Source organism: Salvelinus alpinus, chromosome 18, assembly GCF_045679555.1.
Source record: "Salvelinus alpinus chromosome 18, SLU_Salpinus.1, whole genome shotgun sequence".
NCBI classification, from domain to species: Eukaryota; Metazoa; Chordata; class Actinopteri; order Salmoniformes; family Salmonidae; genus Salvelinus; species Salvelinus alpinus.
The window spans coordinates 20,682,137-20,754,225 of NC_092103.1; the positions used below are offsets into that span (position 1 = coordinate 20,682,137).

General features: G+C 42.4%; 1 protein-coding gene across 1 annotated transcript; it reads left to right on the forward strand.

Moving 5' to 3' along the window:
* The first annotated feature begins 1,638 nt into the window (after positions 1–1,638).
* Positions 1,639–59,349, forward strand: LOC139543993 (endoglin-like). Its single transcript, XM_071350627.1, has 14 exons — positions 1,639–1,768; positions 3,691–3,920; positions 31,627–31,775; positions 41,083–41,202; positions 47,059–47,227; positions 47,368–47,551; positions 47,682–47,787; positions 48,027–48,228; positions 51,057–51,205; positions 51,670–51,900; positions 52,398–52,464; positions 55,845–55,952; positions 56,085–56,132; positions 56,407–59,349. The coding sequence occupies exons 2-14, from the start codon at positions 3,857–3,859 to the stop codon at positions 56,529–56,531; spliced, it is 1,722 nt and encodes a 573-aa protein (XP_071206728.1). The 5' UTR covers positions 1,639–1,768; positions 3,691–3,856; the 3' UTR covers positions 56,532–59,349.
* Positions 59,350–72,089: the final 12,740 nt, after the last annotated feature.

Consider the following 72,089-nt stretch of genomic DNA (forward strand, 5'->3'; position numbering starts at 1 on the left):
TCCTGTTATTCTCCCCCCCACAAGCTCATAGAGGAGACGCACCTTGAACGCCGAGGTGTACGTGCAGTCTGTCTGTATCGTCCGGGACGCTGCTATGCTAGGCATGTGGGTGTTTATCTACCTAGCTGTCTTTGATGAATGGCCAATGTACTGTAGTCCTCCTCCTGTGTCTACTTACATGTAGAGGGGTGTCTACAACGAGCTGAGAGTTTGTGCATGTTTTATTGAACAGGATCTGAGTTATGTGATACTTACAAGTGGCCTATGTTTGTTCTTCCATGGAGTCCTGGAGGAAAGAATGTTATCTAAGGTATCTCCCCTCTAAGTCTGGTGTCAACAAGCTGAAATTGTATACATTTTCCTAATACAGGACATGAGTCTGGAGTCATGAGTCAAGTGTTTTTGTAGGCTTCATAGCATACACCAAATCCTATAGTCAAGTTCTTTCACAGGACTGGTACTATAGCACATGTCTGGTTTACAGAACACATTGACCAATAATTATATATTCCAAACAAACACAAACTGCCTCTATTCTTGTGGATCTTCATAAAGAATATCCAAAATCTATTTGAAAAGGTTTCTTCCAACACTTTTACAAACATGTTAACCTGCTTGTAGGCCAACAGTAGGCAATGTAATACCACATACATTTAAAACCTTATTCCTGTTCTGTTCTTAGCAACAACAACATTCAAATATCTGCCCTTGCTCCATATACGGCACAGGGTTATAAACATTGTGGCACCGCCAATGACTTAGCCTACTCTTGACCAGAATACGGCGAAAAAGATATATATTCAAAGCTCAAACACATGACAATGATCTGTTATTTTAAATGCAAAGCCTGCCGTGTGTCTCCATGAAGGCTGCAGCCATTGTTACAGTATGAAATTATGAATGTGTCATTTATCCTTCACTGCAGTCACCTGTTATGCCCTCTCTGTTGTTTCTCTGTTCCCAACTATACAACTTATTAATTTGTCTATCAAATAAGAGATTTAACAAGAGGACAATTGCCGGATATCATCATCACAACATCATAATATTCTATATTAGTAATATGTTTATTCATTAGAATGTCTTATTTTAACTCTGAAATTACATCCCTGGTCACAAGATCTAAATGTGTTATTAACAAAGCAGTCTCGAGGATTGCGAGAGAGTACACAAGTTACAACACCACAATAGAGGAATAAATAATGATTGTTGTAGCAATATTGTCCTCAAGAGGGCGGTGTGATACCCAGCTGGTTGTGATAACTGAAGTGAGAATCTTCCAAAACCCAGGGATCATCATCATTCCATCTGAGATTATAAGGACACAAGCCCTTTATTTATGATAAATGTCTACGTAACATTGTGGGTTTCTACAATGATATTATGATGTAATATTGCTGAATGGATTATGGAAAGAACAAACTCATTCATACCTGTCTTTTTTAGACTTTCTTTTCATTCATTGGGTTGATACCTGTTGACCATACATGATTGCTGTCGATTCACCTGAGTTGCAAAATCTCAAAGAAATCTTTGAGATTTTTTGAGGTTGTCTTTCACAATGTACTGTGCTGACCAGAAGTCCGGGCATTGACGTGAGTGAAGCACATTAGCAGCAGGACGCGAGGCTCTGATCAATGGGAGTGGTCCTAAAGTACGTCTGTGCCCGCACGCCTGGCCAGACCAGAACGTTTCTGAAAGTTTACATGACTGACCGCTTCTCACGCGCTCGTGGATTAGCCTATACCCGGCCATTCTCCGTTGATATGTGAGTTGTATCAATGATTTGTTGTCAGCTTTATTTTTTGTCACTGATACAATGTATTCCCTTGTTGTGTTGTTTATTTTAAGTCAATGGTAGTTGACAATTACGTAAAATAACTTGTTAACAAGTATTACAAAGTTGTCAACTGTGAGCTATTGTCAGGAAAAACGTATATTAGCCTGTAGCTGTATATGCAACCAAATATTAACGATGAGTTTCACTTATTCATCCTATTTATATCAGTCAAATTAAAAAGTAACGGTTTTTATTTTGTTTCACTTTAATAGCCTGTCTTCAGCTTGCCTGAAATATTCAACTACTTTCTAATGTCCATTGTCTATAATTATAGTGATTTGTTTATTTAAAAAAATGTATGTACCACTATGGGTCTGATGTTCAACACAATGTCAGCGTTATTAGGCATCAATAATTCGGGTCTGTCTGGTTAAGGAAGTATCCAAAGTTACAATTGTTTTGCTTTGGTTGCATATAAACAGTTTAAAGTATTTTCCCCTCGCAGTATATGAATAGCAAGAGAGCAGTCTCTCCCGTTTATCAGATCTCAGCATTGTAATATTATTTAAAGAAAGCGACGCCGTACCATTTCCTGACAGACTGGGCCAGCAGTTACTGACAACTGGATTACCCATAGAGCTCTGCGCCCTAATGTGAATAAAACTGGGCTTTGCAAGAACAGATAGTCCCATTGGAAGTATAAACTTAATACGTTTGTAACCTATCATTACAATGTTTTTACATGATTAACAATCAAGAAGTTCCATGCTTGATATTGTAGAAGCTTATTCTAGCATGCATTGTTAACACAATAGATTCCCTGTGTTTTACTTCAAATGGCAACACATAATAGTGGAGAAACAATACTTTTTGTTGTGTGAAACGGTAAAAGTAAAAGTTATGTCAACTCATTTTGTGCTACATCCTTATAAATAGAGCAGTCTCTCCCCTCAGGATTCTCTGTATCCACATGCTGATTTATTATATAGTTATTCCATACCCTTAAAATGATAAACCACCCACTGCTTGTTGCACGTGCTGTAGTTGGTCATATTTGTCAAGAATTGAATGATTATCATATTTTGAATCTTGATTAGGTATCATAGCAACAGTTGTAATCAAGCACTTTACTAGAAAATGGGGGGTAGCTGAGTAGAGAGCAGCACAGTAGAGAGCATTACATTTATTAGAAATGGCCTTGTTAATCATCACTTTTAAAGATGTTAATCAGCGTGCTGCATCTCATCCTTCCCGTTTAGGAACAGGCCCTCAGGAGAGAAAATTAAATCCTATAATAAGCTCACATAGCATAGCACTGTCCTAGATAAAAAACAGAAAAATAGATAAAAGATAAAGTGATGCAGTTAATCTTGGCAACACCATCTCACCATTTCATTTTCAATGGCAAAGGTTCCTTGAGGGGATTTGTAAAGCTTGCCAGCATTGACTGTAGAGAATGAGTATCACATTGATTAATTAGTATTTTTTAATTATGGCAAAGAAAAAGTATGTGCATTGAAATTATATTAATTCTACTGTGATGTGGTAATATACATGTTCAACATCAGTTATATTCGACTGTGATGTGATGATATAAATGTTCAACATCTGTTATATCAGAGGTATACACTATTTCTTATTGGTTGTAACGTGTCACTATTATTTGAATCACCTCATCTATGGTAGAATCTCAATTGCATACTCCTCGCATCCTCTCTCCTCTTTCTCAAAACCCATTGGAGAAGAAGGTCAGAGGGGAGGGACCTCTGGCTTTTTCATCCAATGCGTTTTGAGAAGGAGGCGGGAGGAGAGTGGAGAAAGGACGCGAGGAGTATGCAATTGAGATTCTCCCTATGAATTTGCTTGGCAGTCGGCTATCTCCTACTGACGCCCTGCCTCTTTTCTCTTAGCTAACCTTTGACCTATCAAGGCTGGATTTGTGTGGTCACCCCTCTGGAGCGGAACCACTGTCACCACAGTCACAGCCGTGCTGCCATTGGACACCGCTCTCACTGCTCAAGCACCTAGACACCGGCCAGTGCTTCTTTGAGACTCCCGCAGATATCTGACTTTGAGATGGAGAGCAGCAACATGTCGCTTTTACCTCTACTTCTACTGTGCCTTGCCATTGCCACTTCAGGTAAGACCAATGTTTGGTTGAACCTCCAACTTCCATCTCTTTTAAATGGTTGTGTTAGTGAAAAGGTGCTTGGTTGACAGCTAGTGTGCTAGACTTGACTTGGAGACTGATATTGAATTGAAGCCTAGAGGGTCTTTCCTTCAGAGTAAGCAATGGAAAAAAAAAAAAGCCATTAATCTTCAATTTGACCTGTCAAGACTTTGTTATTCTAAACTCTTTTTGAAAAACCAACCCAGAGCTTTATTTTCTCTCTGTAAACCATTAGGATTTCCAGTTGATTGGATGAGTCTGTATAATAGGATATCGTTTAGGTACAGAGATTTTGTTTAATTTTGGGCCTGACTGAGAATAATTCCTAAAGCCTCATTTATTTTAAACTTGTAAAGGATAAGGACGAAATGATACATGTGTGCATCCGTTTATTATTGTGCTGGTATATGCTATAGGCAGGGTATACTTTTTTTGCATTGCATGTATATTTTTAGGTATGATAAATGTCTGTAGTTGCTAATTGGCAGCTAGCTGGAGTGTCATGTAGGGAATGGAAAAGTATCTGCAATGTTCAGTAATGCTCTGACAGGTCTTGTGTTATGCTTAGGCTGCTAACAGTTGTGGTGGATCCTTTGGGTGATGCTTATTGTCAGTTGGTTATGTAGTCAGATGAAGCAGATGTGGTGCAGGCCATTCCAGAAGACCCTCAGGTTCATACATTTATATCCTCCCTGTGCTCAAGTGGTACTTTGTACTTAGTATGCACATTTGATGTATTTGGCTCTCGAAGAAAAAAGAAAGCAGCCAAAAACATAACCAAGACATTAAAAAAATAAACTTTATTCATGCCAAAACATTTATTGGAGTATTTTATGAGCCCCTCAAGACTTAAACATGGGAATACTATGTAGTAATGCTGCTGAACACAGCATTTTGTTGACTCCAATGACTTGTGAGAGGCTGAGGTTGTGACTGTACTCTCTGTTGACAGTGTAGCCCTCTGCAGTGGATCCTGGTTGGGGATCTGTGTCCTGTCTGGGTCTCACTGGTTTAAATCCCTATGGGCCTCCATTTGCGCTCCAGTCCAGACGGTAGTTGGGCTCCAGACTTCTGTTCTGTAGTTCCATGGGGGCTGTCAGCTTTACAGTCTCTCTCTGGGGGTGTCCCAACGGGGGGCTGTGTCGACTGTAGGCGTCATTGCAGGCCAGTCATTTCCAACGGGGGGCTGTGTTGACTTCTGCCTTCTTCTTTGCAGTAGCTCCATAGGAGACTCTTAATTATTCTTCGCCTAAAGCGGCAATGTATTGATTATTGTCCCCTTCTGCTGTAGTTCTCCATAGGAGCCTGCCACAGTTCCTCCTTCCTTCTTCCAGGGGGGCTGTAGTGACTATATCGGCTCCCAGCTGCAATTAGTTCGCTGTGGGAGCCTGACGTGACGTTTGTCGACTTTAGGCTTCTCACTGCACTTCCTCCTAGCCGGGTCCCTCTCCACAGACTGAAGGAAAAGTACAAAAGCGATTAGTCAACCGCCTGAAAGGGAGGGGAGCCTGAAGGGGACCTTGGGGGAAGCAGACATATGGAGGGAGATGGAAGGGAGGGAGGGCGAGTAGCAGAACAGCAGGCAGGGGAGCCACTGGGACCACATCCTCAGGAAGCCATGCTGGAGGCTGAAGGGTGGGGAGGGGTGCAGATGATGGTGGTGGTGGTGGTGGTGGGAGGGGGTTATGTAACTCTCCAAGAGCATATCAGTGGCACAGTGGGGGGCGAATCGGGAAAGGGGTGTAGTGAAAGAGAGGGGGATGAAAGGAGAGGGAAGGAGAGAGAGAGATAGAGGATGCATTGAGGTATGAGGCAGAGAGATGGAGAGACTGAGATAAGAGATGATGCAAAGGAGAGGGAGATACAGAAAGAGGGAGGGGACTAAAGAGAGTGAGAGAGATAGAGAAATACAATATGGCAAGATGCAGAGAGAGAGAAAAAACAGGGAGAGATGGATAGAGATGACAGACAGCTCCTTAGTAGGGCCTTATAGAGGGAAATTACGAACTGAAAGAAAGCCCCGGCTGCCTTGGTTAAAAATGGCGCTGGGAGTCTAAATAGCTCACTTCCCCACACTGCAGCAGAGCCAGCCCTGTAGACTGTAGCCAGACTGGGTGGCAGGACCAGGGAGACGTAGTGACGCGACTCCAGACCGATTTCTATCTCACTGTTGCAATTAGCAATTCAATTCTGACTGCCTTTCTTTTCTTCTCTTTGACTCTAGCAGCGCTGAGTGGGACTAGTTACAGTATTTTGCTCTTCTCTACTCTACTCTCTCGCTCTCTCTCTCTCTCTCTCTCCCCGTCATCCCTGGAAGGAAGAGAAAGCGTTTGATGGGTTATGATAATGTTTGCAGCTGGATAACTTTTCCTGTTTGTAGATTTTGAAGTAATCTCTGGAGTAAATCATGGCAGCAGTGTCATGTAAAACTATTAGAGAGCCAAAGGATTCTTTCCAGCTTGCAAGTTATGTTGTTCTTGAAGTAAGTTGTTAACAAGGCACTCCCCTCATGCGACAAGACATACAACATTTCAAAGCACTGTAAAACACATCTAACTCACTCTAATATAGGCTATGCATAACCCAATGTTGATGTAGGCACACTTTCATCTAGGAAACCATTTAACTTAAACCTATTTAATATTTAATATCTAGGAAACATATTTTGCGGCTAATATTTACAGTAGTTTGTTTCTCATCTGCAAGGAGATGCTTCAAATCACGTCAAATGTATTCATCACATACACCGTTTACAGCAGGTACAAAAAGGTGCAGCAAATGCTTATGTGCTAGCTCCCTCAACAATGCAGTACAATAATCAATAATCAATAAAAACAATGAAAAGAGTCGAGTAAATAATAACAAGTAGTAGAAGTAATAGAAGAGGTAATGGACTGTATTTACACTGTATTTACAAATATAAAATGGGTACTGGAATCAATAGTATATCATAGAACAGTAGCCCTGTGTGTGTGTGTGTGCATGTGTATGTGTATGTGTATGTGTATGTGTGTGTGTGTGTGTGTGTGTGTGTGTGTGTGTGTGTGTGTGTGTGTGTGTGTGTGTAAGGGTTGGATGTGTGGTTAGTCAGTGCAAATCATTTATATGGTGCATATCACTAACATATTGCTGTAAATTTACAGCAAAACATTTACAGTTAGCTACTGTAATTCTATATTACAGTATGGTACTGTAAAGAGCAATGCATTATGAGGGCTCAATGGCATTCCGCTACACTGCTGTGAAATTACAGCGATTACTGTAATTTTACAATAAAATGTTACATAAAAGTACTGTGTTATCAGTTTGGCTGTGTATTTACAGCAGCATATTGTGAATTATGGTGCATTGTGGAAAAATGTTGTGCTCAGGGAAGGAGTCTCTGGCTCATTAACATATTTTGAGGCGTGCCTTCTAAGAGGCTCTATTACTTTTTTTCTGTTTTGCATTGTAATCACAGACAGTTTGGAAGCCTTTGTTTAGGCCTCTAGAAGAGCAAGTGATATAAAACACCAAATATTAGTAAAAATGCTGTAATATACAAATACCTAACAGCAAACCTGCTTGCATCAATCCCATGTAATTACTGTAGCATTTACATTCTTACAGTCTAGTAGGCTAATTTTACAGTATTGTACTGTATCGTTACTCTGATATTACAGTAACGTACAGGAAACTGGTGGCAAGTTACTGTGAATAGTACAGTAACAAACTCAGCATTATAGTAGCATTAAAAGGTATCTTGTTACAATGACAAAATATCTTGAAAACCAATGTAGCGTTAACTACAACAACATTCTCCTTAACGGTTACAGAAATGGTTTAATTGCTATGACTGTGATATGTGTTTTTTTTAAATCAACCTTAGTTTAATGCAATGACTGTACGTTGCTCTGGACAAGAGCGTCTGCTAAATGACCAAAATGTTCATGTAAAATGAACTTGCAAAGCACACTGCTGGGTATTATTCTAATTAGATCTGTGTGCAGTGTTCATTTTAAATGTACATTTTGGTCATTTAGCAGACTCTCTTGTCCAGAGCGACTTAAAATGAGTGCATTAAAGTAAGGTAGACAAACAAGAACGTACCACAGTCATAGCAAGTCAAAAGTTTATGTTACCGTTACCCAGAATATTGGTGTAGTTAAGCAGGCTACTTGCAAGTTTATTTTTGTATTAGAAAATAAAAAATACATGTATTCTAATTAAACTGTTACAAAATACATAAATTGCACTCCAGGCTAGTAAAATATAAATTACAAAATAGGTATTGAAGCTATTGAAATATCTATATCAAGTACATGTAACAGAAATACTGCCCATCGTTGGCACTAGCTGGCACTGTGAATCTGCAACACTTTTCTAACCATTGTGCTTCCAGTAATGCACTGTAAATTTTAGAAATACAGAATGTTGCTGTAGTCAGGTGTTACAGCAATATGCTGCCAATTTGTGTTTCAGTAAATGCAAGTAAATCTACAGTAATTTACTGGCTTCTGTGCTGACAGTATTCTACTGTACATTTACAGTAACCTACTGGCTACTGTGCTCCTGGGTCCCCCAGGTCAGGCTGGTCGAGTGGCTGTGGTGTGAGCCTTGAATGGCTCATTAGTAGCGGACGCTGATATAAACTCTTCATCAAAATGGCGATCTCCTTGTGCCGATGCCAGCAGCGGGCGTCTGCACACTATGGACAGATAAGGCATGGCATTGTGCAGCTCTTATCTCTGGCCAGTCTACCCTTGCTCAGCCAAATGTCTGCTCAATCAGAAGTGTTGAAGGGGGACTTGTACCTGTCCCTTAAAAAAAAAAACTCAGGCAAAGTGCTTGTTTGACTGTAAGTTTTTTGTATTTTCCCCAAATCCCAGAGAGAATAGTACTGGGTTGGTTGTTTGGTACCTATTCTGCATTTCCCACTATGCAAATTCATAAAGTATTTAGTATGCTCTGTTGGTGTGCTGCTTTGATCAAAGCAGTATGCATAAAGAGTTGTCAGCTAAACATTTAAAAGACAGGAAATTATTATTGAACAGTCAATGCTTTGAAGCTGTGATGGGTGTCATAGGTTTTAATTGAAGCTTGTTGCAATGCGTCTCATGGACTGGGTGTATAAAGTGGAACCTTTCTGATGATTCAGGCATCATACTGCTTTCTCTGGATTCATGACAAACTTGGTGTGTTCGGGGGCTTGTGAGTGTGTGGGTGCCTGTTGTTGTGTTTGTGTAGGGGCCACTTTTAGAGTTATAGAGTGTACCTCTGAATATGATCGTATGCTTTTGATTAGTTCTCCAGTCGGGCGGCCCCCGAAGTGACTCTTATCAACTCCATGCAAAAGGTTTTATTGTCTCCTTCTCTGTGTTGCTCTCCAAATCCCCCATTCTGTCACACCTCTGTGAAGCAGTAGGTGCTGTTGACTTTACATTCTGTAGGTTGCATATCTGATTGGAGGTTAATTCAACGGTAATGTGATTGGACAATAACTTAGATGTTATTAAATAGACTTAGATGAATTGTCTCTTGCTCTTTCTTCCTGACCTGCCGTGGTGAGATACACTCTCTGTGTTGCATGGTGCACTGAAACTTCTTTGTTACTTGAACATGAAAAATGGTTCGGTACTAGAATTGTTGTTATTTTAGGTACTTCTGTTAAATGTGTCTCACGTCATAAAGTCTGTTTATCAGCGCAGCCGATGTCCCCTTATAGCGTGAGCACACCGTTCATGCCTCTTGCCTGCTCCACTTACTCATTGCTAGAGCACTGGGAGTCTGGGCTGCAAACATGTTAGCTCCCCACCAGAGGAGGCTGGTGGGAGGAGCTATAGGAGGACGGGCTCATTGTAATGGCTTGAATGGAATAAATGGAACTGCATCAAACACATTAAACATATGGAAACCACTTATTTGACTCCGTTCCATAGATTCCATTCCAGTCATTACAATGAGCCATCCTTCTATAGCTCATCCCACCAGCCTCCACTGCTCCCCACTCATGCTGCACAGAAGTTTACACACTTGAATAATGCAACATGGCATGTAGAAATGTTAAAACGTAGTTACTGTTCACAAAACAATGTCAATACAGGCTAGAGCAAGAAGATACCGGTAGCTTCCAATTTTGTAGTCTAACTTTCCTTGCTAGCTTACATCAATTCACTACAAATCAAATCAAATATTATTTGTCACATGCGCCGAATACAACAGGTGTAGTGGCAGTGAATTGAAGTTGAACATCGCCAAATGCATCAGTTTAATTAGGCCTAGATGTGCAATAAAAAGTATTGTGCCTATAGTTTAGGGATCAGGGATCTCCAACCATGTTACTGGAGAGCTACCTTCCTGTAGGTTTTCACTCCAACCCTAGTTGTAACTAACCTGATCTCACTGAATCAATTTAAATGTTATGGGGACACCTATACACCACTATCAGTGTAGCTTATTATCATCTAGACATGATGTTGAAATATCTTCATACCTAGAATAAAAACCTCCAGGCTTCCGTCATAAGAGTTCATTTAATGTGAAAAAATTAAGATTTACTGGGTGCAATTTGGAAAAACGAATCCTGTGTGAATCGTGCTCTAGAATAACGCACATGCTTGGATAATAATCAAATTAAGCTTTATTTATACTTCACATTTCAGTCATGGAATGCAAAGCAATGTCCTTCACAGGGAAAATAATTTAATAATGAAACTAAAAGCTGAAATATTTACTACACAACAAACACAAGATAAAAAACTAAAGAATGACAAAATGGAATGACGGAATGACTAAACGGAATGACTTAAAAGGAAAAGCAAAGCTAAAAATATGTGTTCTAAGATCTCTTTTAAATATGTCCACGGTTTCAGTCGCCCTCAGGTTCTCTGACAGGCTATTCCAGAGGCTGAGGGTATAATATCTAAAGGCTGCCTCTCCATGCCTCTTGGTCCTCGGCTTTGGGATAGTTAAAAGGCCAGTGTCAGAGGACCTAAGGGACCTACTGGGTACATCATTTAAAAGCATTTCTGACATGTATTGGGGTGCACAATCGTGGATTGCTTTAAAAATCAATAGAATAATCTTAAAAGAATTACATAACCAACGTCTCTAGTGATACCCATCAGAATAGGGCTATAACATGGCAAAGAGTAAAGTGCGCTGCATCATCCCATCACAGAAATATCACTGAAATATTCTAGTTCCTACACATCACCTTCCACATTCAAACCAAATAGGCCTTTTATAGGCTAAGTTGATGAGCAAATGGGCAGCATCATGCTCATGTCAGTCTTCTAGAATGCAAATGTTGTCTTCCTAGTAGGACTTTGCAATAATTACATGTTGTGTACGTGTGTGCGTATCCGTTTCAGTGTGTTTTGGGAGTCGAGCAACAATCCTGGAGTCGTGCACCACAAGTGGGCATGTGCCTCGTCATGAATGATGTCATTACTATGTTTAAAGAGACAGCACACAATTTTATGAAAGAAGAGATTGCTACTTCTATGCAAATGTTATTGATCACTATAATAAAATAAGTCCCAAATGAGTCCCAGATTGTTTGTCATCTGTAGCCACATGAAATCATCGAAAATAAGCTCAATAACTCAATGTATGCGCACACTCATATTGAATATGAATTCACCTGTATTGTGGATAGGCCTAGGCTACATCTTGATTTACCCAGTTTATCAACAGAGATTTACCATTCAAATCTAGAGATTGCTAAAAATAATGTCAAATTAATTGTATGATTGTATAATTGATTCATGTATGCATACATGGCTGTCTCTGAAGAATGTTGACATCAAATTTATAATGTAATGATATTGAACTCAAAAGATGCCCAATGTCTGAACAGAGCAATAGCTGAGCTTATATGTCTGGCTCAAGTGCCATGCTGTGATTTTGGCTAATACACCTTTTTTCCCCCTGTGGTATCATTTTGGTATCATTTTGGTATTGAGTATCTTGATACTGAACCTGGTATCAGTATCGAAGTCAAAATGATTGTGACAAAACTACTCTCTTTCTCTCTCCCCCATGGTTTCTTTGTCTCTCTCTCTCGCTCTCTGATCATGCTTAGATACTTAATGTTTTGTTAATGTTAGTATTGTCTTGTAACTTAACCTTTATGCCTTGTATGTGAATAATTCATTAATAATGTTTTTTCCCCTAGTTTTGATGTCTTCACTAATTTTCAAAAATGTAGAAAATAGTAAAAATAAAGAAAACTTTTGACCCGTAGTGTATTAGAATAATAGTGAAGACATCAAAACTATGAAATAACATATATGGAATCATGTAGTAACCCCCAAAAATGTTAAACAAAACTAAATATATTTTATATTTGAGATTCTTCAAAGTCGCCACCCTTTGCCTTGATGACAGTTTTGCACTCTCTCAACCAGCTTTTTTATGTTATTTTATTTATTTCACCTTTATTTAACCAGGTAGGCCAGTTGAGAACAAGTTCTCATTTACAACTGCGAACTTGCCAAGATAAAGCAAAGCAGTTCGATAAACACAACAACAAAGAGTTACACATAAACAAATGTACAGTCAATAACACAATATAAAAACCTATGTACAGTGTGTGCAAATGTAGAAGAGTAGGGAGGTAGGCAATAAATAGGCTACAGAGGTGAAATAATTACAATTTAGCATTAACACTGGAGTGATAGATGTGCTGTAAGGACCGACGCCGGACAGGAGAAGCAGGTACGGGGAGTCAAACATTTAATAGGGAACAGACATAGAACACGACAGGAACAGCGTCAGCACACGGGTAAACAAGGACATATGACAAACATCAATCCCGAAGCAGGGAACAGAGCTAGGGAACAGACAGATATAGGGAAGGCAATAACACAAGTAATAGAGTTCAACTGTAATAGAGTCTAATAGAGTCTAATAATAGAGTCTAATGAGCGCAGATACGCATTACGGGGAAAGGCAGGTGTGCGTACTGATGGTGGCTTGATTGCGTAATTCTGGAGAGCCTGGCGCCCTCGTGCGCAAGGGGGAGGAAGAGCGGGAACAGGCGTGACAGTACCCTCCCTTCTAGGAGCGCCACGTGGTGTCCCACCTGGGCGAGCAGGCCGATGCATGGGCGCTGGGCAAGCAGGCTGGGAGAGGGGGAGGAAAAGCGGAAGCAGGCGTGACATGTGCAGATGATGATGTGCAAGTAGAGATACTGGGGTGCAAAAGAGCAAGAAGATAAATAACAATATGGGGATGAGGTAGTTGAGTGTGCGATTTACAGATTGGCTGTATACAGGTACAGTGATCGGTAAGCTGCTCTGACAGCTGATGCTTAAAGTTAGAGAGGGAGATAAAAGTCTCCAGTTTCAGTGATTTTTGCAATTCGTTCCAGTCATTGGCAGCAGAGAACTGGAAGGAAAGGCGGTCAAAGAGGAGTTTGCTTTGGGAGTGAACAGTGAAATATACCTGCTGGAGCGCGTGCTACGGGTGGGTGCTGCTATGGTGACCAGTGAGCTGCGATAAGGCGGGGCTTTACCTAGCAAAGACTTATAGATGACATGGAGCCAGTGGGTTTGGCGACAAATATGTAGCGAGGGCCAGCCAATGAGAGCATACAAGTTGCAGTGCTGGGTAGTATATGGGGTTTTGGTGACAAAACGGATGGCACTGTGATAGACTATATCCAGTTTGCTGAGTAGAGTGTTGGAGGCTAGTTTGTAAATGACATCGCTGACGTCAAGGATCGGTAGGATAAGTCAGTTTTACAAGGGTATATTTGGCAGCATGAGTGAAGGAAGCTTTGTTGTGAAATAGGATGCCGATTCTAGATATCTTTTTTTATTGGAGATGCATAATGTGAGTCTGGAAGGAGAGTTTACAGTCTAACCAGACACCTTGGTATTTGTAGTTGTCCACATATTCTAAGTCAGAACCGTTCAGAGTAGTGATGCTAGTCTGGTGGGCGGGTGCGGGCAGCAATTGGTTGAAGAGCATGCATTTAGTTTTACAAGCATTTAAAAGCAGTTGGAGGCCACGGAAGAAGTGTTGTATGGCATTGACATTCGTTTGGAGGTTTGTTAACACAGTGTCCAAAGAAGGGCCAGAAGTATACGGAATGGTGTCATCTGCGTAGAGGTGGATCAGAGAATCACTAGCAGTAAGAGCGACATCATTGATGTATACAGAGAAAAGAGTCGGCCCGAGAATTGAACCCTGTGGCACCCCCATAAAGACTTCCAGAGGTCCGGACAACAGGCCCTCCGATTTGACACACTGAACTCTATCTTAGAAGTAGTTGGTGAACCAGGCGAGGCAGTCATTTGAGAAACCAAGGCTATTGAGTCTGCCGATAAGAATGCGGTGATTGACAGAGTCGAAAGCCTTCTTGGTCACGCGCTTTCCTCATTATATCGTCTTGCGTTCCATTACTTATAGAGACTGAAAAGGTCAATGAAGACGGCTTCACAGTACTGTCTTTTATCGATGGCGGTTGTGATATCGTTTAGGACCTTGAGCGTGGCTGAGGTGCACCTGTGACCAGCTCGGAAAACAGATTGCATAGCGGAGAAGGTACGGTGGGATTCGAAAAGGTCGGTGATCTGTTTATTAACTTGGCTTTCGAAGATTTTAGAAAGGCAGGGCAGGATGGATATAGGTCTAGAGTGTCACCCCCTTTGAAGAGGGGGATGACCGCTGCAGCTTTCCAATCTTTAGGGATCTCAGACGATACGAAAGAGAGGTTGAACAGGCTAGTAATAGGGGTTGCAACAATTTTGGCGGATCATTTTAGAAAGAGAGGGTCCAGATTGTCTTGCCCAGCTGATTTGTAGGGATCCAGATTTTGCAGCTCTTTCAGAACATCAGCTGTCTGGATTTGGGGAGCTTGGGCAAGTTGTTGCAGAGCTGTTGGACGGGGCAGGAGTAGCCAGGTGGAAAGCATGGCCAGCCGTAGAAAAATGCTTATTGAAATGATCGATTATCGTAGATTTATTGGTGATGACAGTGTTTCCTAGACTTAGTGCAGTGGGACGCTGGGAGGAGGTGCTCTTATTCTCCATGGACTTTACAGTGTCACAAAACTTTTTGTAATTAGTGCTACAGGATGCAAATTTCAGTTTGAAAAAGCCATCCTGAGCTTTCCTAACTGACTGTGTATATTGGTTCCTGACTTCTCTGAAAAGTTGCATATCGCGGGGGATATTCTATGCTAATGCAGAATGCCACAGGATGTTTTTGTGTGCTTGTCAAGGGCAGTCAGGTCTGGAGTGAACCAAGGGCTATATCTGTTCTTAGTTCTACATTTTTTGAATGGGGCATGCTTATTTAAGATGGAGAGGAAAGCACTTTTAAAGTGCAACCAGGCATCCTCTACTGACGGGATGAGGTCAATATCCTTCCAGGATACCCGGGCCAGGTCGATTAGAAAGGCCTGCTCGCTGAAGTGTTTTTAGGAGCGTTTGACAGTGATGAGGGGTGGTTGTTTGACTGCGGACCCATTACGGACGCAGGCAATGAGGCAGTGATTGCTGAGATCCTGGTTGAAGACGGCAGAGGTGTATTTAGAGGGCAAGTTGGTCAGGATGATATCTAAGAGGGTGCCCATGGTTATGGATTTAGGGTTGTACCTGGTAGGTTCCTTGATAATTTGTGTGAGATTGAGGGCATCAGGGTTGGTGGAGTGTGCTAAAGCAGCGAATAAGAAGAGGCTTCTGATGTTAACATGCATGAAACCAAGGCTTTTACGGTTACAGAAGTCAACAAATGAGAGCGCCTTAGGGAATGGGAGTGGTGCTGGGGGCTGCAGGGCCTGGGTTAACCTCTACATCACCAGAGGAACAGAGGAGGAGTAGGATAAGGGTACGGCTAAAGGCTATAAGAACAGGTCGTCTAGTGCGTTCAGAACAGAGAGTAAAAGGCGCACATTTCTGGGCGTGGAAGAATAGATTCAAGGCATAATGTACAGACAACGGGTATGGTAGGATGTACTGTGGAAGTAAACCTAGGCATTGAGTGACGATGAGAGATGTTTTGTCTCTAGAGGCACCAATTAAGCCAGGTGAGGTCACCGCATGTGTGGGGGGTGGGACAAATGATCTATCTAAGGCATATTTGGCACGGCTGGGGGCTCTATATTGAAATAAGACAATAATCACTAACCAAAACAGCAATAGACAAGGCATATTGACATTAGGGAGAGGCATGTGTAGCCAAGTGATCATAGGTTCCAATGAGTAGCAATAGGTGAGTCAGGGAGCCGATTCAGTAGTCGCTACTGCGCTAGGCGAGCTGGAGACATGGCGATTCAGACAGCAAGCGGGCCGGGCTAGCAGACGGGCCTACGGCGACGTTGCAACGGAAAAGCCTGTTGAAACCACCTCGGACGATTACGTCGGCAGACCAGTCGTGATGAATTGCCGGGGCTCTGTGTCGGCAGTAAAGGGTCCAGGCCAATTGGCAAAAGAGGTATTGTAGCTCAAGAATTAGCTGGTGGACCTCTTCGGCAAGCCTGGGAGATGGGCCTAGCTCGAGGCTAGCTCAAGGCTAACTGGTGCTTGCTTCCGGACAGAGACGTTAGCCAGGAGTAGCCACTCGTATTGCAGCTAGCTGGCTGCGATGATCTGTTGTAAAGGTTCAGAGCTTGCAGTAGGAATCCGGAGATGTGGCAGAGAAAAAGCAGTCCGATATGCTCTGGGTTGATTTCGTGCTGTGCAGACTGGCAGGTATTGACCGAGCTGAGGCTGGCTGTTGTCCGAGTTAACGGTGAAGACCGATAGCAGTGGCTAACTGACTACTAGCTAGTTAGCTGGCTAGCTTCTGATGGAGGTTCTGGTTCTAAAGTATAAAAATAGCAGATCCGTACCACATTGGGTGAGGCGGGTTGCAGGAGAGTATATTCAGTGCGTGAGATTAAAGTGAGATTAAAATATATATACGAAATATATATGGAAAAAACGAGGAAACGATATGTAAAATGATATTTACACGGGACAGGACACGGGACAGGACGGAACAACAACAGGGACCGAGAGACTGAAAAACAGCTTTTATCTCAAGGCCATCAGACTGTTAAACAGCCACCACTAACATTTAGTGGCCGCTGCCAACATACTGACTCAACTCCAGCCACTTTAATAATGGGAATTGATGGAAATTATGTAAAAATGTATCACTAGCCACTTTAAACAATGCCACTTAATATAATGTTTACATACCCTACATTACTCATCTCATATGTATATACTGTACTGTATATCATCCACTGCATCTTGCCATCTTTATGTAATACATGTATCACTAGCCACTTTAAACTATGCCACTTTATGTTTACATACCCTACATTACTCATCTCATATGTATAGACTGTACACTATAACATCTACTGCATCTTGCCTATGCTGTTCTGTACCATCACTCATTCATATATCTTTATGTACATATTCTTTATCCCTTTACACTTGTGTGTATAAGGTAGTAGTTGTGGAATTGTTAGGTTAGATTACTTGTTGGTTATTACTGCATTGTCGGAACTAGAAGCACAAGCATTTCGCTACACTCGCATTAACATCTGCTAACCATGTGTATGTGACAAATAAAATTTGATTTGATTTGAACAAGACAAAACACACATCCAACTGCTACACCATCTTTGAATCAGAATGCATTTCAATTAACAGGTGTGCCTTGTTCATTTGTTGAATTTCTTTCCTTCTTAATGTGTTTGAGCCAGTCAGTTAATAGTACAAATTAAGAAAAACCCTGGAATGAGTAGGTGTGACCAAACTTTAGACTGGCACTGTACATACATGATAAATATTACCCCACCACACTCCCATTATGAATTAATTGAAAAACAGAAAGTAATCCAGGGATAGGCCTATTTAGGGGACTTTTAGCGGTTCTGGACTGGTTCCGACCAACATTTTTGTGTACAGAACGCTTTGTGAATGGCGCAACATCAATTACACAGGTATAGAGACAAAGTGGAGGAGCAATTCAGCAGGTCTGACGAAGGCATATGTGGCAGGGGCTCCTAACGATCACAGATTACAAAAAGAAAGCCAACCACCCCAGAGCATAATGACCATGAGCTGCCGAGAAGAGCCCCCGATGACAATGTGGGCTACACACTCACAGTCTCCACTGAGGACATATGTAAGTCATTCAAATGTGTTAACCCTCGCAAGGCTGCCGGCCCAGATGGCATTTCTAGCCATCCCTCAGAGCACGTGCAGACCAGCTGGCTGTTGTGTTCTTTGACATTTTCATCTCTCCCTAGCTCAGGCCTCTATACCCTCCTGCTTCAAGATGTCCACTATCATCGCCGTGCCCAAGAAAGGGAAAGTAACTGAACTGAATGACTACCGACCAGTAGCACTCACTTCCTTCCGTCATCATGAAGTGTTTGGAGATGCTAGTCAAAGACTATATTACCTCCTCCCTCTCCGACACACTCAACCCTCTCCTTTCCCCAACCGCCCTGACAGATCCACAGACGATGCAATCGCCATTGCACTGCACACTGCCCTTACCCTCCAGGAACAAAAGGAATGCATATATGAGGATGCTGTTCATTGACTATTGCGCGGCCTTCAGTACCATAGTGCCCTCCCTATAATCTCATTACAAAGCTCACAGCCCTGGGTCAGAACTCCTCCCTATGCAACTGGGTCCTGGACTTCCTAACGGGCCGCCCCCAGGTGGTGAAGGTAGGCAACATTACCTCCTCGACACTGATCCTCAACACGGCGGCCTCACAAGAGTGCGTCCTCAGTCCCTCCTGTATTCTCTGTATACCCACGACTGCATGGCCTCACACAGTTCCAACTCCATCATCAATTTTGTTGACGACACAACAGTAGTAGGCCTGATCACCAGTAACGACGAGACGGCCTACAGGGAGGAGCTAGGCACTCTGACGGCATGGTTCCGGGTAAACAACCTCTCCCTCAGCGTTAACAAAACAAAGGAGCTGATTGTGGACTTCAGGAGGAACCAGGCTGGATACGCCCCCAACCTCGTCAATGGGGTCGCTGTGGAGATGGTAAATAACTTCAAACTCCTTGGCGTACACATCTCAGAGAAGCTGAAATGGTCTAACCACACAGACACCATAGTGGAGAAGGTACGACAGCAACTCTTCAACCTCAGGATGCTGAAAAATTTGCCCTGTCTCCGAGGGCTCTCACAGTGTTCTACAGGAGCACCATTGACAGCATACTGTCGGGCTGCATCCCAGCTTGCTATGGCAACTCCACCGCCACGGGCCGCAAGGCTCTTCAGAGCCTTTCGGTGTACACTGCCTGCCCTACAGGACACCTGCAACACCAGATGTCGCAGAAAGGCCAAGAAGATCATCAGTGACCCCAGCCACCCAAGCCTGTTCTCCCTGCTTCAATCACTCAGACGCGGGCAGTACAGGAGCATCATGGTAAAAACTGAGAGACAGGCTGCTGAATATCCACCACTAGTCAGCTACCGGCTCCCCTTCCCCCCTGGTACTCCCCCCATGGACATTCCCCCCACACATCCTCAACTCTCACTTACCTTACCTGCTACTTCCCCTTTGGACATTCTTTCTCCTGCTGCCCCCCCCCTTCTACTCCCTCTATTGGTATTCCCTTTAATCTAAATCTGAATTACTGTGCACCCTGGAAAAACTCTGGTTGTCCTGCTTCACATGCCGCTCTCCGCTATGATGCAGGGTGAGTTTCTTATGCTTAGACGTTGCTGACACCTGACAGATCTTACAATGCCTGGATACGTGTTTTAAGTATCAGCTAACCATATCATATGTAATAGCAATTTGTCAGTCAATGACACAGTCTATGACATGTAACACATCCATTGGTTGTCGCCTCGCCTTAGCTGTGAAACACACCTGCAGGATTGTGAAATCTGACACCTCCTTTGCATTTTCTGGCCTATCCAGACAAAGGATTGATTTCTCAACATGAAAAAGACACATTTAAACACAGAGGGACGACGTTGTAAGATGTAATGAGTCAGCAGGTTTTTAATGGTGTCTCTGTGTCGCTCAGAGGATGCTGGGCAGAACATTTAGCTAATAAAAAAATTGGTGCCAATTTTGTACTGTCACTAAGTATGATCATATTTATTTTACAGTTATAAGAAAGGTGAAATCTTATCATAAGTATTTATAATTAGATTGTTGCTATATTTAGAGAGCATTTCAATCATTTCAAGCCTTATTCCCCCACTTTTGTTGAATAGGAAAAAAATCATCTATGATTTTTCATATTTCTGTCAGTATAGTCATTAGTTATTAACAATACTAGGTATTGTTAATGGCCCTCTCATGATAAATAATTACTTTTGGGTATGTCTATTTAGGCGGAAATCTACATCGGCATTACATTTAACAGGTTAATAGTCTGTACTTCCCTTTCTAAAGGAATATAGTCTAGATGGTTGACAACTCTCCGCACTCAGACAATGTCATTACTCTTAGAGGAAGATAAATAATTGTATTATTGACTGTATGTTTGTTTATCCCATGTGTAACTCTGTGTTGTTGTTTGTGTCGCACTGCTTTGCTTTATCTTGGCCATGTCGCAGTTGTAAATGAGAACTTGTTCTCACCTAGCCTACCTGGTTAAATAAAGGTGAAATGAAAATATAAAAAAAAAAAATAATAATAAAGCTCAACACTGCAAATCTGCAAAATCTCTTCATCTTTGGTTCATCTTTGGTTCCGACTCCACTTCTTCAACTTCTCAAACGTGTCAAAAGTATCAAAATCTTAATTGTTATGCTATCCCCGATGTGACCAACCAGAAGTGGGCTCGTTAATATTTTCTGGGAAATCAGTGGAGAAAAACGGGTTAATGTCTGTTGGTCTATGAGAAACATATGCTGCGCAAAGCGATATCAATCTTGAATGATTGGAAGCACCCAGTATGCAATGCGTCGCTGCTGCTTCCATCTGCTCGGCGGAACAGTGTAAGCACAGCAACCGCTAAATTAGTCTTTCCCTCCAAAAGCCACGTTTGCTAATTAACGCCTGGAAGATTAATAGGCTATCGCTATACTGCAAATTCAAAATGTCTCGTCGTTTTGCAATGTAATTAATTTCTTCACACTGGGACAAACCTGAGGACTGAGAGCTAATAAAGTGTTTATGGAACACCTTGTCAATTTGACAGAAGAGGCAACTGAACCAACAAAACAAAAACATCTCCCTCTCTGATGCTGCCTCGAATATTACAGATAGATGTTTCTGTATGTGTGTGAAAGGGAGAAACAGAGAGAGATATGGAGAAAGTGGGAGAGCATATATCAACAAGGAACGGCAATGTATTTAACATTCACCATATCGAAAGTTTCTTGCATCACCGTTCTAGGAAAGAACTGCTAGTGTAGTGAATGACAACAGCACACACAGTTTGTCTACATCAAAGCGTCATATTGCTTTAGGAACAGCAGCACACAGACAGGCCATGAAGACTAATTGGGAGACAACTCTCAAGCCTCTAAGAGATAGGCGTGTGTTGTGTGTGTGAGTGAGCCATAGGCTCTCCATGCGTCATTGGATTTGTTGTTGCGTCTACTGTACTTCCGACAAAAGGAGACATCTGACAAACGGCTCCCAGAGGTATAAACAGAGGTACTCTATATGAAGAAAAGCTGTCTCCAGACCAGCTTTCACATCCCCAATGTCAGTGCCACATAACATCCCCAAATAACCGCGCACACGAAAACACCACACACAAAATACCCCTCCACCTTACTACCACATACAGTTGAAGTCGGAAGTTTACATACACCTTAGCCAAATACATTTAAACTCAGTTTTTCACAATTCCTGACATTTAATCCTAGTAAAGATTCTCTGTCCTAGTAAAAATTCCCTGTCGGAAAAATAGTAGAAAGAATGATTTATTTCAGCTTTTATTTCTTTCATCACATTTCCAGTGGGTCAGAAGTTTACATACACTCAATTAGTATTTGGTAGCAATGCCTTTAAATTGTTTAACTTGGGTCAAACGTTTTGGGTAGCCTTCCACAAGCTTCCCACAGTAAGTTGGGTGAATTTTGCCCATTCCTCCTGACAGAGCTGGTGTAACTGAGTCAGGTTTGTTGACCTCCTTGCTCGCACACGCTTTTTCAGTTCTGCCCACAAATATTTTATTGGATTGAGGTCCGGGCTTTGTGATGGCCACTCCAATACCTTGACTTTGTTGTCCTTAAGCAATTTTGGCACTACTTTGGAAGTATGCTTGGGGTCATTGTCCATTTGGAAGACCCATTTTCGACCAAGCTTTAACTTCCTGACTGATGTCTTGAGATGTTGCTTCAATATATCCTCATAATTTTCCTTCCTCAATAAGAAATCTATTTTGTGAAGTGCACCAGTCCCTTCTGCAGCAAAGCACCCCCACAACATGATGCTGCCACTCCAGTGCTTCATGGTTGGGATGGTGTTCTTCGGCTTGCAAGCCTCCCCCTTTTTCCTCCAAACATAACAATGGTCATTATGGCCAAACAGTTCTATTTTTGTTTCATCAGACCAGAGGATATTTCTCCAAAAAAGTACGATCTTTGTCCTCATGTGCAGTTGCAAACTGTAGTCTGGCTTTTTTTATGGCGGTTTTGGAGCAGTGGCTTCTTCCTTGCTGAGCGGCCTTTCAGGTTATGTCGATATAGGACTTGTTTTACTGTGGATATAGATACTTTTGTACCTGTTTCCTCCAGCATCTTCACAAGGTCCTTTGCTGTTGTTCTGGGATTGATTTGCACTTTTCGCACCAAAGTACATTCATCTCTAGGAGACAGAATGCGTCTCATTCCTGAGCGGTATGACGACTGCGTGGTCCCATGGTGTTTGTACTTGCGTGCTATTGTTTGTACAGATGAACGTGGTACCTTCAGGCGTTTGGAAATTGCTCCCAAGGATGAACCAGACTTGTGGAGGTCTACAATTCTCTTTCTGAGGTCTTGACTGATTTGTTTTGATTTTTCTATGATGTCAAGCAAAGAGGCACTGAGTTTGAAGGTAGGCCTTGAAATACATCCACAGGTACACCTCCAATTGACTCTAATGATGTCAATTAGCCTATCAGAAGCTTCTAAAGCCATTACATATTTTTCTGGAATTTTCCAAGCTGTTTAAAGGCACAGTCAATTTAGTGTATGTAAACTTCTGATCCACTGAAATTGTGATACAGTGAATTATAAGTGAAATAATCTGTCTGTAAACAATTGTTGGAAAAATTCCTTGTGTCATGCACAAAGTAGATGTCCTAACCGACTTGCCAAAACTGTAGTTTGTTAACAAGACATTTGTGGAGTGGTTGAAAAACTAGTTTTAATGACTCCAACCTAAGTGTATTTAAACTTCCGACTTCAATTGTACATACACAGTATCAGTGAAAGTGACAGTGATAATCAGGGACTTATTGATAGACTGTGGAGATTTGTATGGCCTGAGGATATAAGGAGAGAGTTAAGGCACTGTGCAGTGCAGTATAGGGGTGAGAGGCCTGGGGACAATGTGGGCCCCTGCAGAGCGTGGATAAGAACTTGTTTACTTTCCTGTGGATGGTCAGGCCTCAGTCTGCAGCCGCGGAAACAGCGGGACAATAGGTGTGTAGAGCTGGAGATGCGGAAGCAGGCCATTTTTATTTTGTTAATTTAGCATATGCTCACACCATAGTGTCATCAGACTTTTGATACCAATGTATGGTGAAAGGGGGGCACAAAATGGTGAACCACTATAAAAGTATTTTGTATGTAGAAAATACAAATTACAGCTCTCCAAAGTATGTTGTTACAAAATACATTTCATTGTCGTTCAGCCTAGTGTAATGCAAATAACAAAATACTCAAAAGTACTTTAAATACATATTTCAAGTACATGTAACATAAATACTGCCCATGCCTGAAATACATTTTATACAGCAAAATTACTGATTATTATTTTGTACTTTTTAACGTAGTAGTGGAATACTACTGCTAGACTAAAATAGATACGTTTTCATCAATGTGTAAGATTTATTGTTCGGGTCCTGTAGTAAGGGGGCTACAAGTCTGTGTCATTTGGCAGACTACTGTATTCATGAATAACAAAAATAACAAAAAATACTCTTCCCCAGACTATATATATATATATATATTTTTTTTTTACCCCCTTTCCTCCCCAATTTTCGTGGTATCCAATTGCTAGTAATTACTATCTTGTCTCATCGCTACAACTCCCGTACGGGCTCGGGAGAGACGAAGGTCGAAAGCCATGCGTCCTCCGAAACACAACCCAACCAAGCCGCACTGCTTCTTAACACAGCGCGCCTCCAACCCGGAAGCCAGCCGCACCAATGTGTCGGAGGAAACACCGTGCACCCGGCTCCCTTGGTTAGCGCGCACTGCGCCCGGCCCATCACAAGAGTCGCTGGAGCGCGATGAGACAAGGATAACCCTACCGGCCAAGCCCTCCCTAACCCGGACGACGCTAGGCCAATTGTGCGTCGCCCCACGGACCTCCCGGTCGCGGCCGGCTGCGACAGAGCCTGGGCGCGAACCCAGAGTCTCTGGTGGCGCAGCTAGCCCTGCGATGCAGTGCCCTAGACCACTCCGCCACCCGGGAGGCCCCAGACTATATTTTTTAATAGAATTCTTAGGTCTTGATGTCCAATAACGAATATCCTATCACAAATAAAGGTGAATGTAGGATAGTACAAGTCAAAAGTGCCTCGTCTACATTTTGCTCTTCCTCTCTGTCAAAGTGAATAGTGGTTTGATCCTTTGACTCTGTGAAGAGACTCAATAAATTGTCACTGATTCTTGTTGCTGGCAGGGTCACAATGCCTCTCTTGAATATATTACCCTTAATGTCAGAGTTGTGTGGGTTTTTATTTCCAGCCAAGGTCCTCTTTCTGCTGAGTCGGGAGATCCATTCCACAGAATACTGACGTTGGACCTTTCACCTTTCAAACAAGAACTGATAGTCTGATCCAAGTCAGATGAGGCTGATGATAAAGTAATCGGTTTAATATTTCTGCTTTTTGACAGTTTTTTAGAGGAAAGAACCACACTGGCTTTATGCGCTACGTCATGTCATTGTTTTCAATACACCTACCTAGGATCTTAATTTGAGCCAGTTTGCTACAGCAACAACAAGAAATATTAATAATTAAGTAACTTTACGAACAAATGCACAATGTTCAATCACCCTATTACGGGCAAGGCCATTAAGATTAATGGCATCATTATGTGTTCCACCAAAAATGTGGTATATCTGATCAAGTGTATTTGTGGTCTATGCTATGTAGTAAAAACAAAACGAGCTCTGAAAACAAGGATAGCAGAACACATGAGTAATATCAGTACTCTTGACCAGAGAAGCCCTGTGGCTTCACATTTCATGGAGGCTCGTCACAATATCAGCTCTCCGAGATACATTGGTATCGGACATGTTAAGAGTCCTTGGAGATACTGATAATGTATTACTGAGAAGAGAATTGTATTGGATTCACCGTTTGTCTGTCATGTCTCCAAAAGGTCTTAACCAAGAGTTTGATATCAGACCATTTCTTACATGAATATGTCACATTGATTTGTCCTGCCATCCAGGTCTCCACTTGGTCATTTTGTACATACAGTATACACTATATTCGATTTTATGTAATTATTACATGTGCCCATCTCATTGATATACAATTATTAGAGGTACACAAGTTGTTTTTGAAATAGGCCACTGTAATTATATCTATGGCCACTGCCAATGGTCATATGGGTGGGTATTTCAACAGTTTCCAATGTAATCTATTTTTGGTGTTGCTTAGGTTTGAACTAGAACCGATTTGTATGCATGTAATCCTTTATGACCATATGTACACTACCGTTCAAAAGTTTGGGGTCACTTCGAAATGTCCTTGTTTTTGAACGAAAAGTGATTTTTTTTGTCCATTAAAATAACATCAAATTGATCAGAAATACAGTGCAGACATTGTTAATGTTGTAAATGACTATTGTAGCTGGAAAACGCAGATTTCTGATGAAATATCTACATAGGCATACAGAGGCCCATTATCAGCAACCATCACTCCTGTGTTCCAATGGCACGTTGTGTTAGCTAATCCAAGTTTATCATTTTAAAAGACTAATTGATCATTAGAAAACCCTTTTGAAATTATGTTAGCACAGCTGAAAACTGTTGTCCTGATTTAAAGAAGCAATAAAGCTGGCCTTCTTTAGACTAGTTGAGTATCTGGAACATCAGCATTTGTGGGTTCTATTACAGGCTCAAAATGTCCAGAAACAAAGAACTTTCTTCTGAAAGAAAAAGCGAGAAATTGCTAAGAAACTGAAGATCTCGAACAACGCTGTGTACTACTCCCTTCACTGAATAGCGCAAACCGTCTCTAACCAGAATAGAAAGAGGAGTGGAAGGCCCCGGTGCACAACTGAGCAAGAGGACAAGTACATTAGAGTGTCTAGTTTGAGAAACAGATGCCTCACAAGTCCTCAACTGGCAGCTTCATTAACTAGTACCCGCAAAACACCAGTCTCAACGTCAACAGTGAAGAGGCAACTCCGGGATGCTGGACATCTAGGCAGAGTTGCAAAGAAAAAGTAATATCTCAGACTGGCCAATAAAAAGAAAAGATTAAAATGGGCAAAAGAACACAGACACTGGACAGAGGAAGATTGGAAAAAAGTGTTATGGACAGACAAATCTAAGTTGAGGTGTTCGGATCACAAAGAACATTCGTGAGATGCAGAAAATATCATGACACAAGGCGAGACCCAGATGCAGACACAGGAGGCAGATGGTTGGAGTCTTAAAATTTGTATTAATCCAAAGGTGTAGGCAAGAGAATAGTCGTGGACAGGCAAAAAGGTCAAAACCAGATCACAGTCCAGGAGGTACAGGCTCGTGGTCAAGTGGCAGACAGGCTCGTGGTCAAGGCAGGCAGAATGGACAGGCAGGTGGGTACAAAGTCCAGAAACAGGCAAGGGTCAAAATCGTGAGGACTAGAAAAAAGAGAATGCATAAAGCAGGAGAACGGGAAAACCGCTGGTTGACTTGGAAACATACAAGACGAACTGGCACAGCGAGACAGGAAACACAGGGATAAATACACTGGGGAAAATCAGCGACACCTAGAGGGGGTGGACATAATCACAAGGACAGGTGAAACAGATCAGGGCTTGACAGAAAAAGTTTAAAAGATGCTAGAGGAGTGCTTGATGCCATCTGTCAAGCATGGTGGAGGCAATGTGATGGTCTGGGAGTGCTTTGGTGGTGGTAAAGTGGGAGATTTGTACAGGGTAAAAGGGATCTTGAAGAAGGAAGGCTATCACTCCGTTTTGCAATGCCATGCCATACCCTGTGGACGGTGCTTAATTGGAGCCAATTTCCTCCTACAACAGGACAATGACCCAAAGCACAGCTCCAAACTATGCAAGAACTATTTATGGAAGAAGCAGTCAGCTGGTATTCTGTCTATAATGGAGTGGCCAGCACAGTCACCGGATCTCAAGCCTAATGAGCTGTTGTGAGAACAGCTCGACCGTATGGTACGTAAGAAGTGCCCATCAAGCCAATTCAATTTATGGGAGGTGCTTCAGGAAGCATGGGGTGAAGTCTCTTCAGATTACCTCAACAAATTGACAACTAGAATGCCAAAGGTCTGCAAGGCTGTAATTGCTGCAAATGGAGGATTCTTTGACGAAAGCAAAGTTTGAAGGACACAATTATTTCAATTAAAAATCATTATTTATAACCTTGTCAACGTCTTGACTATGTCTCCTATTCATTTTGCAACTCATTTCATGTATTTCTAAGTGACCCCAAACTTTTGAATGGTAGTGTATAGCCTCTGTGATTAATTATGATTGACTATGCACTTAAGTGAATCTAATTGCTTCCACACCCACCATGCGTCATGTGCCTAGTGGACATATGAAGTGAAATGTGTATATTTTGGGATTTAAGCACTCAGACTGTTTGACCTGATGAAGATCTGTTTCGGATTGAAGCGTTGTCATTAAAGTTGTGAATTGGGAGCATAAACAGAATGCGGGCCTTTCTGTTCTTTTACGATTATAATTTATGTAAATTTTTGTAGGAGTTGATCAAAGTCTGACATTTCTAAGTACGAAGTTCAGAAGCCTTTTTAAACCTCAAATATACTACAAGTTAAACATTTATCCTGCAATAGGATGATCAAATTAAGATCTGTACAGTATGCCTTGAAGAGTTGGGCAAGTTGCAAAAAACGATTACAAGATTGGAAATAATAATTAAAATATTTTTTGCTGTTTAGTTGTGTAATACGTCAGGGACATCTGTAGATATTAAACATTTCCCACAATGTTAGGTATAAACATTAATATTAATAATATTAATATTATGTACAAAAAAAACAAGAATGCACAGATAGTGGACTTGGAATGTACCAGGCTGTGTCAGAGGGCTAACTTTGTGTACTTTACAGTATTGAGAAATCCCCCCTCCCCATACCTCGAGCCTTACTGTAGTCCGCCCCTCAGACAGGAGTCACATGCCTATTTTGGCATTTCCTTTGGCTCAGCATCAGGTCTGGGAGTTGACCAGAACAATGAGACTAGAAGGGGCAGTCAAGAGACAGATACAAACAGGCAGAAAAGATAAGGGAGGAGGAGAGGTATAAATGGCAGATTCAGCAAGATGGCCAGACGCGATTCAAGCCAAAGACCTAAATACTCAGATGAACACTGTGACACATCATCATTTCCTAAACATCCTCTATTATCCTATCATCCTCTATCATATCATACATCTCATATACTGAAGGCTACATCCTCTGGCATCTAAAATCATGATGCATTCATTCAACCCTGACTCTGCCTCACATCTAACTCACATCTAAATGGGAATCACCACCATCATTCCTAAACATCTCTTCTTCCAATGGAAAATAAAATGTAAGGCGCTGCTGATAAAAATAGATAAAGACAGAGGAGGAATGGAACAGCACTTCTCTATAGCTCATTTACCAGCAAACCGCTTAGTGAGGCCGTTGGCATTTCCGGGTCAGGCAGAGGGGTCAGTGTGACTATGGTTTATATTTTTAGTGACTGGTAAATAGGATAAGGAGAGGATCTCTGTGTGTGTGTGTGTATATGTGTATGTGTGGTGTGTGTGTGCTTTGCCCGGTGGTGGCAGACACCAGGGGGTGATTTACCTAAAGCAGTCCGGCGCAGTCACAGGCTGTTGACTCTGTCACATGAGACAGCGTTTCTTTATGGCAGGTAATCTGGCTGTTAAGTGGACATTATGAAGGCACAGGGGCAGAATAACAGGAAGCCAGGCCTTGACTAGGGCAGAAGAAGAGGGATGATGAGAAAAGAGAGGGAGGAGCTCGCTTGTGGAGCAGTGGGGAAAGAAAGAAAGCCACAGTTCATAAACGAAAAGATGAGAGGCTGGAAAGAAAGAGCTGTTTGTGTGGTGGGCATTGGCTTGACTTTACTCATGCCCCTTCTCTCTCTCCCTTCTCTCCCTCCATCCCTCCCCCCCGTAGTGATGAAAATGTCCTCTGCCCGGGCTCTCTGTCATCATCAGGCCAGACGTCTAAACCGGGCATTTCCTGTTGCTCTCACGAATATTGTTGTTTCCTATTCAACCCCCCCCTCTCTCCCTCCATCATTCCATGGCGCTGATCAACCATAAACCCCCTCCCCCATAGGCCTTGCACCTTGTAGTTATAGTAAGGAAAGCCTTGGTCTGCAGGAGCGCTGATATAGGATCAGTTTAGCCTTTTAGATCATAATGAATAAGGTTATATGGACAGGGTGACCTGATCCTAGATCAGCACTGGTACTCTGATATTCTTTGTGAATATGAACAGGCCACGAAACTGAAAAGCTATGATTGTCTCTTAGATGTTCATAACAGTTTTGAACTCTCGTAATAATTTATCAGAATAAACCATTATACGTGTCTAAATCCGATCATTTAATTCTGCCACTGTGAAACATATCAGCTGAATGATAACTGATCTTTCTAGAAAATGGTGAGGTTTTCGATTCATCTTTACCACCGACTCATTCCAATTTAAAAAAAAGATCCATCACATAGAACGAGCTGAAAATCCTCGTAAATTTTTCAATGGTTGGAGCATTGTCCTCTGTGCTCTATAATATCAGCCCTTTCCATAATGGGTGTCAGTGGTATCCTGTTTAGATGTGTGGCTACTGATTGGGACTCAGAGACTCAGACTCAGAGACTGTATTTGTCCTGTGATCATATCTGGGTCAGGAGACAGACAGTCTGAGCTGTGGGGCATCAGGGCACAGCCCAGCCCCCAGCACAGCCAATCCAGATCTGAACGTGCCGCAACCATGACGCCTGCCACCCAGTGACCCCGCAAGGTGCAGATAGAGCCCTAATCAGATCTCACTGTGATGGGCGGGACTTGGTCCTAGTGCTGACTGTTGATTGGGTAGGAAGCGACACCTGACCCTGCTCTTCCCGAGGAAGGAGGCGGTTTAATGGTGGGGAATATTTATAAAGCACCAAAAGGACACTCCAACCAGGGGACAAAGTATTAGGAACAGATAAAGCAAACTTTTTTAACTGTTCCCTCTGAGGTCTCCACACAATGCCAGCCTCTCTGACTCTCTCCCTACAATCACACACACACACACACACACACACACACACACACACACACACACACACACACACACACACACACACACACACACACACACACACACACACACACACACACACACACACACACACACACACACACACACACACACACACACACACACATACACATACACACACACAAGGAAATCAGCTGCCCTGTGTCTGTGACAGAGAGCAGAGGTTGGGGAGGAAACTCCCTGTGGTGTGGCATGGTGCAGTCAGGGAGTGAGGAATAGCAGAGGAATGGACTTGATTCAATGTTACCCATATGGCCGTGAGGTCCCAGATAAACTCGACCTATCAGCCGTGCCAGTCAGACCGGCAGCCCCTCCCACACATTTAGCATCCATACTCCTTACTTTATCTCCTGATTACAACACACGGCAGTGCTGCTTCCTAATGACCCGCCATGCAACCCTTGTCCCCTCCTTCCCTTCCATAGACAGTCACTGAGTCACGAGTGATGGAGTGCATGTGGAGGAATCAGAGATGAATAGAACAGGAAAACAACACCCTCCATAGGCTAGGTTAATCTGTAACCAAGAGGGTGATTGAATATGTGTTTCAGATCATGTATTATAGTGCTAGTCTACCGAGCTCTTTGCATGTTGCCTAACATATCTATTAATATATCTCGCTAATGATACTGTATCTTGGGTTTTACTGTATTTATGGTTTATGCATAAAACATTACGAGGAAATGCATAATGCATTATTCATATGGTCATAATAGAGGGTGTTAGCTCTATCAGCTCTCCTTGGTTTTCTCTTTTTATTGTACGTCTCCTCTTGTACACTCTTAGAAAAAAAGGTGCTATCTAGAACCTAAAATGGGTTCTTCTGCTGTCCCCATAGGAGAACCCTTTGAATAACTATTTTTGGTTTCAGGTAGAACCCTTTTCGGTTCCATGCAGAACACTTTCCACATTATTGGCCATCATTGTAATAAAGAATTTGTTCTAGACTCGTTAAATAAAGGTTCAATATAATGTATGGTCCTAGAAAATGTGAACTCTCTACTCTGTTTAACCAGATTTCCCCCTGTCTCTCCCCCAGCATCCCAGCAGACCTGTGAGCCAGTGGCGGTCCCTGAAAACCAGAATGCCTGGATCAGGTTGAGAGAGATGCTTCCAGGCTGCTGGACCAACTACACCACTCAGGACGGCAAAGAAGTTCACATCCTCAGCCTGCACTACACACCTGAGGTAAGATAATCTACTGTATACGGTTCGCCTGTTCTAAACTACTGTGGAAGGCTTCCACTGCATTTCAATCGACCAGTATGTCCAGTGTAAAGATGTCCAAGATTAAGACACAGGTTCCAATATGCAGTACACTGATATGTGAGGTAATATGATTTTACTGTAGTCATATTTGTTCAAATGACTGTCGTTTTTCAAATAATAGCATTCTTTTTTCAAAATGTTCTGCATTGTTAGATTAAATTCAGTTTGTATAGCCCACATCATATCTGGAGTCCATATAGTAGATAGCTACGGTAGCTCCATATAGCTGGAATATTTGTCCCGTTCCCGGGGGGAAATGATGTTTTGGGAGAGTGTCTGTGTGAGATTGATACCAGATGATCGTCAGCACACCAGGCTAGCTTTCTCATGAGATTGATGTCAGATGAGAGTTAGCACACTAGGCTAGCTTTCTCATGAGTTTGATGCCAGATGAGTGTTAGCGTGCTAGGTTAGCTAGCTTTCCCATGTGGCTGAGAGTCAACATTAGGGACACCTCCTCTGGTTAGCCTGATAAGTGCAAACACATGCCAAACATAACTTGGAGCTGGGGTCACCCCTGAGGTGAATGGGGTTCCTTACAGGCTTACACTACATACACAGTAGTGTGAAAACACACTACCGCATCCAACAGCCTGCATGGGGAATGGGGCTGTGTGTGTGGATGTCAAAAAGGTGTACCGTAAATTGCAGTAGGACCAATTGGAAATCAATTGAGGAAATTGACCCTAGATCAGTGCTTAGGAGGACGAATGTAATCCTACACTGCTATTTCCTACGCAGACTTCCTTTTTCATTTTCTGACAGTGTCTGGTCAGCACATATTAGTAATTTCTTTATCAGTGCTCTCTCTCTCCCTCGTCCTTCACTCTCTGCTTCTCTCTCTCTCTCTGACACACGCACGCAAAGGCACACACACACACTGACTTTATCTCTCTCATTCCCTCTTTAATATTAATTAAAGGGGGCTCACCCAGGAGTGGGTCTGTGTGGTACCCATTAGTGTGTGGTTGTGCATCGGATGAGATGCCATCACAGGATGATACAGTATCTGAGGATGGCTGCCTGGATTCCTCACCTTAATGAAGGCTAAAGGAGGCCCTCGGCCTGCCTGCACTAAATGGAAAAATACTGGAAATCTCTTCCTGTCTTCCTCTGCTTCTCCCTCTGGCGTCATAGAAAACAACTATAACATGTTAAATTGTTCTTAACTCATGTTTTTATGTACACAGCTAAACAAAGACAGATTTCTTCCAAGAATGGTCCTAGAGTGGTCCAAGAAAGAGAAATGTGGTGTAGAAGAAATGTTAGCTCTTTACTGCCAGGTTTTATGAAACACGAAAGGTTGAAGAGGAGGAGGAACACAAAGGCTGTAGTTTGTCTGGAACTGGAGCCAGCCGTGTGATCCCGTGGACATTCCACAGAGCAAGCGTATCCTGTTCTCCTGTGGGACCAGGCTAAATGTTTGGATTTGGAGAGTGAGGGTTCATGCTATTTCTCAACACACACAGCCTTATCACTCCCTTTACTGCATCAGTTTGGGGCAGTGCTGAAAATGTACGATTTGGAAGGCTTGGAGGCTTTGCTTATCCTCAGACACAAAGCAGGGGTATGTCCTTGGCTGAAGGCAAAATGTCTGTCTGTCTGTCTGTCTGTCTGTCTGTCTGTCTGTCTGTCTGTCTGTCTGTCTGTCTGTCTGTCTGTCTGTCTGTCATATGGGAAGTGTGGCTGCCTGGCGGTCTGTGTATGGGTTCAATATGGCAGGGGGATGGAGGGACAAGAGGGAGAGAAGGGAGGAGAGAAGGCAGAAGGGGAGGGGCTTGTCCAGACCCCAATGATGTCACATTCTGGCACTGGACTTGGCTCACAGCCGAGACTGGACCGTCGGAGCCAGCTTTGGTTAGGGGAGAGAGACAAAGAATAACGGGAAGCTGTTATGCACCAGCAAAAGCCCTAGAGAAAAAAAAGTTTAAGGAGGAAAACAATTGTATCTTGAAAGCACAGGAACAAAAATAGCAAGGGCGAGCGACCAGGGACGGCAATGTGCATTGTTCCAACTTATAGAGTAAGCTGGAGATAGTGATGGAGAAAGTAAGAAGAAGAATCGAGGACAGTTCTTTTATAAAGACCTTTGAGTTTTGGTTAAACGTGAAAGTATTGTTATTTCCCAACTGATTTGCATGCGTAAATCCTTTCGACTCGTACAGTATATTAGTCACAGACACATCCTTGACTCTGTTGACTCAAACTGAGTGAATAGTGAATAAGTTGTCCATACCAGACTGGTACACTGTCAGATAACAGGAAAAATGAGTCATACATTTACTGTATACTGTGTGATTTGCTAGAACACTCATGGAATAACAATAGGATTCTCAACCCAAAACTATTTCCAACCAGGGTAACAACTCATCTAAGACCCTACTATGTTTCATTGAAAGGGAAGTGTAAAGTCTAGTTGTCAGCAAAGTACAAAGTCTAAACTATGGCCCCTTCACTTGTTGAGGACAATTTATATCATGAATGGCAGAAGAAGAAAACATGCATCTCTCAGCTGACTGGTTATTGAGTAATCCTGCTCCTTCAGGGTATTTCAGGAGGCATTCTCTGAGTTTCGATGATAAACATATACTGACACTACTTAAAAGACTAGGCAAGCGACGTACTTTAATGCTCTGTGCTGATAGACAGTGGCAAGGGACACGGATAATGTAATCAGTTAGACTGTTTGCCTGCAGCTCGTTCTGACTCCTTGTCTGTAATTCACGCACGCGAACACACACACTCCCCCACCATCCTTACACACACACACACACACACACACACACACACACACACACACACACACACACACACACACACACACACACACACACACACACACACACACACACACACACACACACACACACACACACACACACACACACACACACACACACACACACGATCCTTGCAAACATACACAGCACTTAAGTATTCTCTTTGTTCACTAATCCACATGCCCCAGACTGCTCACCTCTGAAAATGTTCTTAAGTCTGCGAGAAAAATTAACTCCGGGACACAACAGGGATGCCTTTTATTTTGGACTTCCTGCCAATGGGCCCTGACAACTTCCATCCTGCGAGACTCATTAGACGAAGGCAGAGAGGAAGAGAAAGAGAGAGGCCCAACTCGGCTGAAAATTTGTCTCCCTCCAGCAGGTGGCGTTTTTTAAAAATTGTTTCGCCCACCAAGCAAGGAGATTTTGTATGGAGTTTAATGAGAGTGTCGAATTTGGTCAACATAAAAATTAATGGCTTATTTGCTACGTGAGGTCTATTTGAGCAAATATACGTTTCGTAATGCTTAGGTTTTAACGAGTGTACTGATATAAGTAGGACATGTGACTGACATCCCGGCAACTTTGAGAAAAAAGTATATCCATAATCTTTGACGAAGGTTTGTCTGTGGATTGGAGCCGATCACAGGTGTGTTCTGTGGAGATGACTGATAGAAAAGAGGAGTGATTCAATTAAGGTGGACAGAGGGGAGATGATATCAAACTGCCTATTGGGCACACTAAATGAGTGTGTGTGTACATGGACACAGCATCTGTTGCTCTCTTACATCCACAACACACTGGCCTGTAGACAGCAGCTATCGTGGTGTGTTGTCTGTCTGTTTGTGTGTGTTGAACATGGCCCTTGCAGAGGCCTTGTGTATTAGCCCTGCAGTAGGCCTCAGACAATACATTGGGGGTCTCCTCCCACCAGCGTCAAACATTAGGGGTCCACATTTTCCACTTTGGCCCCTCGCCTCAGCTCAGCGTGTCTCTCTCAGCATGCACGCTGTCAACAGCAGGCAGCAAACGATCAATTTAATAAGAGCGAGCATAGACGAACAGAAAGACACCGTGTTCCTCAACCCCCTCGCACAGTACTCTCCACACAAAGGCCAGCAGCCAAGAGAATCCAGCTCCAAAACAAGCAACAGTTTAGAGGCTTTAAGTCTGGATAAAAGTGGCTTTTTGTTCATGTTAATAGTTAATTCCCCAAAAGCTCCTCTTCAGAACTGTATTTTGGAGGTATTTAAGTACTGTCGTCCACTCCAGTATTTTAACAACAAAATTGATTAATTTAAGGTAATTCATTGGCAAGTTCAAAACAGAATATAAAAATCCTTTCTTCCTCTTTTTTTTTGCTCTTTGTAAACTTCACTATCTTACAACGCATTCTTGACTTACCAGGTATATATTCTAAGAACATATTTGACTTACCTAAAGCTGAAGCCCAACACTGTTCACCTGTTGTCCACTGTGGTATGAACTGTGAACTAGAATATGCTTCTCTGACCCTCTGTACATTTTTCTACCAGCCTGCTGAATCCTGATGCAGCCTAGTGGAGCTGTGCTTTGTGAGCTAAGCATGTGTCGGGGCCACTGCCACTCAGATAGAGGCTGTCTAATCTCCTCCAGGACCACTGAGGCAGATAGTGTACAGGAGGGCATTGATGCACATCCAGTCCTCTCTCTGTCAGGGCTGGAAGTCAACTGCAGGGGGCTGGCAAGGTGGACTGGTTGACTCTGCTGTCACTGGAGAGGGGAGAAGAGATTAGTGGAGAGGATATGGCTAAGCCTCTCACCTCTGTTCCTACGGGTACTCCAAGCCTCTCACCTCTGTTCCTACGGGTACTCCAAGCCTCTCACCTCTATTCCTACTGGTACTCCAAGCCTCTCACCTCTGTTCCTACTGGTACTCCAAGCCTCTCACCTCTGTTCCTACGGGTACTCCAAGCCTCTCACCTCTGTTCCTACTGGTACTCCAAGCCTCTCACCTTTGTTCCTACTGGTACTCCAAGCCTCTCACCTCTATTCCTACTGGTACTCCAAGCCTCTCACCTCTGTTCCTACTGGTACTCCAAGCCTCTCACCTCTGTTCCTACTGGTACTCCAAGCCTCTCACCTCCACTCCAAGAATGCAGAATGCCGATAAATGCCTTGGTGAGGAAAATGATGTCAGAAATGTAATCATGTAATATTAGGCATACCAGTGTATGCCCAGTGGGTATCTACTTGCTCATTGACAGTAGGACCTGCAGTAGGACCTACTGGACCTGCAGTTTTCTGCTAAGGTGCAACCTTTGGTAGGCTGATGGAAGGCTACTCAGAGCCATTGGACCAACACCATTGGACACGAAACAACAATACAAATGTAGATAAACAATTTTAATTTGCAGGTGCCTTTTCACTTTAAACACCAGTGGTGCAACTAGTGCTTTCTAACGCCAATGAACCAAAACAGTGGCGTGCAGGAGCAAATAAATACTTTGGAGTGATCAAAACCATTCATCTTGAGGCGACGGGGTGCAAAATGCAATTTGTTAATTATTATTATATAGCCTATTCAACCTCTCTTTCGTATCGTCTGAGATCCCTAAAGATTGGATAGCTGCCACGGTCATCCCCCTCTTCAAAGGGGGTGACACTCTAGACCCAAACTGTTACAGACCTATATCTATCCTACCCTGCCTTTCTAAAGTCTTCGAAAACCAAGTTAACAAACAGATCACCAACCATTTCGAATCCCACCGTACCTTCTCCGCTATGCAATCTGGTTTCCGAGCTGGTCATGGGTGCACCTCAGCCACACTCAAGGTCCTAAACGATATCATAACTGCCATTGATAAAAGACAATACTGTGCAGCTGTATTCATCGACCTGGCCAAGGCTTTCGACTCTATCAATCACTGCATTCTTATCGGCAGACGCAACAGCCTTGGTTTCTCAAATGACTGCCTCGCCTGGTTCACCAACTACTTCTCAGATAGTTCAGTGTGTCAAATCGGTGGGCCTGTTGTCTGGACCTCTGGGAGTCTCTATGGGGGTGCCACAGGGTTCAATTATCGGGCCGACTCTTTTCTCTGTATACTTCAATGATGTCGCTCTTGCTGCAGGTGATTCTCTGATCCACCTCTACGCAGGCGACACCATTCTGTATACTTCTGGCCCTTCTTTGGACACTGTGTTAACAAACCTCCAGACGCGCTTCAATGCCATACAACTCTCCTTCCGTGGCCTCCAACTGCTCTTTAATGCAAGCAAAACTAAATGTATGCTCTTCAACCGATCGCTGCCCGCACCCGCCCACCCATCTAGCATCACTACACTGGACGGTTCCGACTTAGAATATCAAATCAAATCAAATGTATTTATATAGCCCTTCTTACATCAGCTGATATCTCAAAGTGCTGTACAGAAACCCAGCCTAAAACCCCAAACAGCAAGCAATGCAGGTGTAGAAGCACGGTGGCTAGGAAAAACTCCCTAGAAAGGCCAAAACCTAGGAAGAAACCTAGAGAGGAACCAGGCTATGAGGGGTGGCCAGTTCTCTTCTGGCTATGCCGGGTGGAGATTATAACAGAACATGGCCAAGATGTTCAAATGTTCATAAATGACCAGCATGGTCAAATAATAATAATCACAGTAGTTGTCGAGGGTGCAACAAGTCAGCACCTTAGGAGTAAATGTCAGTTGGCCTTTCATAGCCAATCATTGAGAGTATCTCTACCACTCCTGCTGTTTCTAGAGAGTTGAAAACAGCAGGTCTGGGACAGATAGCACGTCCGGTGAACAGGTCAGGGTTCCATAGCCGCAGGCAGAACAGTGGACAACTACAAATACCTAGGTGTCTGGTTAGACTGTAAACTCTCCTTCCAGACTCACATTAAGCATCTCCAATCCAAAATGAAATCTAGAACCGACTTCCTATTTCACAACAAAGCATCCTTCACTCAAGCTGCCAAACATACCTTCGTAAAACTGACTATCCTACCGATCCTTGACTTCGGCGATGTCATTTACGAAATAGCCTCCAACACTCTACTCAGCAAACTAGATGCAGTCTATCACAGTGCCATCCGTTTTGTCACCAAAGCCCCATATACTACCCACCACTGCGACCTGTATGCTCTCGTTGGCTGGCCCTCGCTTCATATTCGTCGCCAAACCCACTGGCTCCAGGTCATCTAAGTCTTTTCTAGGTAAAGCCCCGCCTTATCTCAGCTCACTGGTCACCATATCAGCACCCACCCGTTACACACGCTCCAGCAGGTATATTTCACTGGTCACCCCCAAAGCCGACTCCTTCTTTGGCCGCCTTTCCTTCCAGTTCTCTGCTGCCAATGACTGGGAAGAATTGTAAAAATCACTGAAGCTGGAGACTTATATCTCCCTCACTAACTTTAAGCATCAGCTGTCAGAGCAGCTTACCGATCACTGCACCTGTACATAGCCCATCTGTAAATAGCCCACCAAACTACCTCATCCCCATATTGTTATTTATTTCTATGCTCCTTTGCACCCCAGTATCTCTACTTGCACATTCATCTTCTGCACATCTATCACTCTATCACTAAATTGTAATTATTTCACCACTATGGCCTATTTATTGTCTTACCTCCCTAATCTTACTACATTTGCACACACTGTATATAGACTTTTCTATTGTGTTATTGACTGTACGTTTGTTTATCCCATGTGTAACTCTGTGTTGTTTGTGTCGCACTGCTTTGCTCTATCTTTGCCAGGTCGTAGTTGTAAATTAGAACTTGTTCTCAACTGGCCTACCTGGTTAAATAAAGGTGAAATAAAAAGAAAAGAAAAAAATATAATATATAAAATGGACATATCTATTTTAATACAAAAACAAACCTTTGCACCTCTATTTTGAAATTGAGGATGCAGCAGCTCCATTTGCTCCATTGCTCAGGCGCCTATGCTGGTACCCCAAGCCTCTCACCCCACCCCCTCCTGGTACCCCAAGCCTCTCACCCCACCTCCTCCTGGTACCCCAAGCCTCTCACCCCACCCCCTCCTGGTACCCCAAGCCTCACAGCAGGAACTGGTGCTGGACTTGGATCACTGCAGTTGGATTGGATTAATGAGCTGGTCCTGCTAGTGTTGTGCTGGTTTGACTGTAGCATTGGACAGGTTTTGCTGTAGCCTGTTACTCTGCTGTAGCCTGTTCCTCAGCCCTAGCCATTAAAACAGTCAGCCAACACCTGCCACTGGGGATGAATGTCATATTTCCACATTACACAGTGATTTATAGTAGCTAACTTTGCCATTACTAGAGAGACTACATGATGTCTTGTTTCTCATATCAGCTGACACTATCAAATCACACAAATTACATCTACCATCAACGGAATCTTTCTCATCTTGTCTTCTCTGGAATTGAAGAAGTGAAGAAAACGGTACATAATTTAGCATGCGAGTCGTCCTTGTACTTTTCACATGTACTGTCCTGATGTGATGCCTCTGGAAGGGAACAGAAATGGGAATCTCTCAATGGCTTTCTGTGTGGGAGAGAAAACACAGTAGAAACCCTTGTGTTGAGCTGTCAGACAACATTCCAATCCCAAGCTCGGTCCTTTCAAAATAAATTAAGGTGTTGTGTTGGATTAAATTTGTGTCTCGAGAACAACATGTGTTACCCCACCATATGATCATTACATTGTAGTGTGGAGTCATTGTATTTTGAATGATGCCATGCACTGACTCTGTGAAATGGAATAACACTGTTGAAGGGAAGTAGATTTTTTAACATGGAGGTTTGGAGTCCATATACGAGTGAGGGGAATACATTGGGAACCAGGTTTTGTGTGCTTGTGTGTGTGTGTCTGTGAGTGTGTGTGTGTGTGTGTAGTATATTCTAGTGAGTCAGAAAAACATGGTAGCATTCCAGTAAGCCTTATCTTATCTGTCATAGTACATTTTGATACCACTTATCAAGAGACAGTCATGAACAAAAATATTGCAAAGTGCCCCTTATGGAAGGTTTGTAGGGTGACCGAAATGAGAACAGATTAGGTCTCAGAATCCTACAGTAAACATTGCCCTCTGTTTCACCCACCCCAGTTTGACCCTGTCCGAAAGCGGCGGAGGACAAAACAAATGTTTATGCCGCTTTATTTAATTTCTTCCTGATCACAGCAAAGTTCCTGTGGGAATTTACACCACCACCACCAACTCCCCTGGCAACCATACATGTTGTTTATGCTATAGCAACTGTACATATTATACATGCCACTGTTTTGAATGTACAGCCTTTGTTGATGTGGTGATGATATTGATGTGTACTGTACACTCAGATGGTGGAGGGGGTCAAATGTATTTTTCTGAAGCTAACAAACTCAAATTGTGAATTTTGACATTAAAAAAAATTGTGTTAGTCATCACCACATTTTTCCTGAAGTTTAACTTGCTTCTTCTGTCCTTCTCTCTAGGCTCCCAACATGTTTACACTGAATATGACCGCTGCCCAGCCAATGCACCTCATCATCACCACAGACTCAAAGCAGATCATATACACTGAGGCCCATGCTAACGCGGATGTCAGCTTTTACGTAAGTACCACCTCTCCTTATGTAAGTGTTGCCTTTTGCCTCCTACTTGTTTCCTTAGGGGTTTGCATCTGTTGGTATAACAGCATCACATTAAGTCAGTGTATGAAGAGTATCTATGCAAATTATTATTCCAGAAATATTACACTAGCTGGGAGGAAAGTAGGTGCTAACTTCAACGTCTTAGGCTATTAGACTTACACCTAAATGCCCAATAGCCTCTGTTGCAATAGAGAAGGATCTCGGGAGGTATGACTGCATTGAAACTGATAGCTGGCTAATGGGAGCTTGGCGAGGGCTGGAAGTCTTGCCTGGCATTTCTCCTGTTCCTGCCAGCTGAGCTGCTCTGCTCTGTTTAGCGCTAGTGTTTGGAGCCTGGAGGTGGGGGGGGGGGGTAGAGCCTCACTGCCAGGCCTCCCTACTTCCATCGTTAACCAGGAGAGAAATGCTTTCCTGCAGGGCCAGATGGGCCAGCTGTATGACATGGAACCAGCCACAGCTGTGCAACCCCCGGGCCAGTTTGGAGAAGCAATTACCCTTGTTAGTTTAGTTTTGTGGTCCCTAAGGACCTGTGTGTATTTTATACATGGTTAACATCCTAAAAAGGGTCTCAGAGTGTGTTGGAGTAGGGAGCGATCAGAACAAGCTAATATCCACTGGGAACAAATGTTGTTTCAAAATAATTTGTCAATGTATTGGGACATGGAATCTATGTGGAAAATTCATTGGATTTGAAAAAAGTAATCAAGGTAAATTGTTGTTTTGAGGTGAAATGACAGGATTCTGTCACCATGGTAACACACTTTCAACATAGACAAACCTTGTGTAAAATATGTTGAATTTGTACCTTTGAAACAATGTCAGATCTTCAACGTTGCATCCACTATCATCAAAAAAACTATAAGCTGGGCAGCACCTTCTACTGGAGTCTATCTACAACTATTCATTTGGTCTCTTATCCAAGGTTTTAGCTCAGCCGTCCTTAGCTTCGACCAAACATTGTCACTGACTCCTACCAATGTGCTATACGGAGAATGATTATTGATAGATCTCTTAATAACTATATATATTCACTGTTGCTATCAAAAGACATTCCAAAGGGTAGGTTTAACAGAACAAATTAAATGTGACCATACTTTATAAGTCATATGTCCTCAATGATGCTATTTAGGTCTATATAGCATTTGCAAAGTCAACAACAGCTATTGTTTCAATTTAATCCAGGGTTCAACAAATTAATCATCTGATATGTTGGATTCAAGTCTCCATCTCAACCAAAAATATAAGTTAAAGAATATGACTAAGTCAAATCAAACTTTAAATACACTTTAAATAATATATTCTTTAACTTCAATGTTTGGTTGAGATGTAGACGTGAATCCAACATATCAATTATTAATTTGTGGTCAAACTGGAATTAAAACCAGACTAAATATACATCTCATTCAAATGTTGATATATTGTTGCGTTGTCAACCAAACACAATTCAATAATACTTTTGTAGTATAGTAAATAGCCTGAAGCTGAGGCTATCTTAGAATCGAATGTAAGAGTATTTATTCAACCTTAAAATCAGTAACACATCCATGGCCACATTTTGAGGTTAGCCTACTGTAACTATAAATGTCTTCTTATGTAATCATAGAAAGTGTGCATGTTCAAGATGATAGCATGCAAAGGTTGCAAGTCTGTGGAGAGCTTCACAATTGCTGTAATAATCTGTGCAGAATCTCGAACAGCATTGACCACTTGCACTATGTACTTTTAATATAATCTCAACTGCAATCCAGGTCATCTGGTCATTAGATGATAACACATTCAATGATAACACATTCAATGATAACAGTGATAACACATTCAATTGTATAAATACAAAATATTGGACATTGTATACCCATTTGAAGTTTGTTGTGCTTTTAAATGTTTGAAAGCATAGTGATAACACATTGGGAATTCAACAACCTGTCATTTTGACTAGGTGAATAAATATCTCAACAAAATATTACTCACATTTCCACGTTTATGTGACGTAGTGTGCCCAGTGGGTTGTCTCAGTCATACTGTGGATGTATAGTGTTATAGTGGAGACATTAACTTGAGTATTGTGTTGTTCAATCAACCCAGAAAGAGACGACTCCAGAAGAGAGATTGTGCATCTCAAAGGGTTTCGTCTTGTCAATAGAATTTTGGAAATTAAGCAGAAGGGAAAGTGTGCATCTCTAGGACTGATAGGATGTTTTGTTTGGAAGTTTGAGAAAATGATAGTGTTAGTGATTTGGGATCCCTGCCTGGGAATTTAACCAGCCCTTGTCTGCAGGCATACAGAACTCTTGCTTTTCATCACAATGAAAGCTGAGAGTTCAGACAAAGTCCACAGCACAGCACATCCTCCTCTTGAGCTCTGCTTCTCACACAAGGGGTAAAATAACTAACTTTATCTTTTATCTATTTCGACCCTCTAGTCTCTGTTTAAGTTGGCCATACCAACTTCTCAATAACCTTCCACGATAAATAGGACTATTCAGTGTTTACAACACTGTCAGCAGTCTGTGGTATAGCCTTTAATGTCCTGCAGATAGGGGGAACATTGCACATGAAGAGGGGATGTTTTTGTGGGATGGAAGGACGGGATAGTGTGTAGCGGATCACTGGGGAGTGTTACCATTCTAAGGAAGAAGAAAACAACATCTGGTGTGTGTCTGAGGAAGTGTGTCACGTAGCTGACAGATCTGCTGGGTACTTGCTTGTGTTCTATCCAGCTGTGACCGAGGCAGGGATAAGTCACCGCACACACTCAGATGGGACTGAGTACATTTGCTTACATTCACAAAAATCCACCAACCTGTTGGTTCAACATCAAGGTTCAAGGTCTCTCAACCTCAATTGTCCCTCAAATCCTCACTGTTTTAGAAGTTGATGTTAGTTCCCCATCTAATATGGGGTAGTTTATCATTACACCAAGTGATAATACACAGTGGTCTCTCTCCCTACTATGTTACGTAAGAGTTAATGACCCCTCTGGAATTGTCATCCGAACGCCCTCGTGGAGACAGTTCAGGATGTGTCTTCGGAGCCAAAGGGACAGAGACAGACAGACGGATAGACAGGCGAGTGGCCTTGTCCCGAACCTAATCTCTGTTGGATGGGTGCCTGTTCTAAACAGCCCATCAGATAGCTCTCTCTGACAGAGACTTATATCCCCCCGACTCCAGGTTCATTCAGCCCCTCTGGATCAGGCAAAGGGAAGTCTAATCTGAAAGGTTTTTGGAAGCGCCACTCCTTGCTCGGACTTCTTCCTGTCATGCAATATATCCCCGGGCTGTGCCATGTCGAATTCTGACCCCAAGGAGACAAATTCCTGTCTATATTGTTCCTTCTCTCATTCATCGAACCCTCTCACTCTTTTTCTCTCTTCCTGACTTACTCCTTTCTCCGCCCCTCCTCCTCTCCCTCCATTGTGATGTGTTTTATTTTTTTGTCCTCGTAGTTTCTTGTCTTTCTATTTCGATCCAATCTAAACCAAATATACACGCATGAGAAGGACCAATCAATCACACAGGTTTTCTTGGCTTTCAGCAGAGCCTTCTGGCTGTGTGGGGTCTGGCTGCAGCCAGCAGGCCTTCACTCACACACACACATACACACACACACAAACACACACTGACCGTTAACATGAAGGTCCAGAAAGGAAACAATCAGTGGTCTTTTTTCCAGACCTCAGTTTTCAGCCTAACATCTAGATCACCAGGAAATACATGGACTTTGTTCCTCCAACTCCAAACACAAGGACTGCTGCTCTCTCCCCCTTCCCTGGCAAAACACTGAGCACATACCTCCTGTGAGTTTGTGCAATGCAGCATAGCTAATTGTGTTTGTTGTTGTTTTCATGATATCCATTATAATGAAATTAATTGTACTAACACAGCAGACCTATTTAAGTCCCCCCATTCCAGAACAAGATGTCCATCTGTGTGCTACAGTAGCTGGAATGCAACGGTAATAGCTATGAGAACATTGATTGGGGAGAAAATGAAGCCATTGTTGAGACAGGATCCAAAGGGAAATAGATATCTGCTGAATGCCATCCATCTGCTCTGTATAGTATATACATTGACTAGTCTAAACCTCTTGGATTAATGATCTAATGTTTTCTTTTTATATGCTTTTAGAAGTATGCCTGTCTTTTACAGCTATGAGTTCCGAATATCTTTTTTTAATTACAATTAAATTCTTGAATTTGAATTGAATTTGAATTGGCCACACCCCACAGGAAGTAGCATTTAAATTGAATGGGAATTAAAGGAAGTATAATTTAATTCAATGAAATTCAAATGGCTAATTTATCACTATACATATGTTTATTTTGACATATGGAGACCAATACTATCTAAAACATATGGATGGAACAGATTGTTTAAGACTCCTTCTCCTTACATGTATTTGAAAGAATTACAGTAGTCTGGAAATATTCTAAGATCCTTTTGTAGGTTTATAATAATTCATAATTCACTTACATCTTATAAAAAATTCACAGAATGCAAAAAAAAACTACAGAATGGAAGGGATCGACCTAATCTAATGAGAAAAATACAAAAAAAGACTGTGACAATAATATTTGAAATGGTATCTGTATTCTTTGCAGTAATAAGTGGAAGATGTTTTTGGTAAAAGATTTGTCAAAGGAATAAGACTTTCATGCTTAATGTCTCAGTTGAATTTCTTTGAATTGTTTTAAATTAAATTATACTTCTTTTCATTCAAATTCTGCTTCCTGTGGGGTGTGTCCAATTAAAATGTACATTTCAATGAATGGGTTGAATTGAATTAAGAAATTCCGAATTGATCCTAACCCTGGCACGACTCTTAGGTTACACTGAAACGTCACTTAACCGCCCCATTACAGTAGACCCCTACTTGAGTGATTAATCTACAATCCATTATTCCTCTAGCCTGGCGGGGGAACAGGGGAAGGTGTGCTGTGGTGTGTATGCGCTAGGCTGGATGTATATATGTATACCCGTATGGAGCCAGATTCCAGCCGACTCCACTGACGCACAGAGTTAAAAAGGTCCCATTTCCCAGCCCCACTCAGGAAGCAAAGGAAAGACCTTGGCTCCAACTGGGTTGTGCAAACAGGCTCGTGGACACTTTACCATAATAAACATTCCTTTTCAAATGGCCCTGCTCTGCTCAGAAAATAAAGAGAGAGAGAGAAAAAGAGAGTGGGAAGGAGAGAGATCAATAGACAGACAGAAAGAGGGAGAGAGGGAGGAGGGTGAGGAAGAGGGAGGGGGGGGCATGCTTTAATGTGGCTGTTGTCAGACACATTTGGCAAATATGAGTTAGAGCGGTTCTAAATAAGGCGCTGACATACCCGATGCTACGGTAACAATGAGCAGACAAACAGAGCTGTCTGGCCCTCCTAGAGGTAGTGTCTTAATGACTTAGGGCTGTATATAAAAAAGAATCCCTCCATGTATATAAAGGAAACAAAAAAGAATGGAGTGGATCATGTTAACAGACATATTCAATAATTTTCAATTGCCTTGTACATGTAGTGTATTTGTTTATAAACTACTGCCTAGGCACACACGTCTTCTCGAAGAAAACTGGAAAAATCTACTTGTGAGAATAACCTGAGAATAGTAGGAAATGAGTAGTTTGTACATTTTTATAGCAGCCTCCCTAATACTATTCTATGATTTAGTTTGACCAGGGGTCAAAGAGCTACTGGGTATCATTATTGGAATACATGTTCAATTGATTTGAACCTTTAGAATCATAACTTGACATGCAATAATAGATAGATGGTCAAAGTCTTGAAATTAAATGTCTAATGTATTTTCCTTTACTCACCAGGTGGCAAATGACTCCAATATGCAATTCATGGGTACAGTGAACGTCCAGAAAAAAGCCTTTCCCACAGACAATGACGCTATAGTGAGGTGGGCCGCCGAGAAGTTTGGTGGGGTGACGTCCTTCACCACCATCCAGAACCCAATGAGCATCGCTTCCACAGGGAGAGAGGGTGAGACAGATACATACAACGTACCTCAAACTTACACAATTCTCAAGTCCGTTTTTTGCTGGGTTTGTTAAGATAAACTGTGGCGGAAGATTGGCAGATAATGTAACACATCTGAATAATAAATATTAATGATTTTACAGGAACAAGACTCCTTCCAACTGGCTCCAACAACTGTACTCTTGAAAACGAATGGCATGCGCTCAAGCACTATCTGAAGTTAGAATCAAACATGCGTTTGCTCAAATCCTGTTCGAACCAGCTTCCCCACAGCCACACTGAGAAAGAACTGTACATCGTCAACATCCCTGAGGATGTCAGCATTCGGTACGACACCGAAGAGTCTCTTGGCTGAAAACATTAGCAACACATTCCATGATAGTGGCATTATATAGGTGATTGTAATGTGTGTTGGTGCTCTTGAACTGTAAAGTAACATACTATTTTGTTCTTCCAGCCATGTCTCTGTGCACGTCATCAGTGAGAGGCAGATCAGTCTGTTCCTAAGAGGACCTCAGGGTACCATGTGGAGCATCCATGACCCAAAGCACACCAGCTTCAGTGTAAGCACTGGACAACATCTACTGCTGGCTAAATTGTAGTATCAATGTCTGAAACTGAATCACCAATGACTCAGATATGTTACCTGCATTTTTCTGGTGTTCATTTCATGCCCAGTTATGCATGCATAACTTGAATTATTCTCTGTGACTGACAAAGTTGTCCTATAGAAATGGAAAAATACTCTCTACTATATATGGTTCATTTGATCTCTCTTTCCCTCTCTCTCTTTCTCGCTCAGTCCAACAACGTGATCATGCTTGCTGCCACCAGCATGATGCATCAGATCCCTCCCACTATCAACATCTCCACAGACAGTGCTGATGCTGTACAGAAGAAGGCCTTGGACCATTTCAGAGCCAGTACCATCACCAGCTACTCTGAGATCCGAACCAATGCCACCATGATCACACTGGTCCTAGGGAATAAGGACCACACTTCAGGTAAGATACAGCTAGAGACACAGTGAGCATACAGTGCCTTGCAAAAGCATTCATCCACTTTGGCATTTTTCCTATTTTGTTGCATCACAACCTGTAATTTAAATCGATTTTTAGTTGGATTTCATGTAATGGACATACACAAAATCGTCCAAATTGGTGAAGTGAAATGAAAAAAAGAGCTTGTTTAAAAAAAACGGAAAAGGGGTGTGTGCATATGTACAGTATTCACCCCCTTTGCTATGAAGCCCCCTAAATAAGATCTGGTGCAACCAATTACCTTCAGAAGTCACATAATTAGTTAAATAAAGTCCACTTGTGTGCAATCTAAGTGTCACATGATCTGTCCCATGATGTCAGTGTGTACACCTGTTCTGAAAGGCCCCAGCGTCTGCAACACCACTAAGTAAGGGGCACCATCAAAGCAAGCGGCACCATGAAGACCAAGGCACTCTCCAAACAGGTCAGGGACAAAGTTGTGGAGAAATACAGATCAGGGTTGGGTTATAAAAAATTATCAGAAACTTTGAACATCCCATGGAGCACCATTAAATTCATTATTTAAAAAATTTAAAGAATATGGCACCACAACAAACCTGCCAAGAGAGGGCTGCCCACCAAAACTCACGGACCAGGCAAGGAGGGCATTAATCAGAGGCAACAAAGAGACCAAAGATAACCCTGAAGGAGCTGCAAAGCTCCATAGCAGAGATTCGAGTGTCTGTCCATGGGACCACTTTAAGCCATACACTCCACAGAGCTGGGCTTTACAGAAGAGTGGCCAGAAAAAAAGCCATTGCTTAAAGAAAAAAACAAGCAAACACTCGCCAAAAGGCATATGGGAGACTCCCAAACATATGGAAGAAGGTAAAATTTAGCTTTTTGGCCATCAAAGAAAACTCTATGTCTGGCGCAAACCCAACACCTCCCATCACCCCGAGAATACCATCCCCACAGTGAAGCATAGTGGTGGCAGCATCATGCTGTGGGATGTTTTTCATCGGTAGGGACTAGGAAACTGGTCAGAATTGAAGGAATGATGGATGGCGCTAATGACAGGGAAATTCTTGATGGAAACCTGTTTCAGTCTTCCAGAGATTTGAGACTGGGACAGAGGTTCACCTTCCAGCAGGACAATGACCCTAAGCGTACACTCGAGTGGTTTAAGGGGAAACATTTAAATGTCTTGGAATGGTCTAGTCAAAGCTCAGACCTCAATCCAATTGAAAATCTGTGGTATGATTTAAAGATTGCTAGAGTGACCAGTTCTACAAGAACATAACTGCTCATATTGTTGTTTGGTATAATGGTGCAAAACTGCAATAAAAATATGCTTTAGTAAGCTCTCTCAGTAATTGGTAGCTAACAGTATGACATTGTTGCCAGCTAGCTCCTGTACTAGACTAGCTCCTGTACTAGACTAGCTCCTGTACTAGACTGGCTCCTGTACTAGACTGGCTCCTGTAGTAGACTAGTTACTGTAGTAGACTAGCTTCTGTACTAGACTAGCTCCTGTGGTAGACTGGCTCCTGTAGTAGACTAGCTCCTGTACTAGACTAGCTCCTGTAGTAGACTAGCTCCTGTAGTAGACTAGCTCCTGTACTAGACTAGCTCCTGTACTAGACTAGCTCCTGTACTAGACTGGCTCCTGTACTAGACTGGCTCCTGTAGTAGACTAGCTCCTGTACTAGACTAGCTCCTGTACTAGACTGGCTCCTGTAGTAGACTAGCTCCTGTACTAGACTAGCTCCTGTACTAGACTAGCTCCTGTACTAGACTAGCTCCTGTACTAGACTAGCTCCTGTACTAGACTGGCTCCTGTACTAGACTGGCTCCTGTACTAGACTAGCTCCTGTACTAGACTATCTCCTGTAGTAGACTAGCTCCTGTACTAGACTAGCTCCTGTAGTAGACTAGCGCCTGTAGTAGACTGGCTCCTGTAGTAGACTACCTCCTGTACTAGACTAGCTCCTGTACTAGACTAGCTCCTGTACTAGACTGGCTCCTGTACTAGACTAGCTCCTGTACTAGATTATCTCCTGTAGTAGACTAGCTCCTGTACTAGACTAGCTCCTGTAGTAGACTAGCGCCTGTACTAGATTAGCTCCTGTACTAGACTAGCTCCTGTAGTAGACTAGCTGCTGTACTAGACTAGCTCCTGTAGTAGACTAGCTCTGTACTAGACTAGCTCTGTACTAGACTAGCTCCTGTAGTAGACTGGCTCCTGTACTAGACTAGCTCTGTACTAGACTGGCTCCTGTACTAGACTAGCTCCTGCAGTAGACTGGCTCCTGTAGTAGACTAGCTCTGTACTAGACTAGCTCTGTACTAGACTAGCTCCTGTAGTAGACTGGCTCCTGTACTAGACTAGCTCTGTACTAGACTGGCTCCTGTACTAGACTAGCTCCTGTACTAGACTGGCTCCTGTACTAGACTAGATCTGTACTAGACTAGCTCCTGTACTAGACTGGCTCCTGTACTAGACTAGCTCCTGTACTAGACTGGCTCCTGTAGTAGACTAGCTCCTGTACTAGACTAGCTCTGTACTAGACTAGCTCCTGTATTAGACTAGCTCTGTACTAGACTAGACCTGTACTCGACTAGCTCTCTACTAGACTAGCCCTGTACTAGACTAGCTCCTGTACTAGACTGGCTCCTGTACTAGACTAGCCCTGTACTAGACTGGCTTGCTTAGCCAACATTATTATTATTTAGGGTTAGGGTGTTTATTAACTAATCAGTTCAAATAATCTATATGGTGCACCAATCCTGTAGTATCCTGTACAAATGGATTCTTACTGTCGGGTGATTTTTGTGTCTTTCTGTCTCAGTCAAAGAGGCTGCACCAACCGAGACAACCCCATCGCCCCCTAGCCCCCCTCAGATGCCTCTGCTCATGCAACTGTACACCTCTCCAGACTATCGCTCCCCTCTGGACCCCAACACCAAGGTGCAGAGCGACAAGAGGATCTACGCAGAGGTGAGAGACCTTTTATTTATTTCACTCTAGCACCCTCCCGCTCTCAGTAATCCACTCCCAGTTCCTCCGCCGTGCCCACATTCTCACCCCCTAAGCCCTGCACATCTTCACAACTGCACGACTCCTAACACAGAGAGCAAACATCTCTTCCATAGTATGGCAAGCTAGACAGGTAGTCATGTTTGAGACAGAACCTGTTAGAGAATAATTTTGATAGTATCGTACCATTTATGTACAGTATATAACAACATGCATGATAGAGCGTGACCATATACAGATATGGGAGCAAATACAACCACCAACAAATACATCCACCAGCAAATACATCCACCAGCAAATATATCCACCAACATCTTCCACCAGGCCTGCTCTACGCTACAAAACAACACCCATACTGTAGTGTATGCAAACATTTCCAGGACTCCAATCATTCCTATCCTCACTTACATCCCTCTCCTCTCCAGATCTCAGGGCGGACACTGGGGGAGATTGTCCTGACCATCAAGGTGATCAACTGCTCGGTGCGCTCCAAGGGCTCTTGCCCGGTGGTGAGGGACATGCCCTTCAGGCCAGAGGAATGCTCCTCCACCGTGTGCCCCAACAGTACCAGGGTTAGCTTCTCCTTAGAGCTGCTCCAAGACCTGGCCTCCACTAGCTGGGACCTGGAGTGCTCCGTCAAACTCTGCTTCAGCGAGGTATGTAGGTGGAGGAGATATGGGTGGCGGGGGGAAAGAGGGGTATTGCTTTATTGACTTATAGGACACAATATTTTGCTGTCATTTATTTTTGTATCTTTTCTTTAATAATAACAATGGTGGGCCGAAACATCCAAATAGATGTTTCCATTTATTCATTTATTCATTAAATCTTAAGTTTTTCTCTGACACATTTGTTTCAACATCATAACAGTAGCTATGCTTCTAGTACGTGTACTTTTAGAGTTAGACTGAATGTGAAATATCATAAGCAGAGTAGATTCTTAAAGTAATAGTGTGTGCCAGCATGTTTAACTAAACTATGTTATTTCTAAGCTGTAGATTAGTCAACAAACCAAATCTCCAGTGAACTTTCACTTCATCATCAAGGCATTTTTGGTGTTTCGAGTTTACTTTAGTAATTATTTGTATCTTTGCCAACAAAGTACACTTAATGATCGGTTTGTATCACTCTCTCTTTTGGTAATGTCTTGTAGAAATGTGGAGATGGAGGAAGAGTGAAGAGGAACTTGGAGGTCACCCAGACATACATCCCACCACCAAGTGAGTTCAGTTTTAACTGCAAAGTTTTAAAGCCTTCCAGCTCTGTTGTTGTACTGTAGTTTGTCCTTCTGGCAACCCCGTCCTTCATTTTTCTCTTATCAGTTTTGGCATCAGGTAACATTTACAGTACACATGATAATCCCATTGTTAGCCCTAAACAAGATTCATAAATTCATATTTGGGTGTATTTTAAAACACGACCCTTCTCTGTCGTTGAGATATCCCTAACTTCCCCTATGCTGCGCAATCGTTTTTCCTTAAAAAAATTAAAAAATAAAGATTGTCAAATTAAATCACCAATAACACAGCTGTCAAATGCAACAGTAGGAGAGACACCGCATTGTCCTCCTCAACCCTCAAGGATTCCTCTATCGGAACATTCCATCATCCATTTCATTCTGGCCACAGCAGAGGCTGGCTGGCTTGTCTGTCCATCTCGGTTGTACTGCCTACCATTGAGCTCCACTCCAACGTTGGGCCCATCATCATGCCGATGATGAGGTCAGGATATACAGAGAGAGACAGGTCGTGGAGGGGATGTGAGGTGGGGCCTCCTCCTTAGGAAGGCCTGCAGCCTGACCTTGTGGCCACAATCAGCCAGTAATGACCCTCGGGGGGGATCCATTGTGTCCGAGGTCTGGCTGCTGGGCCGTCTGTCCAAACACGGGCCCCGGGGCTGGCGCTATTGTCAGAGACAGAGGCCCTGAACACAAAAGGGGGAAGGTGTTACTCTTCAAAGGGGAGGACAATCTCCGGGCAGATGAGTCAGGAACAAATATCGCATTCCTCAACCGCTGTAAGCCCAGAAGGGAAGCCCATAATTTTTTTGCAAAAAGGAAAAGAAAAGACGACAAACTTCAGGTTCATGTTTTGGCTTACCACACAGCTCCCCAAATTTGGCCAACAACTTATTTTTTCGTGCAATTTCCTCACACAGTAGAAGAGGATACAGGTTGGATCATCAGCGGATGTTGGTGTTTTAGGCTGATGCTGCCAGGCCCTCACTGCTCATTTTTGTTATTGTGTCCCTGTTTTGTCAGCCAACCCATTATGGTCCACATGTCAAGGAAAGGTCATGTGAGTGCGTGGAGGGACTCAGGGACTTGCTGTGATGGCGGATGAAAGGGAATCCGTGGCAAGGGATCAACGTTTTCTCCCATTAAACTTCAGGCAACTCCTCATTGACCTCAGCGCTACTTTCATCCATGCCTGCCCACACAGTGCACACACCAAACAACTGGAACCAACCAACTCTATGGGCTCTCTGAATTGGTCATGTAGTCAGTTCCACTCACTTCTTCTTCAGAATTCTGGCCAGAGAATTGGAGCTCAGTTGAGGCCGGCTGACTGCTGCTAGCTGCTGCTAGGGGCCTCGCCTGTTTTGATTGGCCAGGATATGGCTTCCCCTCGGCTGTCCTTCCTGTTTGGTAGCTGTCCCCCAGAGGACTCTTGGGAGTCGTAGTGTCGTAGTGCAGGCCTGCTGCTGTCCGTCCCCTCCACCCCACCTGCGACGCAGCTGCTACTTCCTGTCCCTGTTTGCTTTTCGGCCCATTCTGGAAAACAAATGTAAAAAATACTTTAAAACAGGCTTCTGTTTAGACATGGACTGGGACAGGGCCGTTGAGTCGGTAATGCTGGTAGTAGATCATTCCCCTCCTATAAAGATTACTTTAATCACTTACAATCTAATTCATGAGATTTAATCGAAGGATGTAGCCCACATTAGATTCATTATGATGGTACACGAGCATTTCATTATGTTGTGACAGCAGAGCAGTGATGTATTTTAATAGGGTGAGGGGATGAATTATCTTTATTATTCTTATAGATTAATCCATGGAAACCATCAATAGCAATATTAACAGGCAAGCGGTGCAGCCAAACAAACAGAATGCAGGCCCTCATCCTTCCTGCATCCTGTCTTTCCTGTCCTTCAAGAAAAGAGAGAGCCTAGTGTAGTGCTGGGCCTAGTGTAAAGCACAGGGGAGAATGACTGTCATTGAAGCCATGGAAGTTCAAGGCTGACCGCGGTACTGCAGGCATTGTTAGAAAACAGGATCCCCCACTATAGTGAATGGAAAAATGGCAATCTGGTCAATCTTCTTGTAAATAAAATAGAAATTGAAGACAACCAATAATTGCTCAAATACACCAAATATATATCCGCAAATACACCAAATGTATGTCCGCACGCAGAAGAACGTAAGGATAATTGAGTTGCTAATGGCAGCCTGCAGTACCCCCGGTCGGCATTCAACTTGAGTTACTCAATGAGAGGGGCCAGCACTGAGCCAGCCTGCAATGTCACTTCCTGGAGGGTCAGTGCTATTGGGGATCCTTGTGACGTCCCTACCCTTCTAACTCTTACACTAACCTTAACTATAACTTAACCTTAACCCTTCACCATTTTAAAACTTCAATGGGTTAAGGACATCCCTGGATTGGAGTAGCTCAAACTGTACATGTTATGTGAACATTTAATTTGACTTAATTTGGCTTCAATTAGCTATTGAGTCTTTACATAGGAATGTATGGTGTCACGTGATTAATGGCTTTGTCCATTCATATATTCAGTCATTGTTAAGACACAGGATGGCTCCTGCCCAGAGGACTGATGATTAGCTTCCTCCCAAATTCTCAGGATCCATGTTGGAGATTTCCATTAGGGAAGTAGCAGAAGCTGGGGAACTTGTGAGTGTGTGTCTTCGTGTGCATACATTTGTGCACGTATGCTCGCGTGCTTGGATGCACACGTGTGTGTCAGAGGCCTGTGTCAGAGGCCTGTGTCAGAGGCCTGTGTCAGAGGCCTGTGTCAGAGGCCTGTGTCAGAGGCCTGTGTCAGAGGCCTGTGTCAGAGGCCTGTGTCAGAGGCCTGTGTCAGAGGCCTGTGTCAGAGGCCTGTGTCAGAGGCCTGTGTCAGAGGCCTGTGTCAGAGGCCTGTGTCAGTGCCAGAGCTAGCAGCACATGGCCAGCAATTTTGCCTCAGCCGTTGGCTTAAGAGTTGTTTTGTTTGCTCCTACGTCTGTAAATGCTGGAACAGCTTGTGTGGGACAATGCCACACACAGGCTGCCCAGGGGGCACTGCCAGGGCCAAGCAGTGTGACCACAAACTTAAATTCACATGATGAGAGAGCCAGAACTTCATCACAACAGTGATAACCATTTGTTTCCACAAACAGATTTGGCCTCAATTGTGCAATGTGCTTGAGACAAAGAAAAATTCATGAGCTTGTAATGTTAACTGGTTGTGTGCTGGAAATGAGGATATCATAGGAGGAATAATCTCTCAGTGATTCCACTGATATCCATGGATATCCAACAATTCTACTAAACACCTCAATGTGAGACATGCATTCATGTGTTTCTCCTGTGTGTTCTAGTGGCGTGTATTGACTTTGGTCTGTCAGCCGTGCTGGGCATCGCCTTTGGAGGCTTCCTGATCGGAGTTCTGCTCATCGGAGCTCTGTGGTTCATCAAGATCCGCACAGGTGAGTCGGAGTCCCACTATCTCTTTTGTGGTGTTACATTTACATAGCATACAAAAGGGTTTTTCGAGGTCTATTTCCCTTTTCATTCAAACTTAATTTTAAAACAGTATTATTTTGTTTTATGGGATCTAGGATACCCCACCGGACTGGATGTAGGGTCGACTACTGCAAACCTCTCGAGTAAGATGCTAGTCACTGTTTCTGGTTGATGCCAGTCCCAGTTAAATGTATAGAGTTCTATTTTCCTTGAAGGGGGAATAGTAAAGTAGGCAAACCATGTGGATGAGGTAAACCTGTCTCCTCCTTTTCTGATCTTCCTCATGATCACTATCCCTCAAACAACCAACCAACCAGTCAATCAGTCTTTATTATCCCAGAAGCAGTTGGTTTGCAAGCTGAAATTGAGTTTGACAAATTGGTTAACATAAATCAAAAAATTGTCCTTTCTCTCCAGGATGTCCTTGCTCTCTGACCAGCAAACGGCAACCTGTCTCCAACAACCCCTCCCCCTCTGAGAACAGTAGTGCCAATGCCAGCATTGGCAGCACTCAGAGCACGCCAACAAGCAGCATGGCATGACACCATCACCAACACCGTCTCCCCTCTCCGTCACACTGAGGGGGCTCCATGCTATTTGGTTGCTCTTTCACAATGCTTAAGAAAGCATTACCCCGCTCTCTTTAGTCACACCACATCACGCACCCTTCCTCACCAACCTGAGGGGGGGTTAGGTCGGGGAGGGACAGCTGTAGTCTAGTCCAGGCTCCTAACACCCTCCTCTCCGGCCTCCCAGCAAACGTTCCAGACCGGAAGTCAGAGAGGGTGGGGGAAAAAATGCCCTGGCTCCCAGCAACAGGAAAAACAAAGCATATCCCCAAGAACTAACAGGAAATTCACTGCATTCTTTTCAATGAATTGTGCCTCTCTGATGGCGGCACAATAAGAGTGAGTCAGGGGGGGAAAAAAGACAAAAGATTTACTTTAAAAACATTATTAGATAAACTGTTTTGGCTCTCAACATCCACAATTGTTGTGATAGGAAATGTCAAGGCCCCTTTATCCAGGCAATTTAGAGATATATTCTGGACTGACATCCGTTCTTTGACGCTGACTGTAGTTTGAATTAAAATTTGTATTACTGTATATGGGTGGCTGGAAGACACCATGTCAGATTTAAAGATTTCAGACAGTAAAAAGCTAGAATATCCTATGTTCTCTTCCAACACCAAGGGGAATCTGTATTCATGGGATTTAGGAAAGATTGGGAAAAGGCTACCTCTTAATTTATGTAGATATAGGATTGTTAAGCATAAGCTTGACAATGGCTTCTTCTGGTGAGCTAGTGAGATAAATAAAAACAATTTTCTCTTTCATTCCATTTCACTTGAGTTACATCATATTGTTTTGCTCAGAGCCATCTCTTACATACAAGCAGAATTTATAACAAAACATTTCTTGCAAGTCAAATGTTTCACTATGTATACAAAAGTATGTGGACACCCTTTCAAATTAGTGGATTCGGCCATTTCAGCCACACCGTTGCTGACAGGTGTATACATTTGAGCACACAGCCATGCAATCTCCATAGACAAAAATTGGCAGTAGAATAAGTGCTGTTATTGTGAAGTGAAAACGTCTAGGATCAACAACGGCTCAGCCGCGAAGTAGTAGACCACACAAGCTCACAGAACGGGATCGCCGAGTGCTGAAGCGCGTAGCACGTTAAAATCGTCTGTCCTAGGTTGCAACACTCACACAGAATTCTAAACCTCCTCTGGAAGTAACGTCAGCACAATAACTGTTTGTCTGGAGCTTCATGAATAGTTTGTTGGGAGCTTCATGAAATGGCCGAGCAGCTGCACACAATCCTAAACTCACCATGCGCCATGTCAAGCGTCGGATGGAGTGTTGTAAAGATCGCCGCCATTGGACTCCGGAGCAGTGGATATGCTCAGTGGAAACGATCAATTGTCACACCGATTGCGAGCCAGGCCTAAATCGCCCAACATCAGTGTCCGACCTCACGAATGCTTTTGTGGCTGAATGGAAGTAAGTCCCTGCAGCAATGTTCCAGCATCTAGTGGAAAGCCTTCACAGAAGAGTGGATTATGTTATAGCAGCAAAGGGGGGACCAACTCCATATTAATGCCCATAAATTTGGAAGGAGATGTTAAACGAGCAGGTGTCCACATACTTTTGGTCATGTAGTGTACTTGAGCCTTAGCAAATGAGTTGGTTTTATAGTAATTTAAAAAATATATAATATTTATCTCAAATTGTATTATGTCTAGATACACATTTCACTTTTCGCAATGCAAACCAAAGTCAACACTAAAGCAAAAGTTGTTACCAAAGAAATTGCGCTACATTTTTAAAGATGAAGTTTGAAAATCAAAATGATTGAACTCAGGAAAAACTGAGGCATTATTGTAATTTAGGGTGAAATTATTTATGTCAAGTGCCAAGGAAAATGGAAATCAGATAGATTGAATCGTAAGTGCAAACCCGTTCTATGTGTAAGTGTACAAATGTAAATGTATTTTGATTGTATTGCCTTGTTTTTACCTCTTTGAAATTGCTCTCACAATACAAAGTAAAGCCTTGTGGTTATGACCTGCTGGGTATAAAGACATTCCCTTCAAACATTCCATTCAGCCGTATCTCCTAAAGAGACAGCAATACTGTACCATAAGTATACAGTATATAATTTAAAATGTTATTGTAATGATTGTACTAGTTATTTTATAGTTCAGTATGCCAATGTACAGCAACACAGAGTCTAATCTATATTTGTTAAGCAGTTAATAATTCATTCGTAATTAATTTGTTTTGATACCATCACCAAAAGCAGCGATCTTAAAACCAAGTGAGCTTCCTCAACCCAACACTGTGTTTTTAATGGCCCAACGTGTTTTTGACATTTTATTTTTAAAATTATGTAGCTAGTAATGCGTTGTGTGTGTGTTTCTGAGTGAGTGCATGCATGCAAGTGTGCATATGTGTGTGTGTGTGTGTGTTTGTGCATACAAGCATGTGTGTGTGTGTGAATGTACTCTAAGATGTGTACACTCAGAGGAAAACATTCGAAATTGCCACTTGAGTATTTGTGTAATATGAGGAGTTAATTCTATATGCAATGTCAATGCAGTTTATTTTGTAGGAGTGTTGTTTCTTATATTCTTATTTTATTAATTCCATAGCTTCTGTGTTATTCTCCATATGTTCCAAAGAACTAGGACTATTCCCTATTACTAAATGCAGTTTTTTACTTGTAGTCATTTGTAACCAGATGGCCATTGATTTATACTTTCTATATTCCAGTTTAAATTGTATGATTTGTTTTGTTATTAATTTCTATAAACATCATTAAAACTACCATCAAGTCGCTAAAGCCAAACTCCAGAGCCCACATTACTGGTGTTATGTAAACAGTTATTGTTGCTCTAACTTATTCCGTTCAACTTTACCCTCACCCTAATCCCCCTGCCATACAATAACAAAGCTAATCTTCTCTGATTCGAGATACTCTGTACTGGTGTGATAGGCTGATGCATTTCATTTGTAATACTGTGGACTAGGTCCCAGCATCACTTCATTTTTTGGGGTGTACAGAAACTAACCTCATCCACCACCAATATGCAGCACCCACCTGATGCACAGCAGCCATTGTGTGCCAACACCTTTAACTCATGACAGTCAGTGTATGAGTGGCATCCCCTTGAGCTGAACCTCCAAACAGGCAAGCAACAGTGGATTGAGGGAGAGTTGTAGTATCAGACAGTCAGTGACAGCTAGGCTCTTTGTGAATACTGACAGAACACAGGGTAAATCAGATGGGCCGTCAGTTAATCCAGTCATTAACCCAGCAGATTCCTGCACGACCTCTGGCTCTGACTTCCTCTGCTCAGAGATGCACACACATCAAGCAATCTTCCACACTCTGCCCGTTTCCCTGTTCTCACAATGATAGACAGATGGTGTATGTGTGTTTAAGACAGTGTACGTGCATCTGAGAGTGTGTGTCTATTGGGAAGGTGTCTTTATTTCAATCCAGAAAGGAGAGGGAATCTTTGTTATTGAGTGATCAACTCAACGCAGCTCTCGAGATGGGATGCTCCCAAATAAACAAGGTCTATGTGGGGGAGCAAAATGTCATCCAGTATTTCTGTGATCACATGCAATGGTAGTCATTCAAACAAGCTGATTACTTTTTTAGCTTTATGACATAATATGCTACTGCTCTCCACAGCATTTCTGCCCTGAATTTCTGCAAATGGTCAGTGTGAACCAGAGTGACTTGACACAACGCAAGCAAACAAGCTGTACAAACAAAACGGAAATAAAGGGGTTCTAGTCTGCCATGAAGCGTTCATCCATGTGTACGGTTAAGAATCTAGCTACATTTTCAGCTATTATACATTTCTAATTTTGTCAGAAATTTGTTTTCATTGCAAGTTAAAGCATACTGTTAGCTAGCTAGTGAACGTTAGCTTGCTGGCAAACGTTGCGTGTGTGATCTGTGTAGTAATATTATTCCTATCTCAGAAACCATTTGCATTGCTAGTTATAGCCTAAAGTTAGCTAGCTAGCTAACATTGAACCTAGTTGGTTAGCTTTAGCTACCTGCAGATTCATACTACAGCATTTCATGCATGGTGGCTGGCTATGGCAATCAGTTTGTATTGCTAGTAGATAAAGTGTATTTTTACCTGGAGTGTTTTATTTTAGGCTACTACCTTACTCACTCTGTTTAGCACATGGCCTCACATGTGAATCCTTAAATTGATGGCTGGGTCTAAAGGCTTAAGAGGGTGTGAATGATGCTAAATAGGTGTAATCAAAGAAGAGCTCTCTAGTAGGTGTATCAAGACATTCAAGGGCCATTTTCTCAAAAGTGTGGTTACTAGTTTATCAACTTGCAAATAATTACTTTCCCATTGTTCCTCAACCATGGTGTATGATTTTCAATTTTGTACATCTGAGTCTCTGCTTTTATCCAATGTAAAAAACACCATTTCAAATGTTGCTACAAAAGATCGAATCGAGGTAGTCGGTCACATATTTTGTAACTAATAGAATACATAAAACCTGAATACATTAAAACTCCTCTGGAGAGAGAGGGAGAATGAAGTGGCCAAGTACTGTATCTGAACCCTAGTTAACCATTAGGTCACCCCCCCACACACACAGTTCCCTCGACAGGAATTTTATTCACAGGAATACCTTTTTATGTAATAAAAAAAATTCTGATACGAAAGCAGTGACATAAAGTCCTTTTCCTCATAGTGATCTGTACTGGGCTGCTGTTTTAGAAATAAGGCCTTAGATAACGGAGCTTGGATGCACTTGTGTTTAATGTATTTCTCTACACAGAATGTCACGTCTCAGGATTGTTAACGTTGTTAGAGTCTGTCATCTTAACAAAATGGCTGCTCCAATTAAAATTTAAAAAATGCATTGTTCTCGTGGCACAGGCAATTCCATATTTCCTTTTATGGCGCATTGACCAAACTCAAATTATACCATATGTATTTGTATGTTGTCTTTTGAAAAATGTATATATGATTTGTGTATCAAACATCTTAATAAAATGAATAAACCAAAGGAATTGTTTGTGACTCTTATTGTGATATCTTCAGATCTACAGTATTATGATTCCCTTGCTGCATTACATGTAAGAATGTAAGAACAGGGTTGAAGACACAACATAGCTGCTGTGCGACTCAAGCCACTGCTATATATTGGGTCTCCAACAATGTTAGACACACAGTATCAGAGAGCAATTATAATATAGGCTAGCAAGCTGGGCCGTGCACTTTCACAGGCAAGGCAGGGAGCATCACACATGAAGTCAGCCAGCAGCAGCATGCTTTTAGTCTTCAATTAATCATTTCCGATCATGGGAAGAAAGGAACAATGTGTTTTTAAACTAGAGCAGTTGGAATTTGTGTATTCCTAAGTAGCACACAATGATTAATTTGGTTTTCAAGGATTCGTGCTGTCCGTAAATTGCAAAGTTCACTTTTCCACCCCCGTGCTGTTGAAGGTCAGCATTACATGAGACATAGCACACCCTTATTACTGTATGTCAAAGTATACATTCATACTGCTTATTTGAGCATGTCTATGGACGGATTAACTGCCTATAATATGCAATGCATTCGGAAAGTATTCAGACCCCTTCCCTTTTTTCCACATTATGTTACGTTACAGCCTTATTCTAAAATTGATAAAATAAAATACAAATCTCTTAAATCTACACACAATACCCCATAATGACAAAGAGAAAACAGTTTAGAAATATTTGCAAAAGTGTTAAAAATAAAAAAACAGAAATACCTTAAGTATTCAGACCCTTTGCTATGAGACTCGAAGATAAGATCAGGTGTATCCTACATCATCCTTGAGATGTTTCTACAACTTTATTGGAGTCCACCTGTGGTAAATTCAATTGATTGGACATAATTTGGAAAGGCACACACCTACAGTTGAAGTCGGACGTTTACATACACTTAGGTTGGAGTCATTAAAACTCATTTTTCAACCACTCCACAAATATCTTGTTAACAAACTATAGTTTAAGGAAAGTCGATAGGACATCTACTTTGTGCACGACACAAGTAATTTTTCCAACAATTGTTTACAGACAGATTATTTCACTTATAATTCACTGTATCACAATTCCAGTGGGTCAGAAGTTTACATACACTAAATTGACTGTGCCTTTAAACAGCTTGGAAAATTCCAGAAAAGTATGTCATGGCTTTAGAAGCTTCTGATAGCTAATTGACATCATTTGTGTCAATTGGAGGTGTACCTGTGGATGTATTTCAAGGCCTACCTTCAAACTCAGTGCCTCATTGCTTGACATCATGGGAAAATGAAAAGAAATCAGCCAAGACCTCAGAAAAAAACTTGTAGACCTCCACAAGTCTGGTTTATCCTTGGGAGCAATTTCCAAACGCTTGAAGGTACCACGTTCATCTGTACAAACAATAGTATGCAAGTATAAACATCATGGGACCACACAGCCGTCATACAGCTCAGGAAGGAGACGCGTTCTGTCTCCTAGAAATTAACGTAGTGCAAATCAATCCCAGAACAACAACAAAGGACCTTGTGAACATGCTGGAGGAAACAGGTACAAAAGTATCTATATCCACAGTAAAACGAGTCCAATATCGACATAACCTGAAAGGCCGCTCAGCAAGGAAGAAGCCACTGCTCCAAAACCGCCATAAAAAAGCCAGACTAGTAGTGTGCAACTAACTGCACATGGGAACAAAGATCGTACTTTTTGGAGAAATGTCCTCTGGTCTGATGAAACAAAAATAGAACTGTTTGGCCGTAATGACCATCGTTATGTTTGGAGGAAAAAGGGGGAGGTTTGCAAGCCGAAGAACACCATCCCAACCGTGAAGCATGGGGGTGGCAGCATCATGATATGGGGGTGGTTTGCTGCAGGAGGGACTGGTGCACTTCACAAAATAGATGACTTCATGAGGAAGGAAAATTATGTGGATATATTGAAGCAACATCTCAAGACATCAGTCAGGAAGTTAAAGCTTGGTCGCAAATGAGTCTTCCAAATGGACAATGACCGCAAGCATACTTCCAAAGTTGTGCCAAAATGGCTTAAGGTCATCAAAGTCAAGGTAGTGGAATGGCCATCACAAAGCCCTGACCTCAATCCCGAAGCAAATGTGTGGGCAGAACTGAAAAAACATGTGCGAGCAAGGAGGTCTACCAACCTGACTCAGTTACACCAGCTCTGTCAGGAGGAATGGGCCACAATTCACGCAACTTATTGTGGGAAGCTTGTGGAAGGCTACCCGAAACATTAGACCCATGTTAAACAATTTAAAGTCAATGCTGCCAAATACTGTTTGAGTGTATATAAACTTGGGAATGTGATGCCCCACTGGGAATGTGATGAAATAAATTAAAGCTGAAATAAATCATTCTCTCTACTATATTCTGACATTCCACATTCTTAAAATAAAGTGGTGATCCTAACTGACCTAAGACAGGGATTAAATATCAGGAATTGTGATAAACTGATTTTAAATGTATTTGGCTAAGGTGTATGTAAACCTCTGACTTCAACTGTATATAAGGTCCAATATTTGACAGTCCAAGTCAGAGCAAAAACCAAGCCATGAGGTTCAAGGAATTGTCCATATAGCTCCGAGACAGGATTGTGTCGAGGTATAGATCTAGGGAAGGGTACCAAAACATTTCTGCAGCACTGAAGGTCCCCAAGAACACAGTGGCCTCCATCATTCTTAAATGGAAGAAGGGCCTTCGTCAGGGAGGTGACCAAGAAACCGATGGTCACTCTGACAGAGCTCCAGAATTCTTCTGTGGAGATGGGAGCTCCTTCGAGAAGGACAACCATCTTTGCAGCACTCCACCAATCAGGCCTTTAATGTAGAGTGGCCAGACGGAAGCCATTCCTCAGTAAAAGGCACATGACAGCCCACTTGGAGTTTGCCAAAAGGCACCTAAAGGATTCTCAGACCATGAGAAACAAGATTCTCTGGTCTGATGAAACCAATATTGAACTCTTTGGCCTGAATGCTAAGCGTCACATCTGGAGGAAACCTGGCACCATCCCTATGGTGAAGCAGCATCATGCTGTGGGGATGTTTTTCAGCGACAAGGACTGGGAGACTAGTCAGGATCAAGGGAAAGATGAACGGAGTAAAGTACAGAGAGATCCTTGATGAAAACCTGCTCCAGAGCGCTCAGGACCTCAGACTGGGGCAAAAGTTCACCTTCCAACAGGACAATGACCCTAATCACACAGCCAAAGACAACGCAGGAGGGGTTTAGGACAAGTCTCTGAATGTACTTGAGTGGCCCAGTCAGAGCCCGGACTTGAACCTGATCTAACATCTCTGGAGAGACCTGAAAACAGCTGTGCATCGACGCTCCCCATCCAACCTGACAGAGCTTGTACTAAGTAAAGGGTCTGAATACTAATGCATGTTGACAAACATGTAGTTAATGATCTAAACATCTGCCTTAAATTATTTAAAATGAATTGGTTTTTATTTCGAATTGGGAACCTGCACTCAATGGTGAAAATGGTCTGTTAAAGTCATATCAGCCCATCGGGTATGAAATGTTTTAGGTCTTATATCTGCGGTAACACTGTTTCAGTGCTTGCATGGAGTGCTTCAACAGGGCAAACCATATTAGAGGTCGAGTTATAACTGAGCCCATCTAATTCATGAATTTAAATGAATTACTTAAAAATAAGTTTGTTGAATTTTTGTGTAAATGACAACATAATTGCAGTTGGTACATTGCGTCCCGTAGTAGTCCAAACTCCGGAAGAATATTAACTAAATAGAAATGTTTGGTTCTAGAAACAGAAGTTGTGGAGTGTTTAAGGTTCATCATTGTCACTCCTGGGATGTTTCTCTGGACTCCAATGTGTTTCTCAGTACTTCCACTGAAACATACAGTACCACTTACATTACAGTACATATCAACTAAAGACAGCTACTGTACTATATTACTGGAAAATACTGACTGGTTCTAGCCCCAGGGAACGTGCAGCAACCTACGGTCTAGTTCACGATTAGCCAATGGCAGTAGACCATAGAGAAACCCTTGGCTTTTCTACAACGGTGTTGAGCTTAATGTATGTTCAGTCCCAGGAGACAGTTAATGCTCATTTAAAATGTACCACAAGGCTTGGTATTTCCTTTGACTTCAAACTAGGAAATCTATATGAAATGTGCTGGAAATGTAATTTTCCCAATTGCCTTTTGTAGCCTACTACCGCAATAGCATCATTCCAGGTATTTCCACAACCCTGTTCCAATCCTTTATTAGAGGGTTCCATAGCAATAGTCATATTCTGACACTATATATTACAGTCTTTCCATTATAATATTATTTCCAAGTCCATATAACATGGTTGAAGCTATTCAATTTGAGTAGGGCAGACAAAGCAGGAAATTATCTCAGAAGGTAATGTTGACCCTGTCCTTTATGGAAATGGTCAGAGTACATTCACTGTGTCTACTGACCTGTCATTTGTTTGAGTGGATCTGAATTATATGAAGATTGGCCCCGTCATTGGTCGTCTGTCCTATGCTCTTAAATGGATAGGCCTACTTCATGGTTTACGGTTCCTTGTATGCAGTTTCCCCTGACAACCACCAGATGGTGCCAGATTGTCCCAAATGCCAGTATCTTCCAGTGGGTCTCTGAAGACGACAACATGGAGAGGAATGCATGAGGAAACAGAATACAGGATGTTCATCAATGGATGTTGTTGTCAGGGGTTACCAGGGTTGGTCAGATGACTTTCTAAATGTAAAAAAATACTTTGTTGCTAGTTACCTGTCCAAAATGGTAATCAGTAATGCAATTTTGGATTACTGATTAATCTGATTAATTACTTTCAGTTACTTTTGGAATACTTCCCCCTGAAGAAGAAGACAAAAGGGATCTATCAAATACATTTGGTGTGTCATCACAGTTGTTTCAGACTTGTGGTCACTTGCTTGGATGGAACAAACCAAAGCCTTTTGTGCCTTTTATCAATGCTGAATTGAATGTCATTTAGAAAACAAAGGTTTCTTAATGTATTTTTTCACAAACATCCTTTCTGAATTTAAAAGTAATCTAAGAAGTAATCTAGTTTTTCAAAAGTATTTCTAACCTTGTTACAATATTTTTGCTGCTAACATAACTGATTAAAGTTAGTTTTTTTGTAATCAGATTACATGTAACTGACCGCCTACTGTTTAGTGAGAAAAACATGTACAGTTGACAAAGCCGTGTATAAAGGTTAGAAACATAGTCCCAAAGTAGAGACGTTCCCAAGATTTCTCTTGAAATTCTCTGTTACCAATATCATATTGAGAAGATGCGAGGCTACAAGACTGTGTTGTTAGTACAGACTGGGATATATTCCGGGATTCATCCGATAGCATTGAGGAGTTTACCACATCAGTCACGAGCTTCATCAATAAGTACATAGACAACGTCATCCCCACAGTGACCATACGAATGTATCCAAACCAAAAAACCATGGATTAAAGGCAGTATCCACACTTGGCTAAAAGCTAGAGTTACCGCTTACGAGAACGGACACAGACTCATACAAGAAAGGCTGCTATGACCTCCGACGAGCCATCAAACATGAAAAAGGACAATATAGGAGGAAGGTGGAATCCTATTACACCGGCTCCGACGCTCGTCGGATGTGTCATGGATTGCAGACGATAATGAATTACAAAGGGAAACCCAGCCGTGAGATTCCCAGTGACGCAGAACTCCCAAACGAGCTAAATGCCCTTTATGCTCGCTTCGAAGGAAAACACTGAGTCTTGCATGACAACCCCTGTTGTTCCGGATGACTGTGTGTTCCGTGGCCTATGCGAGTAAGACTTTTCAACAGGTTAACACATGCAAGGCCGCAGTACCAGATGGATTACGAGGACGCATACTCAGAGCATGCGCTGACAAGCTGGCAAGTATCTTCACTGACATTTTCAACATTTCCCTGACCCAGTCTGTAATACCTACATGTTTCGAGAAGACTACCATAGTCCCTGTGCCCAAGGATGTCAAGGTAGCCTGTCTAAATGACTATTGCCCCGTAGCACTCATATCTGTAGCCATGAAATGCTTTGAAAGGTTGGCCAATGCTCACATTAACACCATCATCACAGACACCCTGGCCCCACTCCAATTCGCATACCGACCCAACAGATCCACAGATGACGCAATATCTATTGTACTCCACACTGCCCTTTCCCACCTGGACATAAGGAAAACCTAAGTGAGAATGCTGTTCCTTGATTCCAGCTCAGCATTCAACACCATAGTGCCCCACAAGCTCATCACTAAGCTAAAGACCCTGGTATTAAATACCTCCCTCTGCAACTGGACCCTGGATTTCCTGAAGGGCAGCGCACGACTCCAACACCATCATTAAGGTTGCCGACGACACAACAATGGTAAGTCTGATCACCGATGACGATGAGACAGCTTACAGGGAGGAGGTTAGAGACCTGGCAGTGTGGTGCCAGGACAACAACCTCTCCCTTAACATCAACAAGACAAAAAGGAGCTGATTGTGGACTACAGGAAACGGAGGACCAAGCACACCCCTATCCACCAGCTGTAGTGGAACAGGTCGAGAGCTTCAAGTTCTTTGGTGTGCACATCACTAAGGAATTATCATGGTTCCCACACACCAACACAGACATGAAGAGGGAATTACAATGCCTCTTCCCCCTCAGGAGGCTAAAAAGATTTGTCATGGGCCCTCAGATCCTAAAAAAAAGTTATACAGCTGCACCATTGAGAGCATCTTGACGCATCACTGCTTGGTATGGCAACTGCTTGGCATCTGACCGCAAGGCACTACAGAGGGTAGTGTGTATGGCCCAGTACATCACTGGGGCTGAGCTCCCTGCCATCCAGAACCACTGTACCAGGCAGTGTGAAACTTACTCCTTTGCCTGAAGTGTCTCCACTTGCTCCAGCAAATAGCTAGCTTTTCACTGTTGAGTAAGTTTGAGGGGTGAATGTAGCACATGGGAATGTGTGAAACTTATTCCTCAGCCTGAATTGTCCCCACTTGCAACAGCAAATAGCTTTCACACTCACCATATGCTGCTTCTACCCTGTTCTTTATTATGCTCATTATTATATATCCTGATGCCTAGTCACTTTACCTCTGCTTTTATGATCAAATACCTTGTAGCTGTGCACAGTGATATGATACTGATACTGGTACTCCCTGTATATACACTGAACAAAAATATAAATGCAACATACATCAATTTCAACGATTTTACTGAGTTACAGTTTCAGAAAATTGATTTCACTACTGAGAATATTGATATGGATCTGTTGGTCACATATACCATCAAAAAAAGGTAGGGGTGTGGATCAGAAAACCAGTCAGTGTCTGGTGTGACCACCATTTGCTTCATGCATGCAGCGTGATACATCTCCTTTGCATAGAGTTGATCAGGCTGTTGATTGTGTCCTGTGGAATGTTGTCCCACTCCTCTTCAATGCTGTGTGAAGTTGCTAGATATTGGCGGGAACTGGAACAGGCTGTCATGCACGGCGATCCAGATCATCCCAAACATGCTCAATGGGTGACATGTTTGGTGAGTATGCAGGCCATGGAAGAACTGGAACATTTTCAGCTTCCAGAATTGTGTACAAATCCTTGAGACATGTGGCCGTGTATTATCATGCTGAAACATGAGGTGATGTCAGTGGATGAATGGCACAACAATGGGCCTCAGGACCTAGTCACAGTATCTCTGTGCATTCAAATCGCCATCGATAAAATGCAATTGTGTTTATTGTCCGTAGCTTATGCCTGCCCATACCATAACCCCACCATGGGGCACTCTGTTCAAAACGTTGACATCAGAAAACCGCTTGCCCACACAACGCCACCTGCCCGGTACAGATGAAACTGGGATTAATCCATGAAGAGCACTTCTCCAGCATGCCAGTGGCCATCGAAGGTGAACATTTGCCCACTGAAGTCGGCAACAATGCCGTTGTGAGGCCGGTTGTACGTACTGCCAAATTCTCTAAAACGACGTTGGAGTCGGCTTAGAAATTAACATTAAATTCTCTGGCAACAGTTTTGGTGGACATTCCTGCAGTCAGCATGCCATTTCCATGCTCCCTTAAACTTGAGACATCTGTGGCTTTGTGTGACAAAACTGCACATTTTAGAGTGGCCTTTTATTGTGCCCAGCAGAAGGTGCACCTGTGTAATGATCATGCTGTTTAATGAGCTTCTTGATTTGCCACACCTGTCAGGTGGATGGATAATCTTGGCAAAGGAGAAATGCTCACTAACAAGGATATAAACAAATGTGTCCACAGAATTTACATGTGGTGTTCATATTTTTGTTCAGTGTAGCTTCATTCTTGTTTGTTTTATTCCTCATGTTAATAATATTGGTATTTTTTGTACTTTTAACTCTGCACTGTTGTGAAGGGCTCGTAAGTAAGCATTTCAAGGTAAAATCTCCACCTGTTGTGATCCCGCATGTGACAAATAACATTTTATTTGAATGTTTCTCTCAATAGATTGCATGAGTTGTGGTGGAAAACAGAAATAAATGTAAATTCATATTACAGATTTGAGTAAAGGTATAGAAGGGTCATATACTGAAATTATCTCCTCACCATGGGAGAGGGCTAATCACATTCATACCTGGGGAAAAGTATATTGGGCTTCATGCATCTTCCGGTGTTGTCTTTGAAACTTCTAGGTTTTGATGGATATGTTGCTAAAATTATCAGGGGGACTTTTACTGAACTAATACTACATTTTAATTTTAATTTATCTCACTGGCTATCTGTAAACTGCATGGAGTGGGCAGTTAGCTAGCTACAATGTTAGGTTGCTTACTGTTGATTTCAATGCTTATGTTATTAAATAAAACCCCACAATTTAGGGAGACACAGCAATTCATGAGACTTCTCCATTCTACCAACATTTTGGGAAAGGATTTTCTTGCTCTTACTGGCTCAAAAGTTCTGGTCTGAAGACTCTGCTCCCTGAAAAGTAACGGTCCAGTTTTTGGGCCTTTTCATATTTTTATTCTGTGATATAACTCACCTGCGATGAAGGAGAAGGGGTGGAGGGAAAGAGCAGTTTGACCTGTTTGCTTACGTTTGTTTGCTTACGTACACCCCAGGAAGGGGATATTTCACCCGTAAATGTTTTTTATGTGAAGATAGAAGTTGGATATAAAATATTCATCTTCGAAGAGAGACGCTTGGCTCATTTAATTTTTCAGTTTCCCTGAGGAAATTACAAACTTTGGGTGCTGTTTTGCATGATAGCGGTAAGCAGCTACTGGCTGCAATTAGCTAGCCAGCTATACAGGGGCGCCATGCACCCCAAAAATCTGAGGGGGCACAAAGTATGTGAGGATGGCTAGGGGATGCCCAGAGAATTTTTCATTTTTCAAACACCTGAAACAGCTTTTTCCTGCAATCTAAAGCCTTAATCATGCTTAATCAGCCTTAATTATGCTGAATTCATTAAAAAAAAGCTGTCTATCCTCCTGAGTGATGTTTATTTTGATTTATTATTAATATGCTTCTCTGAATCTCTGCTAAACTTTGGGTCAAATATTCTAAGGAATGTGAGTCTCATTCAGTAGCCTACCTTTAGTAATTGCTTGCTTTTCTAAAGTCTACCAACCTTGCCAGCCGGCATGCCAGCTAAGACACAGTTCCTTCAGAAAGTATTCACACCCCTCAACTTTTTCCAATTTTTTGTGTAACAACTAGAATTTAAAATTGATTCAATTAAGATTTTGTCTTTGGCCTACACACAATACCCCATAATGTCAAAGTGGAATTATGTTAGACTTTCTTTAGAAATTAATACAAAATGAAAACTGAAATGTGTTGAGTCAACCCTTTTGTTATGACAAGCCTAAATAAGTTCAGGAGTAAAAATGTGCTTAACAAGTCATAATAAGTTGCATGCACTCACTGTGTGCAAAAATTGTGTTTAACATGAAGGACTACCTCATCTCTGTACCACACATACAATTATCTATAAGGTCCCTCAGTCGAGCAGTGAATTTCAAACACAGATTAAACCACAAAGCCCAGGGAGGTTTTCCAATGCCTCACAAAGAAGGGCACCTATTGGTAGATGGGTAAAAAAAAAAAAGTAGACATTGAATATCCCTTTGAGCAGGGTGAAGTTACTTCACTTGCTCTCGGTTGCCGGAGAGGAAGGAAACCGCTCAGGGATTTCATCATGAGGCCAATGGTGACTTTAAAACAGTTACAGAGTTTAATGGCTGTGATAAAAGAAAACTGAGGATGGATCAACATTGTAGTTATTACACAATACTAACCTACATGATGGAGTGAAAAGAAGAAAGCCTGTATGTCACGATCGTGTGGAAGAGATTCGGACCAAAACGCAGCATTTGGAAAATAAGCCATCTTCTTTTAATAACACCACGAAGATGAACACGACACAAAACGCTATACAAACTAACAAAACAACAAAACGACCGTGAAGCTACAAACGTTGTGCACATACATACAGGCTACAAACGTTCTACATAGACAATTCCCCACAACAAACTAAAGCCT

Bases quoted from the DNA above. Each gene is read 5' to 3' on its own strand.
- LOC139543993 (XM_071350627.1), top strand. From the start codon at position 3,857: ATGGAGAGCAGCAACATGTCGCTTTTACCTCTACTTCTACTGTGCCTT. The intron at 48,229-51,056 runs GTAAGATACAGC...TTTCTGTCTCAG, and splicing joins GAATAAGGACCACACTTCAG to TCAAAGAGGCTGCACCAACC. The intron at 52,465-55,844 runs GTGAGTTCAGTT...TGTGTGTTCTAG, and splicing joins GACATACATCCCACCACCAA to TGGCGTGTATTGACTTTGGT.